The sequence below is a fragment of the Schistocerca gregaria genome, chromosome 4 (genome assembly GCF_023897955.1).
Source record: "Schistocerca gregaria isolate iqSchGreg1 chromosome 4, iqSchGreg1.2, whole genome shotgun sequence".
NCBI classification, from domain to species: Eukaryota; Metazoa; Arthropoda; class Insecta; order Orthoptera; family Acrididae; genus Schistocerca; species Schistocerca gregaria.
The window spans coordinates 152,563,714-152,635,802 of NC_064923.1; positions in this window are offsets into that span (position 1 = coordinate 152,563,714).

Consider the following 72,089-nt stretch of genomic DNA (forward strand, 5'->3'; position numbering starts at 1 on the left):
CTTTCTCCCTCTGAATAAATTGTAGCTTTGATATTTAGAGTGTGCTTTCTGATTATAATTTTAATTCTGTTTCTTTAAAAAATGCTTTTAGGCACTATTAAAGTGAATAAAATTCCCATTTGTTAGAAGGAATTTAGTTATGATTTCATCAGTTACTCCCTGGCAACTATTTCCATGCTTACATAGTGTGATTAAATGTGTTAATGTTCTTGATGAATCGCTAGTAAATAAAATAAATTCTTAAGAATATTCTTTGAAAATAAATCATGGTTCAACCAGCTTCTTTGGCACTTCATTGTACATCGCTGCGTGTTACGGACTTCATGAAATAGTAAACAGCTGTGAGCAATCGCCTTCAAAAAATATTTACTACTGTATAATTATCAGGAGTATCACTAATTAAAATTCGTCAGATCATTTTTCCCTCGGCGTATTTGTGTGTTTATTTATGTATTTGGCCTATAGAATGTCCCGAAGCCAAACTAACACGTAGTAACGAAATTCCCTGTGGAAGTGAGTCGTGTGGGACAAGTCAATGGAGGAGAGTTAATTCGACCGCAGAGGGCACCAGCTTAGCCTCCGCACGGCGCCTGCATGATTCAGTCGGCCGCGTTAGCCGGACGGGATTTTATTCGGGCTCAGACGTCGGGGCGTTTTGCATATGCAGGGACGCAGTTGAGCGCAGAGCAGCGAGTTGTTTGGCGGAGTGCGCGACAGAATTACCGCCACACCTCGGCCGGTCAGAGCCACTTTAAATTATTCATAAGCGGCGCGGCGCAAAACACGGCGAGCGCTCGGAGCCGCCTTTCGGCCGCTCCAGACCGCACACCGCTGACCGCCTGCGGCCGGAGGCTCTGTGCTCTGCGGGCTGCGCGTTTTGCCGTTTGCAGGCGCGGGAGCAGAGGGCTCTGCTGCAGCAGCCCAGATGTCATAAAGCAAGTAGAGCGGGCCAGCCGACACGAAACACGAGGGACGCCACCTGCTGACAGTCCACAGTATGTAGGCAGTGTGATGCTAACAGTAACTTGCCACCACCAATGACAGGCAGACTTTTTTTACTCCTTTTACTTGCTGCTTTGTTCCGCCTCGGCGCAGGGTCGGCATGATTAACGGGTGGCCGGACGCTCTTTCCGTCGCCACCTCGTTGCAGGCTGAGAAGGAAAAATGCCGTTTGGCTAGGGCCTCCCGTCCGGTAGACCGTTCACCTGGTGCAAGTCTTTCGAGTTGACGCCACTTAGGCGACTTGCGTGTCGATGGGCATGAAGTGATGATGGTAAGGACAACACAACACCTAGTCCCTGAGCGAAGAAAATCAACAACACAGCCGGGAATCGAACCCGGGCCTTTAGGTATGACATTCCGTCGCGCTGACCATTGAGCTACCAGGGGTGGACGCTGAGACGGAATATGTGTATCCCAACGTTCTGCATGTAGTGTTGTTCTAAGTGTTTGCGAATCGTGTAACTGTGGCGGGACTTGGGTACAGCCCAGTATTCTCCAAGTGGGTTGTGGGAAACCGCCTAGAAACCACATCCGCACACCGACCCTTGTCGTTAATTTAGCCAGGCGGACTCGATTCGGGGCCAGTGCATCTCCCCATCCCAGAATCGACGCTTTCAACACAAACAGTTGTCCGTGCGTGTACTAAATACTCGCCAGTCAGAAATTGTGTTGTATGTTTTGGCTCAAATCTGTATTACCCAGTCCCAATTGTAGGCGCCGGCCACTGTGGTCTAGCGGTTCTAGGCGCTTCAATTTGGAACCGCGCGACCGCTATGGCGTTCTGCCTCGGGCGTGCATGTGTGTGATGTCCTTAGGTAGATTAGGTTTAAGTAGTTCTGTGTTCCAGGGGACTGATGAACTCAGATGTTAAGTCCCATAGTACTCAGACCCGTTTGAACGATTTTGGACCAATTGCAGGCAGTCTACCCAGTGGCTTACCGAGGCATATAAAGTAAGTACCTATGTTCCACATCTCCTCCTAAACCAACTGACAATTTCGACCAGACTTGGTACACATGTCACTTACTGTCTGGAAAGAATCGTTGTGAGGCTAAGAGCCAGCAATTTCTAATGGAGTGGAGATGCTAAGTTGAAGAGATATCCTTACTCGTCGTCGGTGTTATCATGTGAAAGTCCATTACGGTGGTCTGGATGGATAATTTGGAAAAGCCGAACCTTGTATTCTTCTTGATACTCGATTGTTTTCCACACTGTCCACAACGAAATTGTAAGTGACATTTCAGCATCGAAACTGTTCTTACGAAGTTTTACACGCTTCGCATCACAACAGTCTACACAGTCCCTCCTTCCCTCGTACTCCATATTTGCGACAAAAAGTCGAACAGTTTTCTACGCTGGATAAACATGGAATTAGATTTTTCCATGTGAGAGAACAACACTCACATCCCACTCACTGACGACATAAATCGTCTGGGATTCCCTAGTAACTAACAAATAATTCGTGGAGGTATGTAATTTAGACCAACCAAGGGAACGACGGAAAACAGATAAAAATGACGATCACAAATAATTGATCACAACGCCCGCCACCAGTCGCATTTACTATCGAACGTTCGATACGTATCTCTTGGACCCCGCGACTTCGATAGCAATTGCCGAGGAGAACATGGGCAGGCAGAGAGGGAGAAAAAGGAAATGGACTTAGATACGGAGAGGAGGACATAGGTTGAGAGATGGGGGAGGGGGAAATAGATAGAGAAAAGGAACAGAAGGAGATGGTCTGAGAGGGGAGCGAAGCAGACAGAGGGAGAAACGAAAGAGTAGTATGTGGACTGAGAGGAGGGATGAGAAGAACAGGTTGAAGGGGGAGGAAGAGATTTACAGGGGAAGGCACGGAAGAAGTGTACAGAGAGGGGGGAGACGGACGGAGGGGGTGGGGAGAGGAAATGAACAGAGAGAGGGGGTGGCGAGAGAATGGCTAATAGAAGACTAGAATAAATACATACTCGGACAACTCCGAGTCTACGGCTAGTTTTTCACAACTACTGACCTAATTTTAAAAATTTAAACGCTCTAATAACTGCTCATTGAGATGTATAATAATGCCTCAACGGTTTAACAGCGTGATGGCCAAATCTCGCCCGTGAGGCAGTTTCGATAGCTCGCGGTAACGCTCAGTTTGGCTAATATTAATTATTCCACTATGCTCAGGTCGCACTCGCAACAACCGTTTGGTTCTTCCATGCAACTACCGCTTTCAATCAAGAATGTTACGTTGTCGTCCTCTCAGGTGATTCTATACGCATGAGGTTGTGCACGTTATGTTTTTCGTGCCTGTATGAGACATTTGCTAACGGGCCCGATTTGATTCACGCATTGATACAAAGCTACTCGTCGGTTTGTTCTCATATCGTGTTCAAGCAAAATGCGGAACAAGCTATCAGTTTCATTCGGAGTGGGAAGCCAATTACTTTCTTACCCAGGTAAAGGACAAATGTACGTGTTTAATATGCTATGCATGTGTGTGAGTTGGGAAGAAAGGCAACAATCGTTCACTCAGGGATTGTAAAGCGTTTCCCACTGGAGTCTGCTCTAAGGAAAGAAGAGGTAAGAGAGCTAAAATTCAATCTTAATACTGAACATTAAGCTTTTTTTTAGAACCACTAGATAAGAATGAAGCACAAACTGAGGCATCACTCCGACTTTAGGAAATTATTTCACATAATAATAAACCGCACAAGGACGTTGAATTAATCAAAACTACATTTCTAAAGCTGGAGATTCATTATTTGGTAGCTTCACAACTGAAACTGAGATAATGTCTGCTATTAAACCAGTACAGATTTCCGCAAACACAGTAATGAACAGGGGTGATGTTAAGAATTTGACGTTACTTCACAACTTAATACTGGCTTGGATCGCTGGAGCTATTTTTTCCTGCATCTTGACGAATTGACTGTTATAGCTGATACAGCTCAGATGGACGTTTTTCGAGGAATAGCTTTTGATAATTTCGAAATATGGCGCCACTAATAGGATGCGCTATTGAAAAGGACTTGTATTTTTAGCAGTTTAAAATCTTATCAGCTCTCAAAACATTTCTGTAAAGATGCTAGTGGGCTTAGCAACTGACGTAGCTCCTAATACCTTTCATGCAGTCTACTTTTATAACGTATTTTCCTACCTACTTAGCCGGCCGCAGTGGCCGAGCGGTTCTAGGCGCTACAGTCTGGAACCGAGCGACCGCTACGGTCGCAGGTTTGAATCCTTCCTCCGGCATGGAAGTGTGTGACGTCCTTAGGTTAGTTAGGTTTAATTAGTTCTAAGTTCTAGGCGACTGATGACCTCAGAAGTTAAGTCGCATAGAGCTCAGAGACATTTCAACCATTTTCCTACCTACTTCAAATAAATCTGATATTTGCAAATTAGAAAACGTATGATAGTTCAGGTCTCGATTCATCATCAGAAGAATTATGTTATTTTCAAGTCGCTGGATGCATAACATGTTACATACTGGACCTGCTGACTCGTAATGGACACTAGGAAACTGCCACGGGTGCACAAAGTGCGATGAAGACAATTGTAAATAAAAGAGAATTTCATAGTCGCCCGGCTTTTGCCATTAGTATTTTGTGTTCGGCCACCACCAGTGTCACAAGCTGTAACAGTAAAAATGCTGTGTGAAGTACAGTAGTGTTTATTACTGTAGACATTGGTTGCCGTGTTGTGCTGTTGGGTTTCATTGTTTCAGAGTGTGTCATGAAACAATTCTGAGCTCATTGCGAAGGCAGTTCACGATTTTTCAGAGGAGATTAGATTCAGTTAGATCATGTTGTTCCGTAAACGCATGATGATGAGATCCTTCAGTATGTCAGAAAACAAAAATAAGATGGCGTGCTGAGAAGTAATTCCTCTAAATTTTTTATGTAAGAGCTCTTAAAGTTACTTAAATAAAACAGACGTTATTAACATTCTTCATATCTACGTGTAGGCAGCCCTCTGCCGCTAGACTGCTCTGAATTTTAGTGGCGTGTAACGTTATTGTGACAGTGTGAGGAAAACGACGTTCTTTAATCGAGTTTAGAATTCGAAGAGTTCGTCCACACATGGAACACCCTCTCCTTCAGCATGACAATACCAGACCACACACGAGCGCTGCGTCGTATCAGCCCCTTGGATTCAACGTCATTGGTCATACTCAATAGGATTCCTACTTGGCCGTCTCCGATCTTCATCTGTTTCCAAAACTTAAAGAACGCCTTTGAGGACTTCATTTTGATAGTGATGCAGCGGTGCAAGCAGAGGTGAAGTACTCAGCCAACAAATTCCAACATTCTACAGCGACTGTGTCAACAAACTGATATCCCATTGGGAGAAATGTGATCGTCGCCTGGGTGGCTATATAGAGGAACAAATATGTAGACATGAAGAGTAAAGTTCAAAAAGGTTAATAATGCTTGTTTCATTTAAGAAGCTTTAAGAGTATTCACATTAGAATTCGGAGGCATAACTTCTCCAAAAAAAAAAAAAAAAAATGGCTCTGAGCACTATGGGACTTAACATCAGAGGCCATCAGTTCCCTAGAACGTAGAACTAATTAAACCTAACTAACCTAAGGACATCACACACATCCGTGCCCGAGGCAGGATTCGAACCTGCGACCGTAGCGGACGCGCGGCATTACTTCGCATGCCCTCACAGACTAAAGATGCTTCTACTTAACAACTCCTTCCTCACCATAGAGGTATTCTTGAACAGAAATGATTGGTCACTTTTACAGAAATGCATGTAAATGGCTAGCATGTACCCATCTGGAGTGGTTTTCATCTTTTTTAGACACATATGTGTCGAATGTTTGTTCTTTGACACATTCCATACCGTAACGTTTATCGCGAATCGGATCTATGGAGTAAGAAAATAATTAAGTAGGAGGCATCCTACTGGGCAGAAATTTTCCTTTCCCGAAGTGTCTTCAGGTAATAAGCGTAATGTCCATATGTGTCTCAACTCCTTTAACTTTTTTTAGTCTATTATCTACCTACATGATGACAATTATTGAACTACATGAAATAAAATCGTTATAACTTCTGAACCGTTTGCGTTAGGATGTGCAATCTACACGGTAGGTCACGGGGCATAATGGGAATTAGTATGGTGTGGTTTAGCTACGAAGCCGGCTTCCATTTGGATGAATTCGACAATAAGCAAAATTACGCGATTGAGAGGACTCTTCACCCTCAACGGGTGACAGTGTGGTGTGCAACGTCCAGTCTCATTGCGGTATTGCTTGACTGAACGGTGACTACAGAATGGTACGTGAAGGTTTTGGAAAATGATTTCGTGCCTATTATCCAAAGTGACCCTGATTTCGACAAGATGTAGTTCATGCAAGACGGAGCTATACCCCCATCGAAGCCAAAGAGTGTTCGATGTCCTGAAGGAGCACTTTGGGGATCGTATTCTGGCTCTGGGGTACTCAAGGCCACTGGCGTGTGCCTCGATTCGTCGCCACAATCTCCAGAGCTGAAGATATGCGACTCCTTTCTGTGGGGCTATATTGAAGACAAGGTGTACAGCAATAACCCCAAATACAGCTTCTGAGCTGATGACAGCCATTCAGTTGAGAGGGAACAGTTTGTTCCATCTCATTGCAAATAGATTTTCGCTGCATCATATTGAATATAATTTCAACATTTTTTTTAGTTTAAATAGTGTGATATCTCGAGTAAAGAGCTGGACTAACTGTTTATAAAACCACTTCCTTTCCTTAATCCCACTACGTTGCCTTGGGTTGATTAAGTTTGGAGTCTGTATTAAGAGTTCGTCTGCTGGTAGTGCCAAGGCAGAGATGTGGTCACCCTGTAGGTCGGTTAGTGCCAACATAAGCCTGGAGTAAAGACAGAGACGATGCACCTGCTTGCCAGGGAGTAGTCCGGGATTGGTAACAGGTCCCCCTCCTCTCACTGTAAGGGAACGGCCGTTGAGTCCCGCCATGAAAGTCACTCTTGGGGTAGCGGCTGAACTGAGCGGACGGAATCGATGACAATCTCCGTCTTTGCCGCCAATTTCATCGTGGGATGAGGTATTATGTTTTACACTGTTACTAATCCGCTCTTTTTCAGGATGGAAATAGTTAGCGTGTCGTTACGGCCATATATTCATTTTTTTTAGAAGTTTTGCCTTTACAAATATCTCTGTAACGAGATATATGATAAAAGGGAATGGACTGGGGACTTCGCTGCAAGAGTTATGATACCAATAGAGAAAAAGAGAAACACTGACAAATGTGAAGAGCACCGGACCATCAGTCTAATTTCTCATGCAGCTAAAGTCTTGCTGAGAGTGTTGAATAGAAGGTTATATGGCAAGCTGGATAGAGGGATTGCAGATGAGCAGTTGGTATTTAGAAGAGGAAAAGGAACAAGAGGTGCTATTGGTCTGCTGAGAACTATAGGGGAAAGATATATGGAAAAGGGTAGAGAAATCTTTGCTGATTTTATAGACTTAGAAAAGACTTTTGACAGAGTTCAGTGGAACAAGCTGATGAATATCTTGAAGAGGAAAGGAGTATATTGGAAAGAGAGACGACTGATACAGAATCTATCTTTACACCAGAAAGTAAGGATAAGGATTGTAAATGAAATGTCAGAAGGAAGCAACATTGGACGAGGTGTTAGACAAGGTTGTTGCCTTTTCCCACTGTTGTTTAACGTATACGTTGAAGAGGTTGTTGCGAAAAGCTTTGATGGGAAATGAGGAATATGTATTGGTGGAAAGAGAATGGAATGTATAAGATTTGCTGATAACATGGTATTAGTGGCAGAAAGTGAGCGGACAGTGAATAACATGCTCAAAGATCTGAATGAAGCTTGTGTGGAATATGGGATGCAAATAAACACAGCAAAAACAAAGAGTATGGTCATCAGTACAAAACGCAGACTTTCCAATATTAAAATAGGACAATCTACCATTAGCCAAGTAAGTGACTTTAAATATCTCGGAAGCACAACAACTGAAGACTTGTGATGTCACCAGGAGGTGAAAACTCGGATTGCCATAGCGAAGGAAGCATTCAACAGAAAGAGGAGACTCTTATGTGGCAAATTAGGTAAAGGACTAAGGAAAAGGATTGGCAAATGTTTTGTCTAGAGTGTGGCACTATGTTGTTGTTGTCTTCAGTCCTGAGACTGGTTTGATGCAGCTCTCCATGCTACTCTATCCTGTGCAAGCTGCTTCATCTCCCAATACCTACTGCTACCTACATCCTTCTGAATCTGCTTAGTGTATTCATCTCTTGGTCTCCCTCTACGATTTTTACCCTCCATGCTGCCCTCTAATGCTAAATTTGTGATCCCTTGATGCCTCAAAACATGTACTACCAACCGATCCCTTCTTCTAGTCAAGTTGTGCCACAAACTTCTCTTCTCCCCAATCCTATTCAATACCTCCTCATTAGTTACGTGATCTATCCATCTAATCTTCAGCATTCTTCTGTAACACCACATTTCGAAAGCTTCTATTCTCTTCTTGTCCAAGCTAGTTATCGTCCATGTTTCACTTCCATACATGGCTACACTCCAAACAAATACTTTCATAAACGACTTCCTGACACTTAAATCTATATTCGATGTTAACAAATTTCTCTTCTTGAGAAACGCTTTCCTTTCCATTGCCAGTCTACATTTTATATCCTCTCTATTTCGACCATCATCAGTTATTTTACTTCCTAAATAGCAAAACTCCTTTACTACTTTAAGTGTCTCATTTCCTAATCTAATTCCCTCAGCATCACCCGATTTAATTTGACTACATTCCATTATCCTCGTTTTGCTTTTGTTGATGGTTATCTTATATCCTCTTTTCAAGACTCTGTCCATTCCGTTCAACTGCTCTTCCAAGTCCTTTGCCGTCTCTGACAGAATTACAATGTCATCGCCGAACCTCAAAGTTTTTATTTCTTCTCCATGAATTTTAATACCTACTCCAAATTTTTCTTTTGTTTCCTGTACTGCTTGCTCAATATACAGATTGAATAACATCGGGGAGAGGCTACAACCCTGTCTCACTCCTTTTCCAACCACTGCTTCCCTTTCATGCCCCTCGACTCTTATGACTGCCATCTGGTTTCTGTACAAATTGTAAATAGCCTTTCGCTCCCTGTATTTTACCCCTGCCACCTTCAGAATTTGAAGGAGAGTATGGGGCAGAAACATGGGCACTGAGCTGAGAAGATGCAAAAAGATTAGAAGCATTTGAGATGTGGATGTGGAGGAGAATAGAGAGAATAAGCTGGATGGAAAGAGTGAGTAATGAAAGAGTATTTGAAAGGGTTGGTGAGAGAAGATGTCTGCTGAAGGTTGTAATAGAAAGGAAAAAGAACTCGTTGGGACATTCACTGAGAAGGGAGAGCTTGCCAGTAGATGCCTTGGAAGGAATGGCTTGTGGGAGAAGACTGAGAGGAAGAAGGAGATACAAGATGATAGACAACATACAGGGAAGAGGAAATTATGCAGACCTGAAGAGGATGGCAGAAGACCGAACAGCCTGGAGAACTACCATGTGATAAGCTGCCTTTAGGCACAGCACTGATGATGATGATGACAATTAAAGTTTTCAGTAAGGGTTTCTTTTTCAGAGGTGTATAGTTTCACTTTTAGAAGCAGTAATGTTTTTTTTTAGTTAACACGTGGTCGTTGACGGTTCCGTGTGGAACCTGGTAGGAGATGCGTGTATGACATACTTAAGGTTCTAAACGTGTGACGTAAAATTTTTCTAGGCCGTCTAATAAATTTTGTTCACAGTTCCTTTTTAACTCCCATTTGCAAGCAGCACGTCCTAGCTACTTTGATAAAGAATAGGTTGAGGGCGTGAATGATTGTTTAGTATGGAAAGCAAGAACGAACAGAGGGGCAAGTACAAAGAAATTACCTGTTGGTGTCGGTCACCCACGTGGTGCAGAATTACACTACCAGCGAGCTACCAATTCGTCCTTGGAAATTAGTTAAGGTGAGAATGCTTACGTGTGCTGTTAATTGATTATTTGTGTGTGCCGTATTTCACAGGATGTTTTATTTTTTAAGAATTTGCTTTCTTTTGTGAACATGGGAGATGTTTGTGTCTGCTTTGTTCCCCCGTTTTTCCGCCAAAGAGAATTTTTCTTATTCGGTCCTAATAGTAATCTTGGGTGCGAATTTCGATCACTGTCCCAGCAGACGGACCACAAGGGCAGCAACGTAGTCCCATCCTATTTCCCAGTGCTTAAGTAGAAACGAGATGCCTATTAGTTTGAGTACCTTCAGGGCGAGACAAAACTGGAAGATATAGTCCCATCCTCTTTCCCAGTGCTTCAGTAGAAACAAGATTCCTATTAGTTTAAGCACCTTCGGGGCGAGACAAAACTGGAAAATATTTGACTTGACTTTTTTGGCTACAATTATTAAATTTGTAACGTTTTGGGGAATATACACTCTTGGAAATGGAAAAAAGAACACATTGACACCGGTGTGTCAGACCCACCATACTTGCTCCGGACACTGCGAGAGGGCTGTACAAGCAATGATCACACGCACGGCACAGCGGACACACCAGGAACCGCGGTGTTGGCTGCGCAGCATTTGTGCACCGCCGCCGTCAGAGTCAGCCAGTTTGCCGTAGCATACGGAGCTCCATCGCAGTCTTTAACACTGGTAGCATGCCGCGACAGCGTGGTCGTGAACCATATGTGCAGTTGACGGACTTTGAGCGAGGGCGTATAGTGGGCATGCGGGAGGCCGGGTGGACGTACCGCCGAATTGCTCAACACGTGGGACGTGAGGTCTCCACAGTACATCGATGTTGTCGCCAGTGGTCGGCGGAAGGTGCACGTGCCCGTCGACCTGGGACCGGACCGCAGCGACGCACGGATGCACGCCAAGACCGTAGGATCCTACGCAGTGCCGTAGGGGACCGCACCGCCACTTCCCAGCAAATTAGGGACACTGTTCCTCCTGGGGTATCGCTGAGGACCATTCGCAACCGTCTCCATGAAACTGGGCTACGGTCCCGCACACCGTTAGGCCGTCTTCCGCTCACGCCCCAACATCGTGCAGCCCGCCTCCAATGGTGTCGCGACAGGCGTGAATGGAGGGACGAATGGAGACGTGTCGTCTTCAGCGATGAGAGTCGCTTCTGCCTTGGTGCCAATGATGGTCGTATGCGTGTTTGGCGCCGTGTAGGTGAGCGCCACAATCAGGACTGCATACGACCGAGGCACACAGGGTCAACACCCGGAATCATGGTGTGGGGAGCGATCTCCTACACTGGCCGTACACCTCTGGTGATCGTCGAGGGGACACTGAATAGTGCACGGTACATCGAAACCGTCGTCGAACCCATCGTTCTACCATTCCTAGACTGGCAAGGGAACTTGCTGTTCCAACAGGACAATGCACGTCCGCATGTATCCCGATCCACCCAACGTGCTCTAGAAGGTGTAAGTCAACTACCCTGGCCAGCAAGATCTCCGGATCTGTCCCCCATTGAGCATGTTTGGGACTGGATGAAGCGTCGTCTCACGCGGTCTGCACGTCCAGCACGAACGCTGGTCCAACTGAGGCGCCAGGTGGAAATGGTATGGCAAGTCGTTCCACAGGACTACATCCAGCATCTCTACGATCGTCTCCATGGGAGAATAGCAGCCTGCATTGCTGCGAAAGGTGGATATACACTGTACTAGTGCCGACATTGTGCATGCTCTGTTGCCTGTGTCTATGTGCCTGTGGTTCTGTGAGTGTGATCATGTGATGTATCTGACCCCAGGAATGTGTCAATAAAGTTTCCCCTTCGTGGGACAATGAATTCACGGCGTTCTTATTTCAATTTCCAGGAGTGGAGTAGATAATAAATGTCATATTAAGTTTGTAAAATTTCTGGGATCTAGACAATAAGTGACCTATAAACTGGATGTCATGGGTTTAGTGGTCATTAAAAACCCCAGTCCTGTGTCGAGAGCAATGTCATGTATTTAATGATCATTACAAATCCCAGTCTTGTGTAGAGAGCAATGTTACCAACAAAGTGGTGTGGTAGAACGTGGCCTTTACTGACTTACCCACTTGGTTGTTTGAGCCCTCCCCCGCGTTATCCGTTGCGCAGTATCAACATAATAAACATCAGATCGTTTAACTAAACGTCGGGCCGGCACCTTAAATTCAATCCTTCCGAGCAATGTAACAAGCGGACAAGCACGTGTCAGTGAGCGACTTGGCCACACACACGTCCGCCACGCTCTAGCATAGATAGAAGGAAACAGAGGAAGAGAGATAAAAAAAAAAAGGTAACGATGCATAGCTAAACAGAAGGAACCTTTCACAGTGGGTCTCCGACAGCATCGGTGTACCGACACTTCAGCGGATCATCCAGAATTTCGCTATTCGTCTGCGCCACATCATCGCCAATGATGTCAGGCATATCGAACATGTCATAACCTAAATCCAATAATCTCTAGTCAAGTTTACATGTTGAATAAAGTGTATGCACACCATAGTTTCTAACTAACTTACTTTTTTCTCGTATAGTTCGATAACTGTCGTACTGTAAGTAAGCTACAGGGGAACACAAGTGATATACAACATGTACCTGAACAAAGAGGGAACGAGAAATTCGAAACACAAAGAAAGAAGTGCACGGATTAAGGTGTAAAAAAGGTGTGCAGCCATTAGCGTCTACTTTTCAATTTATGCATCGAAGAATCAATGACGGAAATAAAAGAGTGATTCACAGGTTCGATTAACATTCTTGTTTGAATGTATATCATTCATGACATCGTTATCCTGGGTAAAACTGAACAACGATTAAAGATTGTGTTGAATGGTATGAACTGTCTAATAAGTGCACAATATGGATTGAAAGTAAATCGAAGAGAGACGAAGGTAATGAGAAGGGGGGAAATGAGAATAGCAAGAAACGTAATATCAAATTCGTATTCGCTAAGCAGATGAAATTAAGGAATTCTTCTGCCCTGGAAGGAAAATTATCCATGACGGACGAAGCAAGGAGGAGATAAAAGGCAGACTAGCACAGGCAAAAGGGGCATTCCTGACCAAGAGAAGTCTACTATAGTCAAACATAGGCCTTAATTTGAGGAAGAAATTTTTGAGAATGTAGTTCTGGAGCAAAACATTGCCTGGTAGTGAAACATGGACATCCTGTTTCCTTCGGAATAGGAATAGCTCCACACGGTATCAAGCGGATAGTTACAACGAAATCCAAAATGAACGAAGTAACACTGATGGGAGTGAACATGTTGCTTGCGCGTTTGCAGAAGGAAAAGCAACATTTCAAGTACCACCCCCTTAGTGAAGTCAAAGGTGGTAGAGAGACTTCAGCGCTGGCAGACAAGATCTGTAAATGATTGAATAAAACATAAGAGGATCTGCCCACAGGAAACAGCGCATCATGGCTAACATGGAGATCGTTCTCGCGTGGGCATTGCCCGAAATGTTGAGCAGACGACAATCCATTTCCTTCACTGTCCTGTTTACACCATCGCTTCAGTCATCGTGACGCACTAGGATCTGGAAAAACGAATCACTAAAGCAGTGCACCTTTCGAAGGCACTGGATTTCATTTAAATGGTGGTCATCGACATGCTAAGTCGAAGAAGAAGAAGATGATGATGATGATTATGACGATAATGATGATGATGATAGACAGTGACAATACAGGGACAGAAGACAATCGAAGCGATTGAAAGGTGATGCTACAGGAGATTGTTGACAATATGGTAGACTGAAAAGATAATGACCGCAAACGTTCTCCACAGAACCGGAGAAGAAAGAAAGATATGGATAAAACTGAGAAGAATATGGGGCAGAATGATAGGACATATGTTAAGACATGAGGGATTAACCTGAATGATACTAGGGGGAACTGCAGAGGATAAAAACAGAATGATAGGACATATGTTAAGACATGAGGGATTAACCTGAATGATACTAAGGGGAACTGCAGAGGATAGAAACAGATGGCTCAAATGGCTCTGAGCAGTATGGGACTTAACATCTGAGGTCATCAGTCCCCTAGACATAGAACTACTCAAACCTAACTAACCTAAGGACATCACACTCATCCTAGGCATGGTTCGTACCTGCGACCATAGCAGCAGCGCGGTTTGAGACTGAAGCACCTAGAACCGCTCGTCCACAACGGCCAGCGTAAAAACTGAACGGGAAGACAGAAGTGGTAGGGTAAAGGGGGCATCAGTGCATTTTGTTAACGCAGTTGCATACTTTCAGGGGCAAACATGATTGATTTATTTTTTCTTAAGTGATTTATGGCCCTCTAGGCGTTGGTTTATGGCCCCCTGCGGACAGGCTGTTCTTCTGAGAAACCCCCCTGCACCTTTCCTACTCCTGCTCCCCCACCCCTCTGGGAAATCCCCTTGTCTATACAAGCACACTTTCGGTAACAATATAATTGACTATTTAATTAAATCAATGAATTAATTAACCCCTCCCCCTGGGAAATTCCCCTCCCATTCCCCACTTCCCCTCCCTGCTCCCACCTGGAAATTGATATGCCAACTGGTTCACATATTCCTGCATGCACTGCACCATTACATACCTCATGCACTGAACTGCCGGCAATCTTTTGAGCTTCAAGTGCTGGACTCAGAGGTGCCGGTCACCAGGAATGCTTGACACTGAATAACAGCTTCAAAATGGCTCTGAGCACTATGGGACACAACTGCTGTGGTCATCAGTCCCATAGAACTTAGAACTACTTAAACCTAACTAACCTAAGGACATCACACACATCCATGCCCGAGGCAGGATTCGAACCTGCGACCGTAGCAGTCGCACGGTTCCGGACTGCGCGCCTAGAACCGCGAGACCACCTCGGCCGCCGATAACAGCTTCCTTTGAAATTTTATACCAGAATCACTTCCTATTTTGTTCCTAGACACACACCTTCCAGACCAGGTCAGTGGAAGCCGCTGCCCTGTGTGTTCACTCTGCTGTCCAGATACCAACTGAGTATATGATTTGGGAAAAGCAACCTCCCCAACCCTCTTTCCTCCGTCCAATGCTCCCTCCCCTCCGCCATTGCCTTGCTGATTACTTCATGTTGCGCAAAACATCAGGTGGTGGCAACTCTTTGGTACTGATACATGAGAATTTTCTGTTGAAACACATGCAGTCCCCCCCCCCCCCCTCTCTCTCTCTCTCTCTCTCTCTGTATCAGTTCGGCTACTTCCTGCCCAGTGAGCGTCTGTCATGTGCCACACTAACCCCCCTGTTAACCTGAACAAGAGAGTGAATACCTGGTAAATCGCCAGCTGTGGATGTTTTGGAAATATTCCCTCACTTTATCAGATTGGTTGGCTACATAATTAAATCGATACCCTCCATGAGAGCAGGTTTTCATTGAATCGTATTTGTTGATACTATGATTTGGCATATTTTCTGGCATTCGCCCCCTCAACTGCCTTTTTCCCAAACACTTTTGGATTTTTTTTCTTTTGCCTTCTATTGGTGGTTACTGACAGAGTTACATCGTGTGACAGGAATTCCATTAAGTCGGAGGTAGCTGAGAATTTCAGATTTCACAGCAGTTGGCTGCTATATCCTTAAAAAAACTGCAAGAGGTTTTATTGATATGTGTGTTTGCAGTTACACTGTTGGAAACAATAAATTGACCATTGAGGGATTTGACATCTCGATTGGAATCAGTGGTGTATAGAATGATAGTTGGAATTTCAAATTTCGCCACGAATTTATGCCATCACAGTTGTGGCACTCCTGACCACTACAGGTCTGCTAAGTTTATTTTATAAAGCACCATAGGATTCCTAAGTTTGTTCTCTCAGCTACACTATGACAAAGAAGGAGGAGGAAAGGGTCTATCGTGTGATGGTATAGTAACAACAAATATCACTACAAGACAGAGTGCACTAAAATGTACTGAGAAGCACTAAACAGCATTCATAGTAGTTGTCGAGGCTAGATACTTGAGACTGCTGACATTCGTACTTGTACATACAGCAAACTCACCCACCTGGACATCCACATGCAGTGGGCCTGCTCCTCAAACACCATCAGTGCAAAGCTCAGAAGCTGGAGAAAACTGCCATTGTGACTGCAGCTACAGTCCTGAATGTGCATGTCCGCCAGAGTGTACCACCTTGTTCTACAGGTGGGACATCCAGGGACGATTGGAGTGTTGGGAATTGGGATGTTACCAATACAACCAGTTGGCATTGATCGATATTGAATTGCCCAATTTTTACAGAAAAACATACAACACACTTGGTCAATGAGACAGCCCAATGCAAAATGAGTATTAGTTCACTATTCAGCAATCCAGAGCAGCAGTGCGAGGACTACCGACAAGTCTTGTCCCCACACCTGCAGGCAAGAAACGAATAGCCAGGTGGCCAGAACTTTTCTTTGTATCCATCGCTACAACAGCCTTAAGCCTGGAATGTTAATTTGTCTCAGTCACCATCTAACTCTAACACACACCCAGACAGCTGGCAGAGTCGTCCTAGAAAACCATACACAAATTCATCATTGCAATTGCCATTTAAAATCACTTTTGCAGACCAATCTGATGACATTCGACAGTAAGCGAAGTACTGGAAATACCTCCTCCTGACGACTGTGACCGTGGGAGGAATCTCACATTGGTATATCAATATCTGACGCCTCCTTATTATGGGACATAATTTTTCATGTAAAATCTTTCATCCCCCCTATGGCTATCGATGTGCTGAAATCACAATTTTCCGCATCATTTCTGTACCTCCCATATGACCGCACATATCGATATATCAGAAGATAGGGACGCAGTAAGAGCTTATCGAGTTCTCAGCCCAGTGGTGTTAGCGAACTTTTCATAGTTTTTAGTTTTTCTCTGCTGGGTGGTACAAAATAATGAGGAGACAGAGAATGTTTGGGTGATAGATATGAATGCACACTAAGAGACGCTGATCTCCTTCAGGCTGCAGTATCTGAAAGTAGTTTGGAGATGCACCACAATGCAGTAGCAAAATCCTCACCTTATTCCAGTTTCCATATCATGTGAAATTTTTCTAATTTTTATGAAAAGAAACTTAACTGCTTCTACCGTCGTAAACAGGAATGATCACATGGACAAAGCTGCAGAAAGGTCGGGACACAGACTGGGGAACAGTTACAACATGTAGATAAATCATCTAAAACCACACTTGAGTTTTGTTGTATGGGGTCCTTCGCAGATAGGTTCGAAAAAAATGACTCGTTTTGAGATGTGGGAGTGCCATAAATATGATTCACCAGTGGCTGTAATCATTAAAAGACATCTCCATAGTATCGAACGCAAATGTGCGATTGAATAGAAAGACTGGATTCCAAACCATAGACAGTATTTCTCCCAGAGAGCGTAACACTATAGATTTGAAAAGTCAGTGGATTGGTCACAGGATTTTGTAGGGTTCTTAAGACTTCAATGTAGCATTGTATTTTTTAAGTGATTCCTCATGCAGCAGATCGTCAACTGCATGTGTTCATTTTCAGTCAAACATCATCCTTCCTCTCCTATAACCCCCTTCACATGTCACAGAACCTCTGTTACACTGTTTGTATGGTATCGAGTTAGAATGCGCCACAAATACTGTTTGTTTGCAGCAACATGAGGATGTTTCAAATATCGGATTAGTACCACATTCCTTAACAGAATCATTTCTAAATTCAGGAAGAAGGGTGATTTTATTACGAGCTCAAACCGATGGTGACGTGCACCCACACTTATAGTCTGTTAAGACAACCTCCCCCAATCACCCACTACATCCAATGTTGTGGTATTTGTGTGAAAGACCACTTCATTCTGAAGCAATGCCATACCTCTATTTACAAATCAAGTATAGTTTTTAACAAGGATATTGTTAGCGATACTTGTGTGTGCCTGTAGAACCAAGACCACTTTTTATGTAGGGTGATAGTTACATAGTCATTGCTATCATGTTTTTAGTAGCTGGTCGCTTATTAAACGATTATGTCTCTCTTCCTGAGATATGTTATATGTCTCACCCATATCACATATATCTCCACAGTGAGGGTACTATTAGCTTACCACTTAGTGGGCAAATGGACAAACCATCTGAACTGTCGTCTCAAGCCCTGGGTGTCAAACAGGCATTATAAATACATATGATCCTGGCCCTGTAAGACAGCTAACATCAGTTGCAGATCGTAACAGAAATGATTATAAATACTGCTGTCAGGTTACTATAATGCATTAATTAATGAAAGTGAAAGTTTGGGGTCTCTTGTAGAAAGACAAAACAGCTATTCCCTTTTTTGTTATACATATAATTTATCAACTGTTGCTTTCAGAGGTCAAGTAATAAACAACAATCATTTTCAAGTACTTTTGATAATCAGTAACAAAATATTTAATTCTTGGACATATTGAAATGATGATTATTAAAATCATTATCTAAAAGCACAAGAAAATTTTTTGTCACAGGAGAGAATGAGTATTAAAAATCCACATCAGCTCATTTAAACGTACATTGTTGTAGCTGGTCAATGCACTGAGTTGGTAGATAATAAATTTACTTTTTGAACCAATGAAAAACTCTCATATACTCAATGTGAGGGTAGGTTGGTATCCTACCTTTTGATATTGAGTGGTCAAAGCGAACACAAGTTGGAGTGAGCGAAATCTAGTCTTCAACATTTATCGTGGCCTAATGCGTGATGGTACTTTAACAAGCAGCATCTGCAATGGCGTTGTCTCCGTGCTGCATCTGAAAAGCTACTTCCCTACTCTGGCCTTGACTGAATTCACTCAGTTGCAACTTCCCTGCATTCCATTGAATTTTAATGTTTCCCTAGTTGAAACAGTGGCTGTTACACACTTGCTATGGGTTGGAGCGACATGCACAATTTCTTTGCCCGCAAAAATTCCTGCAGGAATATTTAACTACTGCTTTGCTATCTGTCGCCACGATATGTGAAGTGTGTCGTCCTCACTTTGCATAAAGCAAATTCTCAACCCTTTAACTTATTTCCACATACTTGTGCGGTCCACCACGAGATGAGAGAGAAAGAGCATTAATTTTAGGTCCCAAAATGGTTGTGTATAATGGGGATCCCCCTATCCGTGTCGCACCTGCATTGCCTCGTATGGCTACAGCCATTCACCGTCTTGCTAGAGGTGAATAAACATTTTTATTTTTCTTTCATGGTCGCGGCGAAGACCTGGTAATGACGTGCAGCCACTTACCCTTATTCCCGGCCTTATTTATGATAAAAGAAATAATGTATTGTTCTGGTCTTATCCCTTTCTGCACTGAAGCTCGCCGTTCTCTTGCTAATGAGAGTTTTACAATATCGCTGTTCTGTAAGAACAATGACACAACGGCGAAATTCACCAAATCTAGGTTATTGCACCAGTCATCTCAGAAAAAAGGTAGCACATGCAGTGAAAGATCGTCAGAATTGTAGTTATACACAGTGCCTCTAGAGGGTAGTTGCGTCTTTGTGGAAATATCGATTGTTGTGACTTGGGTGGGGAAGAACATTGTCGTAATTGTCAGTTGCGTGTTTCAGATTGGTGAGTGTAGTAACGTGACCAGTGAAAGAACGACACAAGTTATGAATATCGCGGACTGAGAATCATTCAACTATCATCCTTGATGCAATAACGACGTAAGTGCACATTGTGTCACTGTTTTCCCGATGTTTGAATAACTTCTGTGTCGTAATTGTCAATAGCATCATTGTTTTCTCTACTTTTAATTTTTTTTTTTGTCATAACTTCTTCAAGTCATTGTCGATGTGAACAAAGTGGCTTTTTATGCATTTAGCTCAATTTAATTCCCGTTTTATAGGGGTAAAAATAAGTGACCGAGGAAAGAAGATTATGAAACTTGCTCTTCAAGGGCTAGTGGAGGATAAAAAAGGGACAAGGAAGTAAACTGTTCCATGATAAGTGAACCACAAACACGGGTGAGCAGTATAGAGCAACAACTATCAAGCCCATACTGTGAAATACCAGACAGGCAAGTGAGCAAGGAGGAGCCACAGACACCATCATCAAAACATAAATCCAAGGTAACACAATTACCGGAAGCTTCAAATGTGTATGTGGTTGAAAGGGCAAGCACGACAAAATCAGTTTTGAAAAGGGTTCCGGTAACATCCCCTTTGCCAAGGAGCACTTTCGATAGCAGTTCAGATTTGTCCTCTGGCTCAAGTGAAAATTATCATCCATCAAGCAGCGATAAATAGTCTAATTCAAATGAAAAATCAGTCGTCCATAAGGAAAAATCTCCCGTTAAAAAGCCTAAGAAAAAATTTCGTAATGTTAGCAACTGGGGCAATGTAAACGCTAAAACGTTGAGAAGCAGTGAGAAAAGTTATTCATCATGCACGGGTAAAATTGTCTAGGCTCAAAAAATGCCTGCTCCGTGTACTGATGGACGTATCCTCTCTTGTTCAAAGAAAGTAACAGAAGACTACAGATGTCAGCTGATCACGAATTGCTAGGCACTGGGATCATTACAAAGACAATGGGATTTTCGGTATATTTCGAAATACATATATTGAAACGCTCGCTCTCAAATATCGTCGCTTTACTGCCCAAGAACCTAGAAAGCCGTATTGCATTTCCTACTTGGTGAAAGATGAGCGGAAGATTCGAGTGTGCGAAACATTTCTGATAAACACCTAGAGAATAACTGTAAGGCAAATCCGTACTGTCATGGAAGCGAAAAGGACTCGCTCTTATATTACACCTGTGGAGAAAAGGGAACAGCTTGGATAACACAGTAAGACTGTTCCAAAATCTTGGAGACATTAGGAATCACTTAAACTCATTGAGAGTCACTACCATGTAAGGAGTGACACAATAAGAGCATTCTCGATAGTGGCTTACCCACCGCAGAAACACACAGAAATTACTCTTCAGAGCGATCTTCTGCTAACCTGCCAGCTGCGAATTATGACACCTATGAGCATATGTTTACAGAATTTAACATCGGATTTTTTGTTCCAAAGAAGGATCAGTTCGACCAATGTGAAGCTTACAAAAACGCTACAGATGAAAACACGGCAAACCTACAAAAAGTATCTCAAGAACATCAGGAAGAAAAAGGATTGAGTCTCATAGAAAAAAACGTGGATAAGGAATTGGCTCAAAATAAGAAGATACAACTATTTGTTTATGATTTACAAGCTGTCTTCCCAGTACTAATGGGACAAATATCTGCCTTTTTCTACAAGTCATATCTCAACAGCTACAATTTCACAATAAGTGTCCACACATACTCTTGAAGTCTGTTCTGCTTATTATTTTTGTTTGTTTGTTGCAGGTCATTGAGATTGGAAACGACAAAATTACCTTTTATTGGCACGAGGACATTGGAAACAGAGGCGTGGTAGAAAGAGCAACTTGTGTCTTATAATATCTTGAAGAGTTATCGAAGAACCTTCTTGGGAGGGATGTCGTATTTTACTCTGACAATTGTGGAGGGCAACAGAAGAACAAATAAGAACCATAAACTCAGACTGTGATTCGCAGAAATCATGTAACAAAATGTTTCTGTTGTAAAAATAACATTGATTAAAATGATTATTCCCTACAAGATTGAAACGTATTTGTATGCAGGACAAAGACTGGATATTACGCACAAGTATTTGGTTCGTGGCCATACCCCGAACGTGAGAGATGCAGTTCACAGCATCATTGAGAGAGCAGTTAAGAGTGCTAAGAAGTCAGGGCCAATTTTTGTACTCGATCAATACATGCCAGTCATCCGAAATGCAAAAAAGAAGGGAAATCTGCAACCTCTTAGAGAAATGAGTTTTTAGATTTCAATGGCATTAAAGCTTTGCATGAAGAGATGGCTCTTACATGGCCAAGGACGGTGACAGGAGTATTTTCAAAGTGTCCGAAATTACATTATTTCGATGTGAAAAGGGAGTGACGTGTTTCAGTATAAGAACAGCTACAAACAGTCTGAGTGGGGACAAGTTCAGTTCAAAGGAAGAAAGAGGCGTTTACCAGGAAATGTAAATGGGAGTAATTTGGATCTGAAATCTACTTATACTGCAAAAATGACTCTCTCAGGGAAGATAATTCAAGATTTAAACAATCTGGTTAACAGAAACATCATTCCTAAATTTTATAAGGTCTTCTATGATTCTCTTTCCACATAAATGTAATTTGTAGTTTTTATGTAATTTGGAAGTTCTTTATTTGTCTTAGTAGATTATTTTATGTCAGTTATAAGATGATAATAATAAAAATGATAATAAAACAATGAAATGTAAGACATTGTTGTTATGACATTGTTCTTCTGGAACGACGATATCATTATCCACCTGCTCGGTTCGTCTCCAAAATGGATTTCGCTTTAACTTCTTTTTTTCGTGGCACTGTCCATATTTTGGTAGAGAGTGTTTTGTTAGTTTTCAGGTATATGAGATCAACTGCAATTGTCTTTTTTTGATACAATGTAATTATTATTTTCTGAGGATTTCATATTGTATCGTATTGTCGTAATGGATAACGTTAATGTCAGATCCATTAAATCTGGATACCTTACAGATACACTGGTACCACCCCCAAGAAAAACAAATGGAGCATATGCCTCAATCACAGATTTTGGCTCAATATTGTATGGTGCCTCTAGCATTAAGTTATTGATGGAGTATTATAAGTAGGGGATATGTGATAGATTTTCTATGATCGGCAGGCTTATGAAATATGTCTTGGGGGTGTAAAGTTACTGTGGTAAGTGTTATGGGATAGGCAAAGGAAATGAATATATCCAGTTGCAAGAGAGGTGGAGAAGTGCGATTTCAGCACTTCGATAGCCATAAAGGGGAAGAAGGATTTTACGTAGAATATATAGTCATTACGAGATTCGCCCCAGAGTCGGGAGGACGTATTTCCGATACTTTGCTCATTGTCGAATGTCACTAAATTCTAACTACAAGTGTAATATTTAATTTTAATTACAATGACAAATATGTGGATGGTTTCATAGGACGATTCTGCAGGTCATTCAGGTGCGTTTTGGAGGTAGCTGGTGACTGGAATGAATGGACATTTCTGGCTTAAGACAGTCACAAGGACAGGTACAAAGAAAAATTCTGGCCAACTGGCTAATCGGCTCTTGCCCACAGCTCTGGGGCCAAGTCCCAGCTGCAGCGCCCTCTGAATAGCTGGATAGTGAACTGATACTGAGTATGCATTGGGCTGTCTCCACGATTGCGTGTTTTGCATTCTCTGTGGAAAATTGAGTGATTCAGTATGGGTCACTGTCAAGTGTTGGTGCCAGACATATGCATAACATCTGAGTGATTCAATATCGGTCACTGCCAAGCATTGGTACCAGACATATCCACAACATCCGATTTTCTAACAGTCCAGTCACCCCTAGATACCCTCCATGCCCAGTGGTGCACTCTGGGAGACTCTTGTATCTATGACTGTGGCTACAGTCACAGTGAGACTCTTCTCCAGCCTCTGAGTGTTAGCGCTGGTGGTGTACGACTGGATGGGCATGATGTGGGAGGACATATGCGAGATGAGTGGGCTGTATGTACAAGTGTTTTCAGCGATCTCAGGCATGTAGCTGTGACAACTACAAAGATCAGAGTTTAGTGCTTCTCAGTACATTACAGTGCACTCTGTCTTGTAGTGATATTTGTTGTTGTTACTATCCTGTAACATGGTAGACCCTCTCCTCCTCCTTATTCATCCTGAGAGAACAAACTTAGGAACTTCATGGCGCTTTATAAAATACACTTAGGAGAACTTTAGTGGCCAGGAATCAACAATTGTGGTATAAATCCATGCTGAAATTCGCAATTTCAGCTATAATTTTATACAGCACCACTTTCAAAGGAGACATCGAATTCCCAATTGGTCAATTTACTGTTTACAATTGTAGTACTACTACAAGCACACACATCGAACCAACCTCTCCACAGACTGTTTAAGGACACAGCATGCAAATGAGATGCAGTTTGAAATTCTCAGCACCTACAAAGAATCAGACTTCCTACCAAACGATTTAACTGTGCCAGTATCTACCAATAGGAGGTGAGGGAAAAAATATCTCGTAGGGTATGGAAACTGGCCAGTTGCAGGATATAATCCTATCAAACAGGATGCAAGGGAATACTGTGTCTTAAAGAGGGTATCTAATTAATTAGTCAATAAATCTGATAGAGCGAGGGAATATTTCCAAGACATCCACAGCTGGTGAATTACCAAGTATCCATTATGTTGTGGTTGGCAGGAGAGCCAACACCGGGTACTAGAGGAGGCCGAAAGGCACGCGTTTTAGCTCACGCAGGCGGGCGTGAGGTCTGGAACAGGACAAGGAAATTAGAATTTAGAAAAACGGACGTAGCTGGTGGAATACTTAACTTTAATCCACTAATGACGAACGTCGCTCTTGACGGTACATGATTGACAATATCAATAGAAACTGATAATGGCGCCTTGCTAGGTCGTAGCAAATGACGTAGCTGAAGGCTATGCTAACTATCGTATCGGCAAATGAGAGCGTAGAAGTCAGTGAACCGTCGCTAGCAAAGTCGGCTGTACAACTGGGGCGAGTGCTAGGAAGTCTCTCTAGACCTGCCGTGAGGCGGCGCTCGGTCTGCAATCACTGATAGTGGCGACACGCGGATCCGACGTGTACTACCGGACCGCGGCCGATTGAAAGGCTACCACCTAGCAAGTGTGGTGTCTGGCGGTGACACCACACATTACTTTGTTTAGGACAAAGGAGTGGTTAGTGTGGCACATGATAGATGCTCACAGGCAGGAAGTAGCCACTTTAGATAGAAAGAGAGAGAGAGAGAGAGAGAGAGAGAGCATATGTTTTGTCAGAAATTTCTCAAGTACTTAATTTTACATATTACCGCCACTGATGCATTGCTCAGTCGAGAGATCAAAGGAGACCGACAGCCAGTCTGTGGTCGATGTTATTTAGTATAATGATCTGTAATTAGGACATTTGGCTGTTTCTGACCCCAGTGGTGTTGCCTGGGCGACAAAGACATGCACAGGAGACTCCAAAACATAGTTGCTACATCGAACTTCATTCCATTCCTTGGTGCTTACAGTTGTTACGTTATGAGAAGCTCGTGGTGGGTGCAGACATGAGGTCTACCCAAGTGGGGAAACTTCGTCTGACACAAACTGATTAAATTAATAAAGAATATGTATCAATGTATTATTGAGGTTGATGTGAATTTCGAGTCATGAGATCCTTCATCTCCCGCACAGAGTGAATATTTATCCCAACAGTTTTTTCTGGGAGGGATGGCTAGAGAGGATCGACTGGTGGTGGTGGGGATGTCCTCTAATATGGCACTGTGCATGTTTAGGTGAGCACACACACACACACACACACACACACACACACACACACACACACACACAATTTCCAACAAGACAACACCTTCAATCGGCAGCAATGTAATAAAGTAATTAGGACATGTAGTTGCAGTATGTGAGCTTTGCCGCCAAATACAGAGATTCATCCCCTAAAAATTTGATTTTATAAACAAACAGTATTTTTTTCTGCTATGTAATTGACATTGACTTCAATTTTGTACCATGAGATACATCCACTCCAACATAGACTGAGCCCTTTTCCCACCAATTTACAGACTGGGTTGGGGGGTGGGGGTGGGGATGTGAAGGGAAGGCTCAGGAATTTTCCAGAGGGGGGAGAGTGCAATTCATTTATCGATTTAGTTACTCAATTAGTTTTATATCAAAAGTGTGCTTGTTTCGGAGAGGGGGGGAGGAGAAGAGTGAGGGAGGTGGAGAGGCAGGGGGAGGGGAGGAGGGTTTCACGAAGGGGCGGATTTTCCCCAGGGGGTCACAAATCAACTCTCAGGTGGTCATAGACCACTTATCGGAACAAAAGGTTAAGGGGAGGGTGAAGGAAACAGAGATCAATTGGGTTTGCCCCTGAACTTCCTGATGTAAGGAAATATTATTATTATTATTTAAGCATCACAGTGAGAAGGGGAAGCAACAGTATGTTAACGTCGGCCTCGGCTGTTCTGTCTGCACAATGACACCCCAGACACGGTTGGCTCTGCAAATAAACTTGGCATATAGAAAGTAAATGATTCAGCAAACACAGATTTAGAGTAATAGACACTATTATTAACAACTTGGACTTAACGTACATATAACATGTTAACACTTACTTCAATAACAATGACAGAGCTTGAGTGGTTTGAAAAAGCTTAGAAATCACGTAGAAACGTTCAATCATTAACCACTATGCGTTTTTCACACATACTGGTCTCACATGCAGAAATATAATAGTGTATCTCTGTAGATTTAAACAAATTACAAATCTTATAATTACGCGTATGTAATGGTGCGACCGTATTATACAGGGGATAAAAAATAGTGATATCGTCCCGGCAGTGGGTAGCGCCCTTATATATACACTCCTGGAAATGGAAAAAAGAACACATTGACACCGGTGTGTCAGACCCACCATACTTGCTCCGGACACTGCGAGAGGGCTGTACAAGCAATGATCACACGCACGGCACAGCGGACACACCAGGAACCGCGGTGTTGGCCGTCGAATGGCGCTAGCTGCGCAGCATTTGTGCACCGCCGCCGTCAGTGTCAGCCAGTTTGCCGTGGCATACGGAGCTCCATCGCAGTCTTTAACACTGGTAGCATGCCGCGACAGCGTGGACGTGAACCGTATGTGCAGTTGACGGACTTTGAGCGAGGGCGTATAGTGGGCATGCGGGAGGCCGTGTGGACGTACCGCCGAATTGCTCAATACGTGGGACGTGAGGTCTCCACAGTACATCGATGTTGTCGCCAGTGGTCGGCGGAAGGTGCACGTGCCCGTCGACCTGGGACCGGACCGCAGCAAAGCACGGATGCACGCCAAGACCGTAGGATCCTACGCAGTGCCGTAGGGGACCGCACCGCCACTTCCCAGCAAATTAGGGACACTGTTGCTCCTGGGGTATCGGCGAGGACCATTCGCAACCGTCTCCATGAAGCTGGGCTACGGTCCCGCACACCGTTAGGCCGTCTTCCGCTCACGTCCCAACATCGTGCAGCCCGCCTCCAGTGGTGTCGCGACATGCGTGAATGGAGGGACGAATGGAGACGTGTCGTCTTCAGCGATGAGAGTCGCTTCTGCCTTGGTGCCAATGATGGTCGTATGCGTGTTTGGCGCCGTGTAGGTGAGCGCCACAATCAGGACTGCATACGACCGAGGCACACAGGGCCAACACCCGGAATCATGCTGTGGGGAGCGATCTCCTACACTGGCCGTACACCTCTGGTGATCGTCGATGGGACACTGAATAGTGCACGGTACATCCAAACCGTCATCGAACCCATCGTTCTACCATTCCTAGACCGGCAAGGGAACTTGCTGTTCCAACAGGACAATGCACGTCCGCATGTATCCTGTGCCACCCAACGTGCTCTAGAAGGTATAAATCAACTACCCTGGTCAGCAAGATCTCCGGATCTGTCCCCCATTGAGCATGTTTGGGACTGGATGAAGCGTCGTCTCACGCGGTCTGCACGTCCAGCACGAACGCTGGTCCAATTGAGGCGCCAGGTGGAAATGGCATGGCAAGCCGTTCCACAGGACTACATCCAGGATCTCTACGATCGTCTCCATGGGAGAATAGCAGCCTGCATTGCTGCGAAAGGTGGATATACACTGTACTAGTGCCGACATTGTGCATGCTCTGTTGCCTGTGTCTATGTGCCTGTGGTTGTGTCAGTGTGATCATGTGATGTATCTGACCCCAAGAATGTGTCAATAAAGTTTCCCCTTCCTGGGACAATGAATTCACTGTGTTCTTATTTCAATTTCCAGGAGTGTATATATATATATATACACTCCTGGAAATGGAAAAAAGAACACATTGATACCGGTGTGTCAGACCCCACCATACTTGCTCCGGACACTGCGAGAGGGCTGTACAAGCAATGATCACACGCACAGCACAGCGGACACACCAGGAACCGCGGTGTTGGCCGTCGAATGGCGCTAGCTGCGCAGCATTTGTGCACCGCCGCCGTCAGTGTCAGCCAGTTTGCCGTGGCATACGGAGCTCCATCGCAATCTTTAACACTGGTAGCATGCCGCGCAGCTGGACGTGAACCGTATGTGCAGTTGACGGACTTTGAGCGAGGGCGTATAGTGGGCATGCGGGAGGCCAGGTGGACGTACCGCCGAATTGCTCAACACGTGGGGCGTGAGGTCTCCACAGTACATCGATGTTGTCGCCAGTGGTCGGCGGAAGGTGCACGTGCCCGTCGACCTGGGACCGGACCGCAGCGACGCACGGATGCACGCCAAGACCGTAGGATCCTACGCAGTGCCGAAGGGGACCGCACCGCCACTTCCCAGCAAATTAGGGACACTGTTGCTCCTGGGGTATCGGCGCGGACCATTCGCAACCGTCTCCATGAAGCTGGGCTACGGTCCCACACACCGTTAGGCCGTCTTCCGCTCACGTCCCAACATCGTGCAGCCCGCCTCCAGTGGTGTCGCGGCAGGCGTGAATGGAGGGACGAATGGAGACGTGTCGTCTTCAGCGATGAGAGTCGCTTCTGCCTTGGTGCCAATGATGGTCGTATGCGTGTTTGACGCTGTGCAGGTGAGCGCCACAATCAGGACTGCATACGACCGAGGCACACAGGGCCAACACCCGGCATCGTGGTGTGGGGAGCGATCTCCTACACTGGCCGTACACCTCTGGTGATCGTCGAGGGGACACTGAATAGTGCACGGTACATCCAAACCGTCATCGAACCCATCGTTCTACCATTCCTAGACCGACAAGGGAACTTGCTGTTCCAACAGGACAACGCACGTCCGCATGTATCCCGTGCCACCCAACGTGCTCTAGAAGGTGTAAGTCAACTACCCTGGCCAGCAAGATCTCCGGATCTGTGCCCCATTGAGCATGTTTGGGACTGGATGAAGCGTCGTCTCACGCGGTCTGCACGTCCAGCACGAACTCTGGTCCAACTGAGGCGCCAGGTGGAAATGGCATGGCTAGCCGTTCCACAGGACTACATCCAACATCTCTACGATCGTCTCCATGGAAGAATAGCAGCCTGCATTGCTGCGAAAGGTGGATATACACTGTACTAGTGCCGACATTGTGCATGCTCTGTTACCTGTGTCTATGTGCCTGTGGTTCTGTCAGTGTGATCATGTGATGTATCTGACCCCAGGAATGTGCCAATAAAGTTCCCCTTCCTGGGACAATGAATTCACGGTGTTCTTATTTCAATTTCCAGGAATATATATATATATATATATATATATATATATATATATATATATATATATATATATATATATATAATCATTGAGAGTCTGCCTTTAATATCGACATCGATGTTTTTACATGGGCACAGAATTAGTATATAGTTTCTTAGGCGCGTCAGTGGCGCTGCATTCATTTCTCTTTGTAATTCGTCAAAGTACATTATTACAAGGCGCAGTTAAATATTATACATTGACTAACAAACTGCTCTTGGCCTCTTTCATTACTCAAATCAGTGTTTTATGTGACGAGATGTGGAGGTGTGAAAATACATCTGAGCTTATGCTTGCTTCTAAATGTATGTGACCTGCTGTAACAAATTATCTCGGAAACCCTGTTACCCCACTACAGGCAGGGACTGGAATACCTCCAGCAAATAACTGTTTTGCTTTCCGCTGGCTGCAGGGATGTTTTTACTAGTGGCACTCTGCCCTGTTTGTGCAGTCCTGTACGTTTGGCGACTATTTCCGCTAAAGTGGACGCAAAAACAAAATCCCTGAGTGTTACACTGGACATACCATTAACCCACGTGCAACACGGCAAAGAACTAAACCGCGGACAGATTGCGGCAGCCTCTGCTCGCTGCTAAACGTGTCGTCATTGCACCCACATTCTATTATAATATGTCTCACATAAGATGCTGCTGCCCGCGATGTAGAGTATGCAGCAGCGTTATAGAGAAACGCAGCTAACCATCGTTCATCTGCAGCGGGTTAAAAACTGAGCGCTCAGACAGGCTTTGCGTCCAACTTTGGACAGTGAATCTCTGGGCAAGGTACAGGTTATCGGCCTGTCACCTGAGATCTGGAAAGTCACACAGTCGGCAAGTTTGTAACTCGAGCGTCAGTGTGCAGGTTCGTAATGCCGGTAGATGGTCACGGCTGCTGGCGGACTAAGCGTTCCTTCCAGCATACTAATGCAACTTTCTTTCCTCGTTTTGGATCAACACCAGGAAAGACAAGTAACGTAAAGGATCCAGTATCGACCCATTCAGAACGTGTAAAGAAACAAGTAGAAGGAGTAGGACTCCATAGAAGAACGGTGGCCAAGGATTCATGCTAAGATCTCGACTTGCAGCACTCTTATTTTGCTTGCGTGGCTAGAGGCGACAGGGTTTCCATTTTCCAGAGATGTATACATCCATTCAGTGAAAACAACCACGGCTTCGTCTAAGTGATATATTCGTGGAAAAGCATGAACTTCGTATTGACACCTTAAATGCGTCCTGAATGAACTAGGCGACTCTGTTTAAAATTATGCAGCTTTTGCTAACGCGAACACTGCACCGCCAAATAAGAACGTATTATTTCATACTACGTTAGAATATCAGAAAATATTTTTTATCAGACTTCATCAGAACAGTGAAAAAATCAGAACTGAAAAAGAAATCAGGAAGGAGATGCTGCATCTCCATTACTATGCAATAGTAGACGAAATCTGTGTATCCTTAAAACAGCCCGCCCGGTGCGATCTAACGCACGGCATTCCGGGCGGGAAGGAGCGCCTGGTCCCCGGCTCGAATCAGCCCGCCGGATTTGTGTCGAGGTCCGGTGAATCGGCCAGCCTATGGATGGTTTTTATGCGGTTTTCCACCTGTCTCGGCGAATGCGGGCTCGTTCCCCTTATTCCGCCTCAGATACACTACGTCGGCGATTGCTGCTCAAACACGTACGCGTCACCACCATTACTCAACCACGCAAAAATAGGGGCTACACTTGTCTGGAGTGAGACGTTCTCTGGGGAGTCCACCGGAGGCCGAACCGCACAATAACCCTGGGTTCGGTGTGCGGCGGCGGAGGGGTGAAGTGGACTGCGGTAGTCGTCGTGGGGTTGTGGACCACTGCGGCTGCGGCGGGGACGGAGCCTCTCCGTCGTTTCTAGGTCCCCGGTTACAATACAATACAATACAACCCTTAAAACTGGAGAACGAAGAAATAATACTTGTCAGTGTGACTTAGTTGAACTTTCATGTTGTGAAGTGAAAAATGTTCAAATGTCTGTGAAATCTTATGGGACTTAACTGCTAAGGTCATCAGTCCCTAAGCTTACACACAACTTAACCTAAATTTGTCTAAGGACAAACACACACACCCATGGCGGTACCAGCCGCACAGTCCATGACTGCAGCGCCCTAGACCGCTCGGCTAATACCGAGCGTCTGTTGTGAAATGAACATTTTCTTTTGACTCTCCTGATGCAATAATTTACCAACAGCTGTATGTATTGCAGAAATTTATTTTATGAACTTCTTATGTGCTACCAGTTTCGGCATTACATTGAGTCTGTGTCGCCTGGCCACCAAGAGCTGTTGCATAACGATTTGCTTCACAGATCCAGTTATATGGCTCCTTCTGTGCATAGTGATTTTATGACTATGACGTGCGGGGCCTGAAGATGGCATCAATGTAATACCGAAACTGGTAGCTCATAAGGAGTTCATAAAATAAATTTCTGCAGTACATACTGCTGTTGGTAAATTATTGCATCAAGAGATACATGTCAGCCGTTGTCCCACGGTCCATAATGGATCAACGAAGATTTTCTTTTGATGTCGACAGTCAAAAACAACGAATGGAAGAAAAGGGAGCACAACTGAAAGGAAACTCTTACAATCCGTATGTGGCATACAGCAAACCAGTGCTTAACAGTATTGGTTAAAAACAATCTTCATTGCAATTTTAGTTTTTTATGTTTCAATGAGCCCCGTCCTCTAGGGACAGTCTGCCTTGGGCGGTGCTACGGCACGGACGTCTGTTTACGTCCCTGCCGGAGTAGTTCGCGCTTGCGCAGTTGTTTACCTTTTCGGAGTACTCGCGCGTTTAGACGACTCGATACAGAATGGCACATGCATACCGAAAGTCGACTCTCAAGATTAGTTTTTCGAATGTGTATGCGAGACCGAAAGCATACGAAATAGAAAGGTTCCTACGAGACGAAGTTAAACTTGACTACAACGAACTTATCGGAATCCACCTCTCCATAGTGAGCCGTGTCGTTTACGTCAAGCTGATTAACGATGCAGTATGTGACAGAATCATCCGAGATACTAAACATGGATTCAAATTTCGCCACTCTGGTGGACATGTTGGAGAAGTCACTGTTGATCATGCAGGACCGGGCTTACGAACCATACGTATTTTCTAACTTCCCTTCGAGGTTCCGTCTGACTTGGTCGTTGACGCCTTACGCCCGTATGGAAGAGTGCTCAGCCACGTTCAGGAAAAATGGTCCAACTTCACGACTTATCCCGTTCTCAATGGGGTGCGTAATTTCAGAATAGAACTGACACAACATGTACCCTCGTACTTGTTCGTCGGCGGATGCAGAGCTATAGTCATTTACGATGGACAACCCAAAACATGCTCAGGATGCGGGAAAGAGGGCCAAGTGCGTTCCGAATGTATGCAGCGGATGATAGTGCAAGTTCCAAATGGCGAACCCGTACCTACGTCCACGTTGACGCCGCTGCCACTAACGTATGCGGACGCATTTCGAACAGATCCCATCCCGAAGAATGACCAGGTACAGAATCCTGACAGTTTACGGCAACCGACTGCAGTAGAGACCGCCTCCAGTGACGAAACGACTCACACTTCTGCCGCTCCGGCGCCGACGACGCCCTTAACCGAGCGGAAAGGATCGGTAAGAGGTATGGAAATTGATCCTGCGGTTGTGCCGACAGCTGCTTTCGTCCCAGAGCACCGGGAGTCACTTCCGCACTCGGATACGGAGGCGCACACGCGCGGACAACGGTCGACGAAGCGCCACAAGAAACGACGGCTAGCGCCGTCGGATACCTGCTTACTGCAGTCCATGTCAGACGAACTTGGGTGTAAAGTCGATACAGTGCATCCGGATGCGCAACGGGAGGTTCTACCCCCCACACACCAGTACGACGCGAATCACGCTAGACAGGGGTTGAATACAGACACAGCGGACGGAAAGCCGACGGAAGGAGACCCTCCACCCATCGCAGCAACGCCACCGCCTTCGGTCAGCCCGGCCGGAGAGACGCGACGGGAGCTGGACCTCCAGCACAGTAACTGGGCCGACGAATCCGATGCTGACCCACACACTGACGACGCACCCACAATGGCGAGTGCTGCGTCCACCGGATGTTAACCGCGCAGAAGATGCAGATTAACGCACAGACAATAGGTCACCGGGCAGCAGCACACAAATTAACATAAGCGTACATGTGCGCTTTACGCACTGAGGAACAGCGGCAGGCATATCGAACAGCCTCTATTAATATTAATACTATCAGAGCGCCTGTAAAATTGCAGTTATTATGAGACATGTTGCATGCGTCAGACGTCGACTCGTTCTGCTGCAGGAAGTATGTGTTGAGAGCTTCCCCGACCTCTATGAGTACGATACGTACATTACACCTACTACTGACGGCGGCAGCGGAACAGCGATACTTCTACGTAGAGGCATAGTAGCCGAAGACGTGGTGTACCTGCCGTCAGCGCGAGGACTGGCTCTCACAGTTCTGGGAGTACGGGTCGTTAACATTTACGCACCGTCTGGGTCCGACAGACGGCGCGACCGATCCCGATTTTACGCAGAGGAGATTGCAACACTATTCTTAGGTCGGTATGAACATGTCTTATTTGGAGGCGACTTCAACTGCGTGCTCGCACCAAAGGATCAACACCCACGTTATACTTCATGCCCGGAGCTGCGACAACTCATTGTTGTTGTTGTCTTCAGTCCTGAGACTGGTTTGATGCAGCTCTCCATGCTACTCTATCCTGTGCAAGCTGCTTCATCTCCCAGTACCTACTGCAACCTACATCCTTCTGAATCTGCTTAGTGTACTCATCACTCGGTCTCCCTCTACGATTTTTACCCGCCACGCTGCCCTCCAATGCTAAATTTGTGATCCCTTGATGCCTCAAAACATGTCCTACCAACCGATCCCTTCTTCTAGTCAAGTTGTGCCACAAACTTCTCTTCTCCCCAATCCTATTCAATACCTCCTCATTAGTTACGTGATATATCCACCTTATCTTCAGTATTCTTCTGTAGCACCACATTTCGAAAGCTTCTATTCTCTTCTTGTCCAAACTAGTTATCGTCCATGTTTCACTTCCATACATGGCTACACTCCAAACAAATACTTTCAGAAACGACTTCCTGATACATAACTCTATATTCGATGTTAACAAATTTCTCTTCTTCAGAAACGCTTTCCTTGCCATTGCCAGTCTACATTTTATATCCTCTCTACTTCGACCATCATCAGTTATTTTACTTCCTAAATAGCAAAACTCCTTTACTACTTTAAGTGTCTCATTTCCTAATCTAATTCCCTCAGCATCACCCGATTTAATTTGACTACATTCCATTATCCTCGTTTTGCTTTTGTTAATGTTCATCTTATATCCTCCTTTCAAGACACTGTCCATTCCGTTCAACTGCTCTTCCAAGTCCTTTGCTGTCTCTGACAGAATTACAATGTCATCGGCGAACCTCAAAGTTTTTACTTCGTCTCCATGAATTTTAATACCTACACCAAATTTTTCTTTTGTTTCCTTTACTGCTTGCTCAATATACAGATTGAATAACATCGGGGAGAGGCTACAACCCTGTCTCACTCCTTTCCCAACCACTGCTTCCCTTTCATGCCCCTCGACTCTTATTACTGCCATCTGGTTTCTGTACAAATTATAAATAGAATTTCGCTCCCTGTATTTTACCGCTGCCACCTTTAGAATTTGAAAAAGAGTATTCCAGTCAACATTGTCAAAAGCTTTCTCTAAGTCTACAAATGCTAGAAACGTAGGTTTGCCTTTTCTTAATCTTTCTTCTAAGATAAGTCGTAAGGTCAGTATTGCCTCACGTGTTCCAACATTTCGACGGAATCCAAACTGATCCTCCCCGAGGTCTGCATCTACCAGTTTTTCCACTCGTCTGTAAAGAATTCGCGTTAGTATTTTGCAGCCGTGGCTTATTAAACTGATATTTCGGTAATTTTCACATCTGTCAGCACCTGCTTTCTTTGGGATTGGAATTATTATATTCTTCTTGAAGTTTGAGGGTATTTCGCCTGTCTCATACATCTTGCTCACCAGCTGGTAGAGTTTTGTCAGGACTGGCTCTCCCAAGGCCGTCAGTAGTTCTAACGGAATGTTGTCTACTCCGGGGGCCTTGTTTCGACTCAGGTCTTTCAGTGCTCTGTCAAACTCTTCACGCAGTATCGTATCTCCCATTTCGTCTTCATCTACATCCTCTTCTATTTCCATAATATTGTCCTCAAGTACATCGCCCTTGTATAAACCTTCTATATACTCCTTCCACCTTTCTGGCTTCCCTTCTTTGCTTAGAACTGGGCTGCCATCTGAGCTCTTGATATTCATACACGTGGTTCTCTTCTCTCCAAAGGTCTCTTTAATTTTGCTGCAGGCAGTATCTATCTTACCCCTAGTGAGATAAGCTTCTACATCCTTACATTTGTCCTCTAGCCATCCCTGTTTAGCCATTTTGCACTTCCTGTCGATCTCATTTTTGAGACGTTTGTATTCCTTTTTGCCTGCTTCATTTACTGCATTTTTATATTTTCTCCTTTCATCAATTAAATTCAATATTTCTTCTGTTACCCAAGGATTTCTAGCAGCCCTCGTCTTTGTACCTACTTTATCCTCTGCTGCCTTCACTACTACATCCCTCAGAGCTACCCATTCTTCTTCTACTGTATTTCTTTCCCCTATTCCTGTCAATTGTTCCCTTATGCTCTCTCTGAAACTCTCTACAACCTCTGGTTCTTTCAGTTTATCCAGGTCCCATCTCCTTAATTTCCCACATTTTTGCAGTTTCTTCAGTTTTAATCTACAGGTCATAACCAATAGATTGTGGTCAGAGTCCACATCTGCCCCTGGAAATGTCTTACAACTTAAAACCTGGTTCCTAAATCTCTGTCTTACCATTATATAATCTATCTGATACCTTTTAGTATCTCCAGGGTTCTTCCACGTATACAACCTTCTTTCATGATTCTTAAACCAAGTGTTAGCTATGATTAAGTTGTGCTCTGTGCAAAATTCTACTAGGCGGCTTCCTCTTTCATTTCTTAGCCCCAATCCATATTCACCTACTATGTTTCCTTCTCTCCCTTTTCCTACACTCGAATTCCAGTCACCCATTACTATTAAATTTTCGTCTCCCTTCACTATCTGAATAATTTCTTTTATTTCATCGTACATTTCTTCAATTTCTTCATCATCTGCAGAGCTAGTTGGCATATAAACTTGTACTACTGTAGTAGGTGTGGGCTTCGTATCTATCTTGGCCACAATAATGCGTTCACTATGCTGTTTGTAGTAGCTTACCCGCATTCCTATTTTCCTATTCATTATTAAACCTACTCCTGCATTGCCCCTATTTGATTTTGTGTTTATAACCCTGTAGTCACCTGACCAGAAGTCTTCTTCCTCCTGCCACCGAACTTCACTAATTCCCACTATATCTAACTTTAACCTATCCATTTCCCTTTTTAAATTTTCTAACCTACCTGCCCGATTGAGGGATCTGACATTCCACGCTCCGATCCGTAGAACGCCAGTTTTCTTTCTCCTGATAACGACATCCTCCTGAGTAGTCCCCGCCCGGAGATCCGAATGGGGGACTATTTTACCTCCGGAATATTTTACCCAAGAGGATGCCATCATCATTTAATCATACAGTAAAGCTGCATGTCCTCGGGAAAAATTACGGCTGTAGTTTCCCCTTGCTTTCAGCCGTTCGCAGTACCAGCACAGCAAGGCCGTTTTGGTTAATGTTGCAAGGCCAGATCAGTCAATCATCCAGACTGTTGCCCCTGCAACTACTGAAAAGGCTGCTACCCCTCTTCAGGAACCACACGTTTGTCTGGCCTCTCAACAGATACCCCTCCGTTGTGGTTGCACCTACGGTACGGCCATCTGTATCGCTGAGGCACGCAAGCCTCCCCACCAACGGCAAGGTCCATGGTTCATGGACAACTCATACAGGACATGAATCTCATTGATACATGGTAGAAGATATATGTCGACAGACGTGGATACACCTACGTCACGAGTCACTCTGCAAGTCGTCTCGATCGCATTTACGTAACACGTCGTCTCGAACCTGCGATCCTCGATGCGGAATTGTGGCCTATCGCCTTTTCAGATCACATAGCATATATTTGCACGGTCTCCCTGAGTCGTCAACAAGTTTGGAGGAGTCGCAGTGTTTAGAAACTGAATACAGCACACCTCAGGGAAACTGAGTGCAGAGGCATAGTCGAAGACGCTTGGCACGTGTGTGAACGACGTCTCCCGACATATCCGACGACGTTGCAGTGCTGGCTGGAATGCGTTAAGCCGCATTGCGCCGAACGTTAATTGCATACGGAAGACAGCAGGTGATGTGAAGGCGACACACGACGGAATTTTATTTCACGGTGCTCCGCGAACTTTCTGTACAAGCACCTTCACAGGAGCGTCGAGCCGGTATAATACGAGCACAGGCCCAAATAATTTCCACAACGCGCCGCCGTCTGGAGGGAGTCGCAATCCGTGCAAGGGCCTTCGAACGAGTCCATGGAGAATCACCGTCGATGCATCACGTTATCAGAGAAAAGCAACGTAGCCTCAGAACCTTAATACAGACGGTCGTACTGCCAGATGGTCGCCGCATGACAACGCAAAAAGATATTGCCAACGGTTTCGTGGAACACTACGGTCATCTCTATGAAGAAGCGGAACACGATCAGCCAGCCTTTCATGACGTCCGACGAACGCTATCCGCGTGTCTCGACGAGTCGGCCAACCTGGAGTTAACAGGTGAAATCACAGTTGACGACGTAATGGAAGCGATTGATAAGGGAGCTTCTCACAAATCGCCGGGGCCCGACGGGTTTCCGTTAGAGTTCTATCGTACATTTAAAGAGCTCATGATTCCACGATGGACTGCCATGTACTGCGAATTGATGTCTCCCAACGTGCCTCTTCCACCCGCCTTCGTGGAAGGAATGATCATCCCCATCCACAAACCATCTGGCGGCACAGGGATACAGGCCTACCGGCCACTGACCCTTCTTAATTGCGACTACAAGATCTACACCAGGATACTTGCAGCACGCTTTAAACGCGTAATACGACAAGTGATTTCACTAGACCAAACCCAGCTAGGAGGAGACAGCAATATACAAACGGCACTCAGTGACTACCGCGATGTTATCACACTGGCATCAACATGTCGTCTCTGGGGTGTATTGGTATCGATAGACTTCGATCGCGCATTTGACAGGCCGAGTCATGCTTATCTCACGGACGTGATGACAAAAATGAAGTTTCCGGAAAGTTTTGTCACCGTCGTTATGAGACTACTCCACGGAGCCGCATCCAAAGTGCTCATTAATGGACGTTTGGTGGGGCCCATCGCCATCTCACGATCGGTCAGACAAGGGTGCCCGCTGTCAACGATATTGTATGCCATCGCTGTCGAGCCGATGCTCTGCGGGCTCCGGAATCGTCTCCAAGGAATGACGATAAGGCACAACAAGTTTATATGCCGAACATACGCAGATGACCTAGTGTTTTTAGCACGGTCAGGCGACGAGGCAAGAGCCTCCTTGCATTGGATTAATTTGTATTGTATGGCTACGGGAAGTCGCCTGAACATGGCAAAGTCGGGAGCGATGAACATCGGGAGAGGACTCCCGACTGGAAGTGTAGCACCATTACAGCCGATCAACAAGATGAAATGCCTAGGAATTATCTTCACTACAGACGTTCGACGCACGGCGGCACTGAGTTACAGACATCTTCTGCAAACAATTCTTGCGAGTATCCGAAGTCACAGATTAAGGGCACTGGATATGATACAACGGGTCACCTTTGCCAACACTTATCTAGCCTCTCGCATCTCCCACCTGGCACAAGTTCTTCCTATACCGGTGGTGCTGGCCCGCCGAATCCTGGCGGCACTAGGATATTTTGTGAGCACGAGTCTGCTTTTTAAGGTAGGATACGAAACCCTCACCCTTCCTCGTAGTCGTGGAGGTCTTGGACTAGTCCACGTACGCGACCGAGCAGTGGCTATTTATGTAACCACAATGATAAAGATGTGGACACGACACCAGACATGTCTGACGGGCACCTCGATAGAAGAACTCGCTCCACCTTCTCGTTCGGCTCCGGTAGCGGTGGCTCACATCTCACCATCGCTTACCCATATGCGAACCTTTTTTGTGGAACACAGTTATGTACATATGGAACTACGGACTACCAGGACGGCAACGGCACGTGATATATATCACATCTTGACTCGACGACGGCCGAACAATGCCGTAGAGCGCCGCCAACCAACAGTTACGTGGTCAGTGGTATGGCGTACAGTGCACCATCCACACCTTGATACGGGAACGCGCGCACTGTGGTATCAGGTGGTAAATGGGAAATACGTGACTCGTTCCAGGATGCATACAATTCATATGGCGGACGAGCCACTGTGTCCGCAGTGCAATGTTATAGACACAGAGTAGCATCGCCTGATATACGGTCCTTCGGCGGACGTATGGTGTTTGGTCAAAAAAATGATCGCCTTCCTCCTGGTGGGGCCGCAAACAGTAGAACCACGCACATTACTTCTCCCAGATAGGACATATTATCCCCGAACAAAGACAAACGCAGTGACTTGGATTCGAGGTTTCACTGTGCGTTATCTTTTCCGAGACGGCAGTAAGAATGTGCTTGACTTCTGGGCCTCATTACAGGAACATCACTCACAGCTTACGAGATATCCGAGATATCGAACATATTACGCAAATTTTTTAGGGAGTGCCTTGCTTGATCCCCCACCTATTCGAGGTGCTCCGGGTAGGAGAATGTAATTATTGTCTATAAGTATTAGAACAAGGAAGGACCAGGACAGTGGAGAGGATCGACAAACAAACGTGAAGACGTACCCGACACCAACGCGAGGTATGACGGGATTAGCGAGGTACGCGCCTGAAAGAGGAACGTAGACCGTTGTTGTTTTGTCCTGACAGAAGCAGGATTTTTTTTCACTCTTATGTAAAAAAAAAAGTGGAAAGTCCACTTATTTACGTTTCCCAGAAAAATTTTATTTTATGAAGTCATCGTCTTATATATTAAAAAAAGATGCTAGAAGCAGTTTATGTTTATTATTGCAAAAAGAAAAGGTGGATAGAGTGTCTGCCAAAAAAAAAAAAGATGGTAGAGCACTTACCCGAAAAAAAAAAAACAAGTAAAAAAAAGGGGGTAGCGTCTTTGATTCATAATCGAAAAGTCTTCGGTCCCGGGTTCGATCCCCGCCACTGCCTAAATATTGATAAATAATCAGCATTGGCGGCCGAAGATTTCTGACATAAGAAGTCAGTCCCATTCTGCCAACGGCCTTGTCAAAGAGGGCGGAGGAGCGGATAGAGGTTCAGGGCACTCTGTTGTCCTAGGGGTGGGGAAATTGCCCCTAAAGGCGGAAGAATCAGCAATGATCAACGACATGAGGATGCAGAAGGCAATGGAAACCACTGCATTAAAGACACGTAACGTGTATCCACAGGACATGTGACCTGTAGTTGAAGAAGTGTCATGATGATCTCTCCATTGGCAAAAGATTCCGGAATAGTCCCCCATTCGGATCTCCGGGAGGGGACTGCCAAGGGGGAGGTTACCATGAGAAAAAGATTGAATAATCAACGAAAGAATAACGTTTTACTAGTCGGGGCGTGGAATGTCAGAAGCTTCAACGTGGTAGGGAAAATAGAAAATTTGAAAAGGGAAATGCAAAGGCTCAATCTAGATATAGTAGGGGTCAGTGGAGTGAAGTGGAAGGAAGACAAGGATTTCTGGTCAGATGTGTATCGAGTAATATCAACAGCAGCAGAAAATGGTATAACAAGTGTAGGATTCGTTATGAATAGGAAGGTAGGGCAGAGGGTGTGTTACTGTGAACAGTTCAGTGACTGGGTTGTTCTAATCAGAATCGACAGCAGACCAACACCGACAACGTTAGTTCACGTATACATGCCGACGTCGCAAGCTGAAGATAAACAGATAGAGAAAGTGTATGAGGATATTGAAAGGGTAATGCAGTATGTAAAGGGGGACGAAAATCTAATAGTCATGGGCGACTGGAATGCAGTTGTAGGGGAAGGAGTAGAAGAAAAGGTTACAGGAGAATTTGGGCTTGGGACAAGGAATGAAAGAGGAGAAAGACTAATTGAGTTCTGTAACAAGTTTCTGCTAGTAATAGCGAATACCCTGTTCAAGAATCACAAGAGGAGGAGGTATACTTGGAAAAGGCCGGGAGATACGGGAAGATTTCAATTAGATTACATCATGGTCAGACAGAGATTCCGAAATCAGATATTGGATTGTAAGGCTTACCCAGGAGCAGATATAGACTCAGATCACAATATAGTAGTGATGAAGAGTAGGCTGAAGTTCAAGACATTAGTCAGGAAGAATCAATACGCTAAGAAGTGGGATACGGAAGTTCTAAGGAATGACGAGATACGTTTGAAGTTCTTTAACTCTATAGATACAGCAATAAGGAATACCGCAGTTGGCAGTACAGTTGAAGAGGAACGGACATCTCAAAAAAGGGCCATCACAGGAGTTGGGAAGGAAAACATAGGTACAAAGAAGGTAGCTGCGAAGAAACAATGGGTAACAGAAGAAATACTTCAGTTGATTGATGAAAGGAGGAAGTACAAACATGTTCCGGGAAAATCAGGAATACAGAAATACAAGTCGCTGAGGAATGAAATAAATAGGAAGTGCAGGGAAGCTAAGACGAAATGGCTGCAGGAAAAATGTGAAGACATCGAAAAAGATATAATTGTCGGAAGGACAGACTCAGCATACAGGAAAGTCAAAACAACCTTTGGGGACATTAAAAGCAACGGTGGTAACATTAAGAGTGCAACGGGAATTCCACTGTTAAATACAGAGGAGAGAGCAGATAGGTGGAAAGAATACATTGAAAGCCTCTACGAGGGTGAAGATTTGTCTGATGTGATAAAAGAAGAAACAGGAGTCGTTTTAGAAGATATAGGGGATCCAGTATTAGAATCGGAATTTAAAAGAGCTTTGGAGGACTTACGGTCAAATAAGGCACAAGGGATAGATAAAATTCCATCAGAATTTCTAAAATCATTAGGGGAAGTGACAACAAAACGACTATTCACGTTGGTGTGTAGAATATATGAGTCTGGCGACATACCATCTGACTTTCGGAAAAGCATCATCCACACAATTCCGAAGACGGCAAGAGCTGACAAGTGCGAGAATTATCGCACCATCAGCTTAACAGCTCATGCATCGAAGCTGCTTACAAGAATAATATACAGAAGAATGGAAAAAAATTGAGAATGCGCTAGGTGACGATCAGTTTGGCTTTAGGAAAAGTAAAGGCACGAGAGAGGCAATTCTGACGTTACGGCTAATAATGGAAGCAAGGCTAAAGAAAAATCAAGACACGTTCATAGGATTTGTCGACCTGGAAAAAGCGTTCGACAATATAAAATGGTGCAAGCTGTTAGAGATTCTGAAAAAAGTAGGGGTAAGCTATAGGGAGAGACGGGTCATATACAATATGTACAACAACCAAGAGGGAATAATAAGAGTGGACGATCAAGAACGAAGTGCTCGTATTAAGAAGGGTGTAAGAGAAGGCTGTAGCCTTTCGCCCCTACTCTTCAATCTGTACAGCAATGATGGAAATAAAAGAAAGGTTCAGGAGTGGAATTAAAATACGAGGTGAAAGGATATCAATGATACGATTCGCTGATGACATTGCTATCCTGAGTGAAAGTGAAGAAGAATTAAATGATCTGCTGAACAGAATGAACAGTCTAATGAGTACACAGTATGGTTTAAGAGTAAATCGGAGAAAGACGAAGGTAATGAGAAGTAGTAGAATTGAGACCAGCCAGAAACTTAACATCAGGATTGATGGTCACGAAGTCAATGAAGTTAAGGAATTTTTCTACCTAGGCAGTAAAATAACCAATGACTGACGGAGCAAGGAAGACATCAAAAGCAGACTCGCTATGGCAAGAAAGGCATTTCTGACCAAGAGAAGTCTTCTAATATCAAATACCGGCCTTAATTTGAGGAAGAAATTGCTGAGGATGTACGTCTGGAGTACAGCATTGTATGGTAAGGAAACATGGACTGTGGGAAAACCGGAACAGAAGAGAATCGAAGCATTTGAGATGTGGTGCTATAGACGAATGTTGAAAATTAGGTGGACTGATAAGGTAAGGAATGAGGAGGTTCTACGCAGAATAGGAGAGGAAAGGAATATGTTGAAAACACTGATAAGGAGAAGGGACTGGATGATAGGACATCTGCTAAGACATGAGGGAATGACTTCCATGGTAACAGAGGGAGCTGCAGAGGACAAAAACTGTAGATTAAGACAGAGATTGGAATACGTCAAGCAAATAATTGAGGACGTAGGTTCAAGTGCTACTCTGAGATGAAGAGTTTGGCACAGGAAAGGAATTCGTGGTGGGCCGCATCAAACCAGTCAGTAGACTGATGACAAAAAATAAAAAATGTTTCAACGACGCGTTTGACCTTATTTATTCATCTTCAGGTTATCTTTTCTAGATGGGCGCGAGAGACACAAAGATCTGCATAACGCGTTCCTGTTCATAAGAGCTCTCCTGTTAACGGGAACGCGTTATGCAGATCTTGGTGCCTCTCGAGTCCATCTGGAAAAGATAACCTGAAGATGCCCAAATAAGGCGAAACGCGTCGTGGAAAAATAAAAAACCTAAAATTGCAACCAAGACTGTTTTTAACCAATACTGAAAGGAAACTTGAAAAACATTTACAATAATACAAAACTAATTCATACCTTATCGAGAAGTAAATATGAAGAATTAACACTAATGATGATCTGTTTTTACATGTAGGACCGTTCAAGACTATAACTGTTGGACAGCACATGGAAAAATACGAGAGTAATAAAACCCTGGAAGCGTATTCAGTAAACCAAAGTAAAGTAAGGTAGTGATACATGTGAAAAGTAAAGTTCACAGTCAACATATATTAATAGTTTTTACGCATGACAGTAAGACATTGACATTAAGTGCACAAATTATTCACAAACTGATGGCTGTTAATAGAGCAACGACGAGACGGATATTGGAAATTTTTAGGAAAGACAAGAAAATAAACAGCTGGAATAGTTAACTTGAGTGTTAGACGGAATTATGACTGTAATATAACTCAGGTGAGCTGGTCATGCCGTCAAGTGAATGGATGGTAGCTGGAGCAAGGGAGAACTTTGCACGCTTTCAAAAGACAAGGAACGGATGCTACAACGGCCTAATGGAAAGTAAGTAGATGCTGTAAGGAAACATCCTGGAGCCACCTCTTAGCTGAAGACTGTATACTAGAACTATGGAAAAGTCTAAAGCAGCCATATTTGAAAAGTGATCGACAGAAATCGCCGAAATAATACCAGTCTAAAGGAAAGCATATCAAGTCTTGTCACACACTGAAAAAAAAACTCTTGTAAATGTCATATCATGTTGGTTTTTTATTGTGAAGACATCGTACTACAGATTCATGAATTGTTATTGAGAATATTATGTCACCAGTTATCGAATGTGTGATTTTTAGTACATGTTTTGGAACTACGTTATCCCATTGTCAAATGCTTAAAGCTTCTATGCCATTATGCACGCTTAAGAGTAAAAACCCAGCAGCAAACAACTCATAATGGGATAACGTAGTCCGGAAACATGTTGTGCTAAAAATATCATGTATTTGGCAATCGATTGCGTGACATTCTCAATACCAATATTGGTTTTACAAAAAAAAAAAAAAAAAAAAAAAATTCTCTCAGTCCGTAATAGCCGAAATGAGGCGATAGTAGCATAATAAATCTGCAGTAATGCTACAAACAAAAGAATTTAGCTTGTACAAATAGGTGAGTGCTGACTCAGTACTCGTGACTACATACACGTGCGCAGTGACCGTGGTGATGTTCCTCTCTCTCTCTCTCTCTCTCTCTCTCTCTTTCTCTTTCTCTTTCTCTCTCTCCCTCCCTCTTTCCTTCCCGGAAAACTTCGTCTCCACTCCAATTCGGTACGGTGAATCCGTGCACTGCTCTTGGGCAGCACTGTATTCGACTCGTGTTTGTTATTGACTACAGCTGCAAAATTCGGTATCCTGCTGTGATATTATTCTACGTTTGTCATTTTTTAAAATAAACCTGTTGATTTTAACTCCTGTTATTGTGGCACAGTCTTACAGACCAACTCCTTCAACGTTGTTGATTTTATTTTCTGCCAGTAGTGTGTGTGAGCTGTCCTACGGTGTACATTTCTCATTCACGTTGCTCTACATGCCACGATTTAGTCGGTTGGGTAGCAGCTGTTGTACAGTGGGGACGGCAAGGTTTAGTCGCTTACACCGGCCTCACTAACTCTATCGTGCTAAAACGTTGTTGACCGTTAATTAAAATGTATGTTCATCTCAACATCTTTGCAGTTTGATTATAATGTTTTTGCTTCTATGTAGTCGTAAAGTTTGAAGATTTGTTATGAATACTTACGAACAAAATTTTAAGCCTACACTGGACTAGGAAGTGGCCGTGTGAAAAAGCATCTTCTTTCTAAATACAGCAACGATAAATATTCCCCGTTTTCTGCGTGAAAGAATTTCTGAGGGTTGTAAAGAAGATCAAAGATTGCAACAAGAACCAACACTAGTTGACACCTTCGTCAGATGCCAATAATGTATATCAAAACAAAGCTGGAAAACGAAAGAAAGTAAAAAAGATACATGTGTCTTCAACATATTGCAGTTCTATGCAAGGACTGTGAGAAAGAGCAAAGTGTGAAATGATTAGTGGCAGTATACGTAATTTTTCTGTTTTCTTCAAAGTTTCTTACATTTTTGTATAGTTGGTCTGTATTACGTGCAATATTTGTTCGGTTACATGATAGCATATGATACATTTTAATTATTTTATCAAAGACTTGCACTATATTTGCTTAGTGGTTATTTACATTATTCTAACCACTTTCTTTTGAGCACTGAATACTTTTTGTCTAATTGTTGAGTTACCTCAAAATATTACGATTACAAAATGTAATAGAGCGTTGGCTTAGAGGTGTTGCAACAAAATCTATCCTCGAAAACTCAAAGGTGGTTTGCCCGGAAAATGCAGGATCAGCCATCATACTAAGAGATTCAAAAGGGTATTAACGACTTCTGCTCTATGGTTTCAAACAGTAAGCTATCTAACGAAACTCTAAAAGTGAATAAAAAAGAAAATATAAAGAGTCTTACATCGGTCTCAGTTTTGTTAATTCTAACAACTCACTTTTCTGCATGTTATGCGGAAAGGTACCTCGGGATAGTTCCATGCTATCTGCTACAGCGTACTGACGTTTAGAAATTATACATCCAGGTTGCAAAGTCAAAAATGAACAATATTTTTACGTAAGAAAAAATAATTATTAATGAATCAAATATCTGTTAAGTATGTGACACAAAATGTGAATGAAATAGCCACGGAGGCATCGTATTTGTACAGCCATAGCACTGCACAAGCGCAACAACCGCCCACACACTAGCGATGAGAATTTAATAAAATAATGTGTGGCAGACGTAATACAATGTATACGTGATAAAAATATCTACAAGACATCTTTCCACAGTGCTACTTTCGAACAAAACTGTATGCACCGAATTGACGATTTCGCAGGCTATGCCAATTAGAATTAGTTGCTCTCCTTCAGGACAAAAAATTCGTTTCGCAAATGGACGAGTCAACTGATAATGTTGGACTGGACTTCATTTTGATAATATAAATATTCATTTGAAGAAGATTTACTTAGGTTCTCATTGCTTCCAAGTAACACTGCCAAAAAGAAATTTTTAACACTATCAACAATTTATCTGAAATATACCATGGGGATTGGAAAGACTGGATAGATACTTGCATAGACTGGGCCAAGGCAATGACTGGTAAAACAGCAGGAGTGGTATCACTAATAAAATGTAAGGCGCTGAACTGTAGTTCCAGCCACTCTGTCCTGCATAGACAAGCGTTCCAGAGGAAGAAGATACCGTCAAATCGAAAACTCGTTCTTCATCAAGCAGCAAAAATAAACAATTACGTTAAATCACGCCCTCTTCAATACGTATTTATTAAACTATTGTGTGAAGATTATGGGATCAGACACAAAATACTTCTGCACCACAGCGATGTTTTATGGTTATCTCCTAGTAAGGTTTCAACATGATTATTCTGACTAACAGTTGAATTACAAGTTTTTATGACCGACATGTCTTTTAACTGAAAACACCATTTGAGGGATGTGACTTGGTTGTTTTGACCAGCTTTTTTGGGAAAAATAAATGAATTAAGTCTATGTTTACAAGCAAAACAATTTTACGTGCTAATAACAAAATAACTTCCTTCAAACTAGGAGGCTTTTTACACAGACAAGGGGACCCTCCACACTGTAAATCACGGATTTTGATGCCCTTCAAATATGTTGTAGAGGCACTTACCTCGAGTACTTGGCTATCCAGTTTTTTAGCGACAAGCCTTGGATTTTGAGAAAATCGATTTTGAAATTCATTGCGTGCTTTGTAGACCAAACATTACAAATATGTTCTATTATGTGTGCAAGAACCGTCCGGAAAATTTCGTCCTAACGTTCAAAAACTGGTAGACGAATTAACTGGGAAATGCATAAATGTAGTCCTGCACGGAATCCGGGAAGTTCACGAACCTGGTGTACGAAGAATTTTTGCGTTCTGTAATTCTTCCGTACACTGTCGATTCGTGGGGAGGGCAAACCGATTAAACTTTATACGATGATCTATTCACTGATGAAAGGAAAGCGAGCACTTGCCCTCTAAAAGTGGTCCTACCAAAGTGCGCTCCTTACTGTCAGCCCTACGTTGTTTATTTTTACCGACAGGTGAAAATCTTAACGAAAATTATTCAGAATGCTTCAGACTAGATGCTAATCCTACATAAATTCAGCGCACCTAATTTTGAAAGCATGACTGGATACGCATGATTCGCATCGAATTAGCGGATGAAAGAGAAATCTTTTTGAATACAAAATAATTGTGTTTCCCGGTATCGCGCATGAAGAAACCATGCGCCTGCAAGACGACTGCTTTCATAAAATGCGCGTGAGCTGCGAAAATTTGTGCTTCGGTTGTTTCTATGATAAGTATCACCCACAGTATTGTTCTGACACAAGCAATGTGGACGATGAAAAATAAGATTTTGTAATATTGTATGACAGAAAAAATTAATAACTGAATATAAAACTTCGTGGCAGATTCAAACTGTGTGCCGGACCGAAACTCGAACTCGGGACCTTTGACTTTCGCGGGCAAGTGCTCTACCAACTGAGCTACCCAAGCACGACTCACGCCCCGTCCTCACAGTTTTACTTCTGCCAGAACCTCGTCTATTACCTTCCAAACTTTACACAAGCTCTCCTGCGAACATTGCAGAACTAGCTCTCCTAAAAGAAAGGTTATTGCGGAGACATGGCTTAGCCACAGCCTGGGTGATGTTTTTAGAATGAAATTTTCACTCTACAGCGGAGTATATATTTTTGTAATTTCGCAGACCTTACACTGTTTGCTGATATTCTTTGCAATAAAATTGAAAAATTCGGTCGATTTTGAAAAAAAAAAAACTACTCGAGCAGGATTGGAATACAACACCTCCAGCGCGGTAGCCGTGAACCTTTACCTCTGTGCTACGCTGACTTGCTCGGAAAATGTGTAATGTTACGGGTATACAAAGCACGCAATGAACTTCAAAATAGATTTTCTCAAAAACCAGGGCCAGTCATAAAAAAACCGGATAGCCAGAAATTAAGGGTAAGTACCTCTATAACATATTTGAACCGCATCAAAATCCGTGATTCACAGTATGAAGGGACCCCTTGTTAGAGTATTCGTTAGTAAGACAGCTTAATTACCATATGAAATACGTGTATGAATCGTCACGGTCTCCATGATATGTTGGCATCTCCTGAGATACATTTTCCTGGACAGCAGAACACAAAACTGGAAATGTATTATCGGTTCAGAATCGTTTTGTACTGAATTTGCAGAGGCCATAAAATATATCAAATCAAACCATTCAAACCATTTTAGACGTAACATCAGATTCAAGCATGGATTCATTGTTCAGAACAATGCCAATTCATGTATTTACGTTTCACAGTTCTTGATGGAGACCACAAAGTTGCCATATAGGCTCTTACTGTTCTCCACCCATTCCCAGCAACATACCTGAGTGTAATGGGACTCTCAGCATACGCAGCTACAGAGACAAAATACCGCAATGCACAGGAAACTTAACCTGACATACGTCTTCATCTCTATTCAATCAAGCCTAACATTAAACAGTTGATCAGAAATAATAAAACCATTGAATGGAAACAATTTAATGGATTTACAGTGGAAAAATACAGCTTTATTTTATGTATTGTGTTACTGTGTGTTGTTTTGTATACTGTGGTAAAGTCAGTAGTGTATAATTTACTTATTTCTGTACGATTTTCCTTAAATGATTATACTTAGAGACTGAACATAAGGTATTGCTTACTTTTTAGCACCGTAAAATATTTAGTATTTCAAAAGGATTCCGTCGCAAAACGTTTGAGAACTACTGGTCTACAAGGGGCTTCATACAGCAGAGTACGTCACATGGCTAGCGCCAATGACAGTGCTGTACTTCGTTGTTGTTCTTATTATTTTATACCTAAATCCTAAATCTGTATATGTACGAACGTTTGGTATTATGCAACACGGAAAAGTGGTATGTAGATACATAAATAAATTATAGTTCTACAGCCAAATGTAGAAACAGTAACAGTGTCATCTCCCGACGCCTTGTGTCTCATTGTCGTCAATCTGAGCATACCATTGTAGAATCGTGGGTTTAGTTCAATTAACAGGAGGGTGGAGGCGAAATTTTAGGTGTAAATGTTTGCATAGCGCTGCAGTGTAAACGAAACTCGTACCACAGGAAATCCGGAAATTCAAAAACTGGAATATTTTTAAATATCACTGTATAAACCGACGATAGAAAATTAGAGAACACCAAAACAAGCTCGGTGTTAGGGTTTCGCGCTGTTGCTGGAGGACTGAGTCATTGTTACCGCGATTACTGAGACCGGCAGCGATGTGCTCAAGGAGACGATTAGAAGCTTCTTGTTTGTGTGGTCGAGAAGAACCCTGTTTTAAACTGGCAACTGGTTGAAACAGACTACCAGTGGAGGGTGCGCATCACACGCCAGTGTGTAAATCGGCCGCCAACCATGTCGCATGTGGTTCCGTGAAACCAGTCACTGAGTGACTGTACCGACCGAAGCGTTCTGAAATCCAAACTGTGTTGATCCCTGCGAATGTGCGTCGAGTGGGGATAATGGCATAGCCGGCCGGTGTGGCCGAGAGGCTCTAGGCGCTTCAGTCTGGAGCCGTTCGAGCGCTACGGTCGCAGTTTCGAATCCTGCCTCGGGCTTAAATTTGTGTAATGTCATAGGTTAGTTGGGTTTAAGTAGTTCTAAGTTCTAGGGCACTGATGAGCTCAGATGTTAAGTCTCATAGTGGTCAGAGACTTTTTTTTTATAATGGCATCGTCTACTAAAGGCGAGTAAATCAATTCTTGTCGCACTCAGTCTTGCTATAGGAAAGGATTTTATACTAAGTTTCTCCACATCTTCATATTATTGTTCGGTTTATGTTCATGAAACATTCTGGCGGTGGCGTGAGATACCGATATAACGTTTTTGCTGCATCTTTCGTCCCGCAAAATAGATAAACACCTGAAAGGAAACATTTTATCAGCTTTTACAATACACGAAGTGATAACAGCTCACACTGTGCATAAGAAAGACCACAAAGGGATAAGAAAAATTAGTTTTATCAGAGGACTTTCAACAGTGTAGACGGTCGCTCTGATGAAGCAAAAAATACACTATTGGCCATTAAAATTGGTACACCAAGAAGAAATGCAGATGATAAACGGGTATTCATTGAACAAATATATTATATTAGAACTGACATGTGATTCCATTTTCACGCAATTTGGGTGCATAGATACTGAGAAATCAGTACCCAGAACAATCACCTCTGGCCGTAATAACGGCCTTGATACACCTGGACAGTAAGTCAAACAGACCTTGGACGGCGTGTGCAGGTACAGCTGCCCATGCAGCTTCAACACGATACCACAAAATGGCTCTGAGCACTATGGGACTTAACATCTGAGGTCATCAGTCCCCTAGAACTTAGAACTACTTAAACCTAACTAACCTAAGGACATCACACACATCCATGCCCGAGGCAGGATTCGAACCTGCGACCGTAGCAGTCGCGCGGTTCCGGACTGCGCGCCTAGAAGCGCTAGACCACCGCGGCCGGCACGATACCACAGTTCATCAAGAGAGTGACTGGAGTATTGTGACGAGCCACTTGCTCGGCCACCATTGACAAGGCGTTTTCAGTTGGTGAGAGATCTGGAGTATGTGCTGGCCAGGGCAGCAGTCGAACATGTACTTTATCCAGAAAGGCCCATACGGGACTGCAACATGCGGTCGTGTATTATCCTGCTGAAATGTAGGGTTTCGCAGGGATCGAATGAAGGGTAGAGCCACTGGTCGTAACACATCTGAAATGTTACGCCCACTGTTCGAAGTGCCGTCAATGCGAACAAGAGGTGACCGAGACGTGGGACCCCGTATCACCACGCCGGGTGATACGCCAGTACGGCGATGACGAATACACGCTTCCAATGCTTCCAATGTGCGTTCATCGCGATGTCGCCAAACACGGATGTGACCATCAGGATGCTGTAAACAGATCCTGGATTCATCCGAAAAAATGACGTTTTGACATTCGTGCACCCAGATTCGTTGTTCAGTACATCATCGCAGGCACTCCTGTCTGTGATGCAGCGTTAAGGGTAACCGCAGCCACGATCACTGAGCTGCTAGTCCATGCTGCTGCAAACGTCGTCGAACTGTTCGTGCAGATGGTTGTTGTCTTGCAAACGTCCCCATCTGTCGACTCAGGGATCGAGACGTGGCTGCACGATCCGTTACAGCCATGCGGATAAGATGCATGTCATCTCGACTGCTAGTGATACGAGGCCGTTGGGATCCAGCACGGCTTTCCGTATTACCCTCCTGAAGCCACCGATTCCATATTCTGCTAACAGTCACTGGATCTCGACCAACGCGAGCAGCAATGTCGCGATACGATAAACCGCAATCGCAATACGTTACAATCCGACCTTTATCATACTCGGAAACGTGATGGTACGTATTTCTCCTCCTTACGCGAGGCATCACAACAACGTTTCACAAGGCAATGCCGGTCAACTGCTGTTTGTGTATGAGAAATCGGTTGGAAACTTTCCTCATGTCAGCACGTTGAAGGTTTCGCCACCGGCGCTAACCTTGTGTGAATGCTCTGAAAAGCTAATCATTTGCATATCACAGCATCTTCTTCCTGTCGGTTAAATTTCGCGTCTGTAGCACGTCATCTTCGTGGTGTAGCAATTTTAATGGTCAGTAGTGTAATTGTCTGTGTTATCTGGATTTAGAGGGATAGCAAAGCACTGTCTTTTAAATATTTTTTTGATGGCTTCGTGTGTATATATTTTCTCGAGAAAATAAATGAAAATGTTTTGAATTGTTTGGCAGACACGTTTCCTATTAATGTGTCCGTAGATCCTGCAGGGCCCATCGGTACATACCTACCTCCGCGTCGTTCAATGTGAGCAATATGAAGAGGCTTGGATTCAGCAAGGCGCTCACCTGGCTGCTGGCAGTTTTGATGAACTGTAGCTAATACTGCTCGGTGAAGTAGCACCGCAGCTGACTTCGTGAAGCTGAGAGAGCTTCATTCCAGTCTTCCCACCTTGGTTAACTTCTTGCCAGTACTGGGAATCGAACCCGGCCCTCTGCATGGCAGTCAACCTAGCTGTCTGTTCTCAGTAGTGTCTAAAATAGATTTTCCGAAAATAGTCAACGTGACTTTAGCTTTTGCCTATTAATAAAGCTTACCATCATTGTTAGTTCCTTATTCTGTTGTTATCCAGGGTGAACATTAATTTAAAGGAAACGCTGCATGGACGTATACTGACAGGAAGTGGAGGCAAAAAAGTGAAACGTCCCCTTTGAACAATTCTTACACGACTGTGCTTAAACTGACACACAATAATTTTTGGCGCAACGCAATCTGACTATCAAAAATCCCTACAAAAGAATGGCCCTGACTAACATTAACCTATACCTTTCACAAATCACTTATCTCACAAAAATCTTCGTTACTCGAGCTACTGCAATACAGTAAGCGCCACTACTGCCAGCTAAATAAAATATTCTAACTACTGAAGGCACTAACTACTGACAGGCATAGTTAGCAAATGAAAGATTTTAATACATAACAGACAATGTATTTACCTTAATAGTCATAATATATAAATCAGTTCGTGACACCAATTCTTACAAATTTTAAAACTCCGCCATCTCTCTCCCCACGTCCACCACTGCTGGCGGCTCACCTCCAACTGCGCAACGCTACGCGCTGTTAGCATCCAGCTGCCGCTGCCCAACACTACAATGGCAGACAACAATGCAAACTAAACACAGACTGCGCACAGCACAGCCAGTGATTTTTCATACCGAGCGCTAAGCGGCGTTACCAATAAGAAAACCTAAACAGCCTACTTACATAGCCCCCATGCTCCCCACAAAAAAATTTACAAATTGTTTTGGGCAGTGGCCAATACAGATTTGAAAATTTTTTTCATAATTACAATAACAAAGATATCAAATGCACAACTTATTGATACAATGTTGGTCAAAAGCTAAAATTTTCTCACAGTCCATAAAGACAGTCCTGATCGTTCATCACAGTAAAATTGCAGTGTTTTTCTCAGAGTCTGAGCAATAAAAGAAATTGCACTTGGAAGTAGTGGATTTCTAAGCAGTCTTGAAGAAGTAGTGTTGTCCTTCCAACGGAAAGACTGTGCTGACTCTTGACATGCAGGCAGGTAATGGGCCACAGCAGAGTCAGTCGACGTTGAAGGTAGGTCATCACAGAGCAGACCCACTGTAGTCCTCGTAGAGATTACGGTATTGATGGGCCACCAGAGGTGCAGACCCATTGCAGTCCTTGTAGAAATAATGGTATTGGTGGGTCATCAAAGGTGTAGACCCACTGTAGTCCTTGTAGAGATGGCCAGCAGCCATCTGTTTGACTGTGCAGGCGCACAATCACCACTGAAGAGTCTTGCGCATAATATAACAAGTCCATAACCACCACTTGTGCACTCAGAAAAATTGTTTTTGAAATGTCCTTAGAACCAGCAATGCTGTTATCCAGTCCCTTACTGAGTTATTAACACATGTGCAAACGCTATCAGTCCCTACTTCTCACATATTGTCCATATACTATGACCAACAGAAACATGTGCAGTGAAATGTAATTTACAAGTTACTTAATTTGATGAACTGGTGTCAATTACAATTTTATAACATGAGAATACAATAACAAAGGTAAAAAATACATCATTAAAGAACATAACAACACCGATAACATTTGCAGTAATACAGGTTTTACATAAGAATCGTAATAACAAATACATCAGTGTTACAAAAATTATGACATAAGTACATACAAAAAAGATAAAAATAACTTTTGAAACATCAACTTCACACATGAGCATTAAAACAAAACAGAATAAATAATGTTTAAACATCTTTACGAAGTAAATAGCATGTTATTAATGCAAGGGTACACAAACAAATAGTGGGATAACACAAGGAAAGGAGAGGGTTTGTTTTACTGCAGTATTTTGCAAACAAAACTTCCTTTACTTTTCGGAGATCTCACTTCGTTCTTCATTATTTCCAAAAAGTCATATCTATACCTGCTTTCTGTACTTTTCTCATATAACCTCTCAGTGCATTTCTTCAAATCCATCGCAACTCATTCTCTTATATAGGCTACCCCCTCTTAAGCTAACTTAAATCTACTGAGCTCAGATGCTTAACTAAGGGACGAGGCAATGCAGCAGCACAAAACAATTAACACAAACAGAAATGATAAAAAAACGGAAATTGGCAAAAAAAGGCAGCAATACTACAACTAATATAAGGCAATGCGCAGCAAACAAGAAAAAATAAATCCGTAGTAAAACTGGCTTAACAGAGTAATACAAAGTCAAATTCAGTAACATTGTGCCTGGTAAACAGCAGCAGCAAATGCAACAGCTTATAACTAAACATGACAAAGCTCAAGCAGAAAAAATGTTACACTAAAGACAACAATGCAGATAAGGACAATGTCTATTCACATCTTAATATCTATGCAATTAAAGTGGTGCACCACAAAAATTAATGCTACAACAAATTACCAAGTACTTGAAAAGAAAATTATATATACAGTTACTGTTATTAGTCGCTTCTTATTGCTCTTTCCATTCCAAGAGCTCCTTTTTCGCAGAATGTGGATAATAAAATAATTATTTAATAGATCTGTCGACAGAAAGTGTTCACATTAGCAAATGCATTTAATTTTATAAAACCAATGCTGTAACACAGCTGGAAAACAGATATCAAATGAAATAAGCAACTATGGACAAAGCATAAAAATAAATTCAATAGTCATGTGACATTTCATAAGTTAGTAGAATTCTCTCAACTCTCGTAGAAAGACGTTTGTTATAATCAGGTGTCAGATGTAAGTATCTTTCTCAATAATGAGCGTGTCGTATTTGCGGTGCTTTCTACAAAGGAATGTCAATAGAGAGGATAATGGCCCTTTTTTTCCACCTGTGCCTCTGAAAGGCACACACTAATGGCTCTCTTTTGTCAGGTGGTTATCGCGCAGCTGGGTGCCCACGACGCATTACGTGCAGGTGGTCACTTAATTGTCTTACCGAAATATTTACGACACCAGTTTCCGCTACAGTGGCAGTCTCATATAAAAAATTTCACAGGTCAAGAATTTGCGTTACAAATCTGTAAAAATATAATCATTTAAAATTAATAGTGTTCAAAAATTTTCGTCGGCATTGTAATACATTCACGCATTTACATACATTTCATAACTCTTAAAGTACGATTCTTGGTTTCCAACAACCTTTTTCACAAACCAGAGTCCCTAACCACCACTCATTATTCCTTACCTTATGACACATATGTATATTCGTCGACACTTCTTCAATATGTCATCATAACAGATACGTAACATAACCAAATAACTCATATAGCATAAGCTTAAGCATACTTCAGCAGCATAATTCACATCGTCGTCGTAATAATAACATCATAACACCACAGTCAAATTCTCAAAATCTCCGTAGCTTCCTCCAATAATTTAAAAACCTAAAAAAATTCTCTGGTCATGTCAAAAGTGTCATCTACCTCAAACGTACTTTAAAAATCATGATCCCATACCAAATATGTCATTCAAAGCTCCTATAGTATCACAATGGTTCTGAAAAAATATGAACAGTTCACAAAGTACAGACAAAATACAATTTCGTAAGTGTGAAGTTATCCAACTGTGTAATTACGTAAACAATGTGTCACTGATGTAGAAAAAAAATTCTTTCTTAGTTAAATAATCAGATAGCTGTGTAATTCTGTGTTAGAGAAATATGGTACCGATGTGTAAAGTTGTATAAGCAAATACCATATTAGCTAGGGCTCCTTGTGCTTGCCAAACACATGGTACACAAAGTAGGCGTGTACCCCCCTGAGGATTAATGTAATTATATCCTCAGGTGTTACAGATTACAGCAATGGAATGAAATGTATCACGGAAAACTTTCTTTGTAATTCAAATATGTTGAAAAATAAATAGTTGAGTGCGTGTCCTGTAGCGCTAAATGTCCGTCTTGCTGTAAGACAATCTCTGTGGAAGTGTCGTAGTTATTGTCCTCCGAAAGCTAAGTTCTGCAGAAGTCAATGTACTTACCTCATGATAAAAGAAATTGAAATGCTTTGCGTATAGATATCTTAGTTATTACGCTTATTGCCGTGATGAAGTAAGTACTGTACTGTACGTATTGTTGTGCTACAGAAAAAGCTGTCTCATTGTAGCTATACCACAAACGTTACTACTAAAACATGTTTCACTTTCCAGAAAAATTCAGAAAAACTGTGCAGATATAAAACAGATAAACTGCAAAAGCAACATTGTGAATTGTCACTCATTAGTAGCGTCGTGATAAAATCGTGTAGCTGTCACATAAACTAACCACTGTGTCATCTGGTATCTCACAGAAAGTACTTTAAATCCAGAATGTATTTGCAAGTAAACCAAAATGTTGCATTAAAATCTCATTAGTAGTACTGGTAAATGTTCTAAGTATGTCAGCCTTATGGTCGTTACATAATCGTGCCACTAACAAGCAAGAATGTACACACACACAATGACACTGTGTCATCTGTTCACTGTAACAATGCATTCGTAATTTCTGTTTAGATAAGTTCTCTTGGTTCTTGATTGGATATTTAACTTAAATATTGCTGCATGTTAAGAGATTATAAGTCTGACAAAGCATACTAGTAATGTGAAGTGAAAAGTTATATGGCAAATACAAAGTTAAAAAGCAGATTATCTTTCAATAAACGGTTTTACATGTGAAATGTGGTGTAAACCTTTACTCTTCCTAGTACGCAGAGTTTCAACTTCAACGCAATTATCATGTGGTATACGTCGGATTCTGTAAGGTCCATTGTAAACTAGAAAGAATTTGTGACTCAAGTGTTTCTTCTTATGTGACAATGGATGAGCTTTAATGAGAACTTTCTGACCAATATATAATTTCTTTGCATTTGCTTTACCGTGTAATTTTTTCCTTTTGTCTGCAGCAGAATTTATATTTTTAATAGCCAAATCAATTATGTCTTTGTGTCGAAGTTTACGTGTATTCGGAAAAGGTACAAGCTCTCTGATTCTGTTTGGTGGTTCTTTATTCTTCAGTACAAGAACAGGTGGTAAAGCAGTGGAGTCATGAGGCATTTCATTCAGCACGTTTTGAAATAAGTGTAAATATCTGTCCCAATGCTGATGTTTTCTGTGACAATAAAGTCTGCAAAGCTTATTGATTTCTTTCATAATCCGTTCAGACGGGTTACAATGTGGTGAGTACAATGAAATAAAAACAGATTTGATTTTATGGTTACGAAGCATGCGTGACCAAACAGCAGATCTGAATTGCAGTCCGTTATCTGAAATTACTTTACTAACGTGTCCAACTTCACGTAAGAAATTTCTAACAAAGGCGTTGGATACAGACCGTCCAGTGGCTTTACGTAAAGGAGTGAAAGAAACAAATTTTGAAGTAAGTTCAACAGCGACTAGAACGTACGAAAATCCATTAGATGTTCTGACAAGCGGTCCCAAGAGATCAACAGCAGCAAATTCTTTTAATTTAGAAGGAATGATAGGAAACAATGGAGCACGATGAGAGACAGTAGATGGTTTCGCCTTTTGACAAAGTTTACAAATAGACAAGGCTCTTCGAATTCTCTTTTCCATATTGTTAAAATAACAAGTCGTTCGAAGAATATGATAACATTTTCGTGGACCAAAATGTGCATAGCTGAAATGAATGTACCAAATGAGCTTATTAACAAAATCGTCTGGAATGCAAAGTACCCATAGCTTGTCATCAACAGTGCATCGTTTGAACAGTATGTTGTTTCTAACCAGATAATAATGCCGAATCTGTGTGTGTGTGTCTTTTCATGCCATTTACTTTTGATGTCTTTCCAAATCGGATCTTTATCTTGTTCATGAGCAATGTCCTTTAAAGATGTGGTGATGAAGTTTTCAAAGGCGACTTTCTGGATGTAAAGAATACTGAAATTTCTCTCGAGGTTGCTTTCAGTGTTACTTTTCTCAAGCCCAGCCGGTGCACGTGACAGTGCGTCCGCAACAATGTTCTCCTTGCCAGGAATGTAGACTATTGTGAAGTGGAATTCTTGCAGAAACAATGCCCAACGTTTTAACCTGTCATGATTTAATTTTGAACACATAAGAAATTGTAATGCACGATGGTCACTGTATACTTTTACGTGCTTACCATAAAGAAAGAAACGGAATTTGTTAAATGCCCAAACGATAGCTAAAGCTTCTAATTCAGTAACGGAATAATTTTTTTCAGATTTTGTTAGCACTTGGCTAGCGAAACCAATGGTTTTCTGAACAGTAATGTCATTTTCGGTAGCTTCTTGAAATAAATGGGCACCAAGACCGACTTTAGAAGAATCCGTGCTAAGGCAAAAATCTTGTGAGAGATCTGGATGAGCTAGTATTGGCGCGTTAAGTAACGATTCTTTCAAAGAATTGAATTCCAACTGTGCTTGTTCGTCCCAGTTCCAAATAGTATTTTTTCCAGTGAGAGAACAAAGTTTTGGTGTAACTAGAATTTGCATATTCAGAAAACGACGGTAAAAATTTACGAGACCTAGAAAACTGCGGACTTGTTTTTTTGTGGATGGAATTGGAATGGCTCTGATTGCTTCTAACTTTTCAGGATCCGGCTGGATGCCTTCAGAAGAAATAATATGTCCCAAAAACTTCACTTTTGTCCTACCGAATTCAGACTTTTCCAAGTTAACTGTAATTCCAGATTCTGCAAAAATATGTAACACGCTGTTGAGGATGCGATTATGTTGTTCCCATGAGGCTTCTGCTATCAGAATATCGTCCACATATAAGGTGATGTGACGTTTTAAGAACTCAGGTAATATGGAATTTAGCCCGCGAATGAATGCTGCCGAAGAAATGTTCAAGCCAAAAGGAAGTTTCCGAAACTGAGAACAAACGCCGAAACAAAGGAAAGCTGTGTATTTTCTACATTCTGGATGAAGTTCGATCTGATAAAAGCTGGATCTGAGATCAATGGAAGACAACACTTTTACACCATTAAAATTTTGAAGAAGTTCTTCCAACGTTTGCGGCCTGTCTGTTTCAGGAATAATGATAGTATTGATTTGTCTCGAATCCAAGACAAGCCTGATCGACCCATTTTTCTTCTCAACAATATGTAATGGATTGTTGTATGAGCTTACTGCAGGCTCAATAATGCCCTCGTCAAGCATAGATTGTACTTCTGTTCTAACACGGTCCCTATAATGTGCTGGAATTACGTATGGTCTAACACAAAATTTAGTATGCTCACGAACACGAAATTGGTATTGAAAACCCTTGATTGTTCCTGTTTTGTGAGTAAAAACTGTGGAATGTGCTTGTAAAATCTCAAAAAGGTCCTGCCTATCAGTGTCATAACAATTCTCAATTGTTTGAACTTTATTCTGAATTAACTCATTAGTTTCAATTGTGCCGTCGATATCATCCCTGTCAGTACTTGCAGAGCGACTGTTAGTGTCTAGTTCCGTAGAAAATTCCGAACTGTTGTCAAACAGAAGGTAAAGCCGATTAATTTCCTCGTCATGGTTTGAGAGCCAATCTTCAAATTTCAAAGCTATTGACTTACCTTCTTTCTCTAAACTTATTTCAGCATCGTGAAAATTTAAGATTGCTTTGTTTTCATTCAAAAAGTCTACTCCCAGTATAATTTCCGTCGACAATAATGGAACAATAAGAAAATTCATAGAGAAGCTGTGGCTTTGACAAAAGAATTCTAAGTTGGTTTGTTGGCGTACATCTACACTTTTTCCAATGACTGCACCTTGTAATTTAATCTTGCGTAACGGAAGTGTGGGGCAATCTTTCGATTTGCTGCATTTACTAAAAGCTGTTTCACTAATTACTGAAATGGGACTGCCTGAGTCAAGTACTGTCGTAAATTTTACGTCATTTACTGTAATGTGAATCACAGGATATGCAATGTTGTTATGTTTTACGTCCTGTTCCTGGAGTAAGATGTCCCTAATGTCTTCCATTTTTACGTAATTACTAGCTACGGCAGCTGCGTCGTCAGTTTCATGCGTACGTTTTGTGGCTGCCAGCGGTATGAGTCATTGCCTATTGTGTCTTTGTTGGCGCGAGTCGTTAATGGGATTAGGAGACCTAACTTCTACAAATTCACCTTGTCGAGAGGGCCCTGCACTGTTTGATTCCCGCCAGTTCTGCTGCAATTCAGGTCTGTCGTTACGATCATATCGTGTGTCGTCATGTCGGTAGATTCCATAGTTTCTTTCTTGTCGGTCACGTGGTGGAGAATTTCTCCCTGAATCGTAACTGCGCGCTGGACCATTGCGTCTTAAGTTATTCCGTCTCCCTTGATAATAATTATTTTGGTTTCCATATTGTCTGTTTCTCTGATTGTCTCTGTGATAGTCATTACCGCGGAGAGGTGATCTTTCCCTGTAATAATTACTACTCTGCCAACGGTTGTCATACGGGTGGTGTCCGTTTTGGTCACGATTTACGTTGTACGAATAGCCTTGTCGTGTATTATTTCTGTCATCGCGGAATTGTGACAGGTGTGACCTGTAATTGTTGTGTTCCTGTTTTCGCGTTCGATTGTCAGTGTCAATTTCCAGTTCTTGTAACAGTCCCTGAAAAGCTTCAATGTCGTCTTTGCATCGTCCTGCTAAAATAATCTGTCGTAAATGTTCAGGTAATTTGATTAAGCAAATGCGGATGAGTTCTGAGGGGCTGTATGGGTTTGAAAGATACTGATTCTTATGTAACATGTCTTCAAAATATTTGACAAGACTGGAAAATTCAGATTGTTCGAAATGTTTCATCATTATGATGCTATGTTTTACTCGGTCTTGTGTGGCTTGGGACCAATATGCTGAGAGGAAGGCATGGTAAAATTCTCCTTCACTGTGGCAATCGTGAATGACCGATCGCATTCTTACAGCTGGTTCATTCTCTAAATAGCCACACATAAATTCTAAACTGTGCTCTAGTGACCAGTTGGGAGGAAAACAATGAGAGAATTGATGGAGCCACGCTTGTGGATGAATGTCGTTGCCAGAATTCTTAAATGTTTTGAATTTACGTGTAGTAATGTACAGCTTATAGTCAAAATCATCGTGTCGGCGGGTCGCATATCGGTCATTGTTACGTCGTTTCGGCGGTTCCATCTCAAAATTCGGTGTATTTTGCCAATTACTTTCATGATTTCCGAAATGCCCTGTGTTATTATTTTGTGATTGTTCTGTATTGCTATGTCCCTCTTCCCATACTGGGGCGCGAGTGTCCTCTGAAATATGTAATTCTTGTATTACTTGAGCCAACTGATCTTGTACTTCCCGCATTTCTCTTTTGTACTGTGTGTTGATTTGATTTTGATTCTGTTTGAATTTCCTAATTTGTTCATACTCTTCAGTGTCAGTGAAGGCTACAGGTTTTGTGTCATTCAGATCATCATCTACCTTCGTAGATAAGTTAGTGAACTGATCTGAAAGTTCAGCTACTTTCTCCGATAGTGAACACATTTCCTCAGTGTGTTTTTCTGAACCAAGTTTCAGAGTGTCCATTTGTGTTGAAATCGAATCTACTGTGACCTTTAAGTTTTCCTGAGTTCTTGCAAGTTGCGTAACCGAATCGGTGGATGCAACTGAGTCAATTTTAGCTTGCAAGGTCTCATGATTTTCATGAAGAATTGTTTGCAGTTCTTTTATGGCTGCTTCGTGATTCTGTAATGCATTTTCATGCAGCGAAAAAATAGGTTGGAAATGCTCACAAATTTGTGTTTTTACGTCATTACAGACTTTTTGACATTTCGATTCGATTTTATGTAATTCAGTAGTTAAATCTTCACGTGTTTGTTCAAGCATATGTTCCACTGTGTCTAACTTTTGAAGCTTTTGCTGTGTTTGTCTCTGATTTTGTTCCACTGTGTCTAACTGTTGCTGTGTTTGTCTCTGGTTTCGTTTCATTTGTTGCATTAATTGCAATAATAATGTATTAGTGTCTGGAATCTGATCATCTATGCTTTTCGGCAGTGCATTTGCACCGGCAACATTCACAGTTTGACAAGCAGAAAATGTGTCTCGGCTTATTTGAGAAAACGGTGAGGACGCAAAACCTGAATGTACAGTATTTGCAAGATTGTGTCCTGTCATATCGGATTCCTGACGCGAGCTGTTGCCGACCAATCGATCGATAATGTTTCACTGCCTACACCATTATTTGCAACCCGCTCCATTTCCCTATGCACAATTACCAAATTACTACTTTGAACATTAGTTAATTCATTACATGGTGGCGCTAACACACTGCTTTCGTCTTCACTGTCATTTCTCAGTATACTTTGGAACCTAGTATTACGTTTTTCACACGCCATTATTGTCACAATATTTCACACGACAACACAAAAAAGCACAATTTGAAGAGCAAAAATAAGAGAACACATTAACATAGCACTGAAAATAATATCTAGTTAATTGCAAGCGCAGCTGCGAAATACTTGGTGCAACTCTACATGCATGCCACAACTGTTTTACTGTACAACAATGAAAGACTACAACTACAAAGGAAATTCCCTCTATGATTACGCGCTAGTAATAAAAAAAATCTACATTAATTACACAAACTACAAGAAAAAATCAGAAGATTCCAGTGAGGTATCCTCGGCTAAGGGTCGACATATGAAACGTCCCCTTTGAACAATTCTTACACGACTGTGCTTAAACTGACACACAATAATTTTTGGCGCAACGCAATCTGACTATCAAAAATCCCTACAAAAGAATGGCCCTGACTAACATTAACCTATACCTTTCACAAATCACTTACCTCACAAAAATCTTCGTTACTCGAGCTACTGCAATACAGTGAGCGCCACTACTGCCAGCTAAATAAAATATTCTAACTACGGAAGGCACTAACTACTGACAGGCATAGTTAGCAAATGAAAGATTTTAATACAGAACAGACAATGTATTTACCTTAATAGTCATAATATATAAATCAGTTCGTGACACCAATTCTTACAAATTTTAAAACTCCGATATCTCTCTCCCCACGTCCACCACTGCTGGCGGCTCACCTCCAACTGCGCAACGCTACGCGCTGTTAGCATCCAGCTGCTGCTGCCGCTGCCCAACACTACAATGGCAGACAACAATGCAAACTAAACACAGACTGCGCACAGCACAGCCAGTGATTTTCATACAGAGCGCTAAGCGGCGTTACCAATAAGAAAACCTAAACAGCCTACTTACAAAAGGTATCCGGAAATGCATCGCTCCCACGGCAGAGGGCACTGACGAAAGATAGTTCCTCTGACCATGTCCTGTGTGTTCCTTGTGTGTTGCAGTCTGTGTGATCGTCGCAGCTTAGTGTAAGCAGCAGAATGTTCCAGTATTCGTGTCGAGAACCAGATGGAAACGGTCGAGAGGCAGCCTGGCTATACCAAAACAAGTACCTCCAAAGACACCAGCCACATCACATAACATTTCAAGCCCTTCTCAGCGTTTGTGTGATCATAGATCCTTAAGACAGTAGAAAGTGCAGGGAGGCGGCGGTATGCGCATACACCAGATTTGAAGCACTGGACGCTACGGGATATTGAGACGAATCCTAAGGCACACCAACGTGATGTAAGCCAAAGTACGCTTATGTATACCTTGCATGGCAACCGCTGCTATCCCTATCACCTGAAATCCCATGGAGGCCATTTTGAACATTTCTTAAATGTGGATGCAATGCAGCTCTGTACTGTATCTGGGAGGATTTGTTGTCGTTGTACCCACACTGTCCTTTACCGGACACATTTTTAGTGTGTGTGTATGTGTGTGTGTATCTGTGTGTGTGTGCGTGTGTGAGAGAGAGAGTGATTGTGACGTTGACACGCTATACGTCACGTTTATCCTGATTACGATCTAAGGAGCGAGTAAATAACTAACCAACTAGATTTGCTTGGCTTACGTGTTGGTGACGCACCTTTTACACAAGGTACTTTCTTTTGTTTCAGAAGTATATTTCTGGCAAGTGAATCTACTTTAGGCCTTTGCTGACCAGAGACTTCCTAGTCACGAGTTTATAATAAACATGGCGGTATTTACACTGAAATGTCAAAGAAATTGCTTTAGGCATGCGTATTCAGAGACATGTAAATGGGATGAATAACGGTCGGCAACGCCTATATAAGACAGCAAGCGTCTGGCACAGTTCTTAGATCGGTTACTGCTGCTTCAATGGCAGGTTATCGAGATATAAGAGAGTTTGCACGTGGTGTTATAGTCGGCTTACGAGCAATGGGACGCATCGTCTCCGAGGTAGCGATAAAATATGGATTTTCCCGTTCGTCCGTGTACCGTGAATATCAGGAATCCGGTAAACCATCAAACCTCCGACACCGCTGCCGCCTGAAAAAGATCGTGCAAGAACGGGGCCGAAGACTGAAGAGAATCTTTCAGCGTGACAGTGCAACCCTTCCGCAGACTGCCGCAGATTTCAGTGCTGGGCCATCAGCAAGTGGGAGCCTGCGAAGAATTCAACGAAACAAAGGAGGCAAAGACCCACTCGTGTGCTCTTCATGACTGCACGACACAAAGCTTTACGCCACGATTGGGCCTGTCAACACCGACATTGCACTTTTGATGACTGGTAACATGTTGAAATTACAATTAAATCAATAAAGTGAAACGAATACCCTTAATACATGCAGGCGTTGGTATACGTCGACGAGGACAGTCGAAAATGTTTGCCTCGACGGGGACTCGAACACGGGATCTCCTACTTACATGGCATACGCTCTATCCAGCTGAGCCACTGCGGACACAAAGGATATTGCGACTCCAGGGACTTATCTCTGACACGCCTCCCGTGAGACCCACATTCCCAACTTATTGTCCCGCTCTATATTCGTAGTGCCGCTGTCCATTACATTCATTACTCGTGGCTTTACCGGTTCCCGTAAGAGTTCGGGCAATGTGTGTGCATCCGCACAGAAGATGGTCATATATAGTTAAGGCTCACCGGCCTTTTGACCATCTTCCGTGCGGATGCACACACATTGCCCGAACTCTTACGGGAATCAGTAAAGCTGCGAGTAATGAGTGAAACGGGTAGGGGCACTACGAATATAGTGCGCGACAATAAGTTGGGAATGTGGGTCTCACGGGATGCGTGCCAGAGATAAGTCCCTGCAGTCGCACTATCCTTTGTGTCCTCGGTGGTTCAGACAAATTTTGCCGGCACAGTAGCTCAGCGTGTTCGGTCAGAGGATTTAGTTACCCTCTGTAATTTAAAAAAAAAACCTGAGTGAATGGGCCAACAAACAACCTAAACCTGTGTCATCGGACGCCCTCCACGAACAAGTTCAACGAACAATACAGAACAAAATGGGATTTTAAAAAAAAGATGGATAGAACGTTTGCCATGTAAGCAGGAGATCCCGGGTTCGAGTACCGGTCGGGGCACAATTTTCAAGTGTATCCGTTGACGTATATCAACGCCTGTATGCAGCTAAGGGCATTCGTTTCATTCTATTGATTTAATTGTAATTTCATCCTAATGAGCTGCGCGGTCATTGATGGTATCTGTTCTCTCGGAACCAATCTTGGTATACAAACGACTCCGAGAGAACATATACCATCTTTATATATATGGAAACATGTTAGCTGGTCGGACGAGTCTCGTTTCAAATTGTATGGAGCTGATGGACTTGTACAGGTTTGGAGACAACCTCATGAACCCAGGGACCCTCATGACAGCAGGGGACTCCAAGCTGGGGGAGGCTCTGTAATGCTGCAGGGCTTGTGGGGCCCCTGATATGTCTACACACGATTGTGACAGGTGACACGTACGTACGCATCCTGTCTGATCACCTGCATCCATTCATGCCCATTTTGCATTCCGACGGAGTTATGCAGTTCCAGTAGGACAATGCGGCACCCCAAACGTCCAGAATTGCTACACAGTGGCTCCAGGAAAACTCTTCTGAGTTTAGACACTTCTGCTGGCCTCCAAACTCCTCAAACATGAACATTATTGAGCATATCTGGGATGCTTTGCAACGTGCTACTCAAAAGAAATCTCCACCACCTCGTACTCTTAAGGATTTATGGAGACCCCTGCAGGCTTCAAGGTGTCATTTCACTCGGTCACAACTTCAGTGTGCTCGCGGCGGTCCTAAACGATATAAGGCAGGTGTACCAGCTTCTTTGGCTTTTCAGCGTATTTATCTATTTATACGTATCACATCTCCTCCTAAATCAATGGAGGAACTACTTTCTAACTCCTTAAGCAATTTCTAACAAATTTGGCATACATATAATTGCATCATGGAAAAAAATTACTGTGACGAGGATCCAAATAACACTCCTACAGCTGAAGGTGATGGTTAGAAAGAGGTGACATAAAAGCATAAATAATTTATGCCTGTTCCAATTTCAACCAATCTTGGTATATACACGACTATTTTTCGTATATAAGTATTGTGGGAGCAGGATATCTATAGGGAGCGAGATGCGATTGATACGGGGATGATGAGTAAAAAAGGTGCAAAACGAGCAGTTCGTATTTCTTTCCTGTCTTTAGTTAAACTTGGAATATTTTGAAAGTATGAAGTGCAATTTATCTCTTATTTGTGCTGTTCAGTGTGTCAACAAGGTCACGATGATTATCAGTGCAGGGAGCCAATAATTTTGTCAACGTTTTTCGGGGCCTAATATCATGTCATGCGGATGAATACTACAGATAAATTTAACATCCGCTGTGGAGTCGTACGGAGTAAAACGGCAGGTAGGCAGACGAAGCCACAGGCAAAATGCTAGTATATAATTTCTACCCAGGAATTCCTCTATAATATAGAAGGAGTTTATAAGAACAAACCTTTTTAACCTACACTTAAAAACACATCTCCTGTCCACCAGTCGTTTTATTTCCATGGATATATTGTCAAAGAATTTTATAGTTGCATATTTCACCTATACCCGTTGCAGAGATAGATATAGTAAAGATTAAAGCAGGCCTCTAATATTGTGAATATCTCTTTGTACTCCCAAAATCAGATGGACTGTTGAATACACGGTTCATAAGTGAATGGAGGTACTGTAAGGCTGTGCTTAATGCTCCAACCTGCTTAAAAAGATGGCAGCAAGATATACGTTTGTGAACCCCTAAACGTAATTCTAATTACTCTTTTATGCAATGATTAACTTTTGGCTAAGTGAGGAGTTAGTCCAGAACATTATTCTGAAAGATTTCAATGCAGAATATGTTAACTTTCTGTCTTCTATGTCCAAAAAGTTGGCAGAAGTTGATAAACTTCAACATTTTAGCAGGTCAGATCTATATTGTGGCTTCTTCAGTTTAAGTGTTCATCACATAACTTAGAATTTTCTACCGTGTTTATTATTTTTCATAGCACAGAACTCGATTATCCACGGTTTTTTATCGTTTACAACTAGACCGTTTGTGGAAAACCAGTCAGCAACCTTGACAGAAACATCATTTACTATCTTTTTCTCTGTTAGTACTCTTTGCTCGACATCACAACGTACTGTAAACACAATTGATTCTGCTTGGAATAAAATGGCAGATCAATAACATAATGTAAGAACAGTAGAGGGCCAATAACCAAACTCGCCCCCAAGTATTGCTGAGGCAGAAGGAATACTTGCAAAAGTCCCATGTGGTACTCTTGTTCCCAGTATGCCATTTGTTTTGTCTACCAGAAGAAAGAAGAAGTTGAATGCTGATGAGTATCTGTTTATATGGACTAAAGTCGGAAATAATAATTGTAAAATAAAGATAACTGGTGAGTGTATGTTATATTACAGACAGTAAAAATCCTTATCTCCTTTTAAAAAAAGCAATAACAATTACAATGTTAGTGGTGTGAACTTGGTTTCTTCCTAGGCAGCGCATGGCCTTGAAGGTGTGTAATATCTCTGGCATTGATTATTTTATCTGTGGCGTTCAAGTTCTTTGGGCAAGATGGCAGCGCCCGTGGGACACAGGCCTTAGTTTTACTAGGCTCGTGACGCTGAATAATTCCATCCAGTCTGGCCCGCGCCCAAGGCGCTTGGCTGCAAGTTGTGTTGCTCGAACTTCCAATGGTAACCCTCTGCATTCCGTTTCTTAAATAACATCTAACCTAGGCATGAGCTGAAAAACATTTTCCATAAAATCTTAAGTTCTCTTATGGCTGAAATAGTCAAATGCCTTCGACAGGTCACGAAAGATCCGATTTAGTGATATTTTAATACTTAAATATTTTCTTATATACTCAGTAAAAGTATAAAATTCTGACGCAGTATAGTGTTTCTTTTGAAATCTAAACTGAGATTAGCTAAGTACACTATCACCACATTCATGAGTCACAACTCTGGAGTACATTACGGTCTCAAAAATTTTAGTAAATGATGCGTGCAGTGTGGTTTCACCGTCAGACACCACACTTGCTAGATGGTAGCCTTTAAATCGGCCGCGGTCCGTTAGTATACGTCGGACCCGCGTGTCGCCACTATCAGTGATTGCAGACCGAGCGCCGCCACACGGCAGGTCTAGAGAGACTTCCTAGCACTCGCCCCAGTTGTACGGTCTACTTTGCTAGCGATGGTTCACTGTCTACACACGCTCTTATTTGCACAGACGACAGTTTAGCATAGCCTTCAGCTACGTCATTTGCTACGACCTAGCAAGGCGCCATAGTCAGTTACTATGAATGAATTCTGAACAGACAATACTGTAAATCGTGTACCGTCAAGAGCGACGTTCATCATTAATAGATTAAAGTTAAGTATCAAACTAATTACGTCCGCTTCCTGAATTCTAATTCCTTGTCATGTTCCAGACCTCACGTCAGTATAGTTCTTCCCTCCTCACGCCAGCCTGTGTGTGCTAAAACGCGTGCACTTCGGCCTCCACTGGTAACACGTTGTTGGCTCTTCTGCCAACACAACATGCAGGGAACTGGGTGTACTAGCATACAGACGAGTAAAAATAAAAGTACACAGAAATGGGAAACAATATCGGATGAGTCGAAAGACTAAAGAATCAAAAGAACCAGCTGCACGCTCCAGTAATGCTAAATAGCAGAATATCGCATGGTCTGACTTAGGATGACGTCCTATAAGCAGCGCAGGTTGTCGTAGCGGTGACAGGATGCAACAGCTGAGCGTAAACGCGGTGTGACACTGTTGCACGGGCAGTGCGTCCGCCCTCCGCGGCTACACACAACGGCAGCCCTTCCCCTCCAGAGATTACGACGTGGCCCTCCCATTCCCTCTCAGCCCCACGCACCTGTTGCTGCAGAGCCGAGTGAGAGAAATGCGCGCCCTTGCAGCAACTCTCTCTACAGCTGCCACAGCCGGCGACTGGATTTCAGTACATTCGATCCGGCCCAAGGATCTAGTCATGAGCGTCAACTGTGCAGCTGTCTTGGATCTATGGTCCGCCCTCCTACGCGCAGCAGTAATAGTAAATCACTTCCGACAAAAGAATTGCTATCATAACTCCTCTCATGGTTTGTTAAAATTTATAACCAGGCATTTCATAGAAACCTATCAGTCACAATTTTTCTTTAACTTGCTTACATCATTATAATACTGCAACTTGTTTCGTGGTATGACTTCATCATAAAGCGAAAAATAGCAGCACAAATCGTTTAAGATGAGTATACATCGATCTTAATGCAGAAGTTTTCTACTTTCACACGTGTAAAGTCCTGCTCTGTTCATCAGAAATGGCTGTTTCTTTACGGCGTATTCCGCATTTACATCAGTAGCATTATTCTGTAAGTCACACTTAATCGTTTCGCAGAGGGTACATAAAACTACATTTCGGCTGTTTCTCTACCGTTGCACTTCCGAATTACATATGGAGCGACGTGAAGCAGTGGTGAAAACACGGCAGTCACATTCGTGAGGACGATGTTTCGAATCCCCGTCCAGTCATTCAGATTTAGGTTTTTCGTGATTTCTCAAAACTGCTACAGGCAAATTCTGGGAAGGTTCCTCTGTAAAGGGCACGGAGGACTTCCTTCCTCATTCTTTCGCTATCCGAGATTGTGTTGCGTCTGTAATGCGACGTTAAACTCTGTCTCCCCTCTTTGCTTTCTCGAATACTACGCGAGAAAAATAAACAACAGAAGGTTTTCGTGATTTCCCTTATTTCACCATGATAGTCACATCTCTCTGTGTAAGTGGGAGTTAATAAAATGTTTCAGCACTTGGAGGAGAAAGTTGGTGAATTAAATTTTGTGAAAAGACCTCCTCACAACTAAAACCGCCATTATATCAATGACTGTCACCCCAAATCACCTATTACATCCGTGCCACGCTCTGCCCCATTTTGAGACAATACAATATGAGCTGCCTTTCTTTGAAATTGTTCGATTTAGTCCGTCAGTCTTATTTCGTAAGGATCCCATACCGCGCAGCAATATTCTACAAGAGGATAGACAAACGTAGTGTAGACAATCTCTTCAGAAGATTTGTTGCATCCTCTAACGATCTTCCTATTAAATGTAGTCTTTGATTCATCTTCCCGACAACATTAGCTATATGAACGTTCCAATTTAAGTTGTTCGTTATTGTAGTCACTGCGTATTCTGTTGAATCGACAGTCTTTAAATTTGTTTTGTTTGTCGTGTAACCGAGATATTACGGCTTTTTCTAGTACCCATTTGGAGGACGTCGCCTTTTATTGTTCAGGGTCAGTTTCTGTTGTTCGCGCCATGCAGGTATCGTTCCTAAATCAGTATGTAATTCTATTTGGTCTAATTACGTTATGATAAATTATAGCAGTATCTGCAGGCTACCTAAGAGGGCTGCTCGGATTGTTTCCTAAGTAGTTTATATGGATTAAG